Source organism: Salvelinus namaycush, chromosome 36 (genome assembly GCF_016432855.1).
Source record: "Salvelinus namaycush isolate Seneca chromosome 36, SaNama_1.0, whole genome shotgun sequence".
NCBI classification, from domain to species: Eukaryota; Metazoa; Chordata; class Actinopteri; order Salmoniformes; family Salmonidae; genus Salvelinus; species Salvelinus namaycush.
The window spans coordinates 21280059-21352147 of NC_052342.1; the positions used below are offsets into that span (position 1 = coordinate 21280059).

At 45.3% G+C, this 72089-nt stretch overlaps 2 protein-coding genes and 2 pseudogenes across 6 annotated transcripts in view; 2 read left to right on the forward strand and 2 right to left on the reverse strand.

Annotated features, from left to right (window-relative positions):
- Positions 1 to 2486: 2486 nt before the first annotated feature.
- Positions 2487 to 8678, reverse strand: LOC120030473 (annotated as a pseudogene).
- Positions 8679 to 27207: 18529 nt separating this feature from the next.
- LOC120030474 lies at positions 27208 to 30132 on the reverse strand (annotated as a pseudogene).
- A 1955-nt stretch (positions 30133 to 32087) lies between these two features.
- Positions 32088 to 56004, forward strand: LOC120030143 (rho guanine nucleotide exchange factor 11-like). 4 transcript variants are annotated; one of them, XM_038975464.1, is made up of 42 exons: positions 32088 to 32585; positions 34053 to 34306; positions 36861 to 36952; positions 37525 to 37629; positions 37720 to 37769; positions 37880 to 37937; positions 38160 to 38347; positions 38660 to 38731; positions 39214 to 39321; positions 39456 to 39504; positions 40207 to 40244; positions 40336 to 40425; positions 40638 to 40700; positions 40841 to 40945; positions 41037 to 41135; positions 41288 to 41330; positions 42639 to 42735; positions 43442 to 43564; positions 44153 to 44176; positions 44444 to 44573; positions 44755 to 44848; positions 45040 to 45069; positions 45358 to 45478; positions 45597 to 45803; positions 46009 to 46059; positions 46157 to 46305; positions 46590 to 46730; positions 47003 to 47079; positions 48369 to 48494; positions 48585 to 48702; positions 50128 to 50276; positions 50781 to 50856; positions 51202 to 51384; positions 51619 to 51700; positions 51866 to 51946; positions 52138 to 52196; positions 52363 to 52533; positions 52666 to 52899; positions 53205 to 53306; positions 53648 to 53979; positions 54089 to 54221; positions 54407 to 56004. In XM_038975464.1, the coding sequence occupies exons 2-42, from the start codon at positions 34272 to 34274 to the stop codon at positions 54463 to 54465; spliced, it is 4344 nt and encodes a 1447-aa protein (XP_038831392.1). In that variant the 5' UTR covers positions 32088 to 32585; positions 34053 to 34271; the 3' UTR covers positions 54466 to 56004. The 4 variants fall into 4 exon arrangements, with proteins under 4 accessions (XP_038831392.1, XP_038831393.1, XP_038831394.1 ...); XM_038975465.1 differs by lacking the exon at positions 53205 to 53306; XM_038975466.1 differs by lacking the exons at positions 34053 to 34306; positions 36861 to 36952.
- Positions 56005 to 65239: 9235 nt separating this feature from the next.
- LOC120030606 (vang-like protein 2) overlaps positions 65240 to 72089 on the forward strand; it is an 8826-nt gene continuing 1976 nt past the window's right edge. Inside the window, exons 1-7 of one of the 2 annotated variants that reach the window (XM_038976032.1) lie at positions 65240 to 65493; positions 65962 to 66091; positions 66575 to 67182; positions 68047 to 68183; positions 68374 to 68509; positions 68676 to 68922; positions 71387 to 72089. The exon at positions 71387 to 72089 is cut by the window's right edge and continues 1976 nt beyond it. In XM_038976032.1, coding sequence (XP_038831960.1) covers positions 65423 to 65493; positions 65962 to 66091; positions 66575 to 67182; positions 68047 to 68183; positions 68374 to 68509; positions 68676 to 68922; positions 71387 to 71647 — 1590 coding nt within the window. In that variant the 5' untranslated portion in view covers positions 65240 to 65422 and the 3' untranslated portion in view covers positions 71648 to 72089. The remainder of the gene's footprint in view (positions 65494 to 65961; positions 66092 to 66574; positions 67183 to 68046; positions 68184 to 68373; positions 68510 to 68675; positions 68923 to 71386) is intronic. The other variant, XM_038976031.1, reaches the window with a different exon arrangement.

Below are 72089 nucleotides of genomic sequence, written 5' to 3' on the forward strand. Positions count from 1 at the left end.
GTGCTTACAGCCCAACACCGTGCAGGACGTTTGGCATTTGCCAGAGAACACCAAGATTGGCAAATTCGCCACTGGCGCCCTGTGCTCTTCACAGATGAAAGCAGGTTCACACTGAGCACATGTGACAGACGTGACAGAGTCTGGAGACGCCGTGGAGAACGTTCTGCTGCCTGCAACATCCTCCAGCATGACCGGTTTGGCGGTGGGTCAGTCATGGTGTGGGGTGGCATTTCTTTGGGGGGCCGCACAGCCCTCCATGTGCTCGCCAGAGGTAGCCTGACTGCCATTAGGTACCGAGATGAGATCCTCAGACCCCTTGTGAGACCTTATGCTGGTGCGGTTGGCCCTGGGTTCCTCCTAATGCAAGACAATGCTCGACCTCATGTGGCTGGAGTGTGTCAGCAGTTCCTGCAAGAGGAAGGCATTGATGCTATGGACTGGCCCGCCCGTTCCCCAGACCTGAATCCAATTGAGCACATCTGGGACATCATGTCTCGCTCCATCCACCAACGCCATGTTGCACCACAGACTGTCCAGGAGTTGGCGGATGCTTTAGTCCAGGTCTGGGAGGAGATCCCTCAGGAGACCATCCGCCACCTCATCAGGAGCATGCCCAGGCGTTGTAGGGAGGTCATACAGGCACGTGGAGGCCACACACACTTCTGAGCCTCATTTTGACTTGTTTTAAGGACATTACATCAAAGTTGGATCAGCCTGTAGTGTGGTTTTCCACTTTAATTTTGAGTGTGACTCCAAATCCAGACCTCCATTGGTTGATAAATTTGATTTCCATTGATCATTTTTGTGTGATTTTGTTGTCAGCACATTCAACTATGTAAAGAAAAAAGTATTTAATAAGAATATTTCATTCATTCAGATCTAGGATGTGTTATTTTAGTGTTCCCTTTATTTTTTTGAGCAGTGTATATATACAGTATATATATATATAGCATATTTCAAACATGAATGCAACACAATGCAGAAAAAAATAAGAATAGTTTTAATATTTACTGTACATCAAACATAAAACAATTAAATACAAATATTACAGTTGAAAGACTAGAAAGCACTCTAAGGAAAAGCAAAGATAAAAAGGTGTGTTTTAAGATCCCTTTTAAATATGTCCACAGTTTCGGCCCCCTCAGGTTCTCAGGCAGGCTATTCCAGAGGTAGGACTTGAAAACCAATAGAAGAATCTTAAAATTAATTCTAAAAGGCAGACAGTGCAGAGACCTTAAAACCGGTGTAATGTGTGCTCTCCGTCTGGTCTTGGTCAGTACCAGTGCTGCATGTTTTGCAGTTGACCAATGGCTTTCTTGGGTAGACCAGACTAGAGAGCATTACAGTAGTCAAGCTTACTTGTAATACAAGCTTGGATGAGTCTCTCTGTATCAGAAACGATCACACCTTGGCAATGTTCCTCATGTTGTAAAAAATTTATTACCTGATGTTTAATCTTTTTTGCCCGTGAATTAAAATGTGCGGCCAGATTCTGTCTCTGTGCTTTGGCTCCAATAATAAGTACCTCTGTCTTGTCTTGATTTAGCTGGACGAAGTTGTGAGCCTTTCAAGTATTTAGATCACTAATACAGTCTAATCATTTATCTGTGGAGCTAAAATCCTCTGGTGACACAGAAAGGTAAAGAGCATCAAACACGGCAGAAAAATTCATTTTAGCTTCAAAACACTAGCAACACACTAGCAGAGCAGCTCAAACAGACACTCAGACTGTAACGGTCGTCGTAATCCTCCTCCTCGGACGAGGAGAGGCGAGAAGGATCAGACCAATATGCGGAGTGATTTGCGTTCATGATGATTTATTATAACGAAACAATCCAGAACACTTACAAATACAAAAACAACAAACGTGACAAAACCGAAAACAGTCCCGTGTGGCACGAACACGAGATACAACCACCCACAAACACACACGTGAACCCCTAAGTATGATTCTCAATCAGGGACAACGATTTACAGCTGCCTCTGATTGAGAATCATACCCGGCCGAATACAAACAACCCGTCATAGAAAAATAACACATGGACAACCCACCCCAACTCACGCCCTGACCAACTAAATAAATACAAGAAAAAGGAAAAACAGGTCAGGAACGTGACACAGACACTCTGACAGGCTGATCACATCACATAAATACCTTGGTGGGAAATAACTTTAAAAATGCCTGTGCTGTTGCAACAGTACATCGTTAATGTGACAATCACCTAACAATAACCTATGTAATGAAATACATAGGTGACATTTCTGAAATATGCCTCTGATGGTGCAGGTATATTCACATTCCAGCATTGTTGTTTAAAAAAAATACATTATCCTAACTGTAGCCCACATAATACATGATCTATAGTCAGATATTATAGAGCTGTCTTTTCATTTGCTTGGTGAAGATAAAGGCAATGTAGAAAGAGCAACTGAATGAATTTTACACAGTAGTTTCTCTCCCTCCTCCTCCTCCTCTCCCTCTTCTCTCACACACTGACAAACACCAGGTGTGCGGAGTAGGCCAGGTCGGCCAGGTAGAGCATGAAGTTGAGGGCGGTGAGCACGGCAACTGTCACCAGTGTGGGCTGCTGCCAGGTTTGGTTGGAACGCTTGTCAAACTGGAACACGGGCCAAATGATGGTGGCGGTCAGGTACATGACAACAGCCAGGCGACCATAGGCAGACAGGAATTGTGTAAAGGGGCACGAGAAGCAGGCGATACACTCCCCAACACACAGCACCACCACAGCCTCTGACAGGATGAACCAGATACAGTAGACTGCCATGCACCACTTGAGAGCTGCGTGTTGATCGTACGACACCAGGTCGCTGACCAGCATGAAGATGACGCAGGCCATGAAAGTCTTTCACAACTTGAGCAGGCCTGTAGCTGTAGCCATGTAGCCCTCCACCTCGCCCTGCCGCGCCAGTGTCAGGGTCACCTCCTACAGGTAGGAGAAGACATTGGAGGCGATGCGTCTGTCAAGGCCTACCGTGGTTCTGCTGGCCCTTGAGGAAGTAGACGGGGAAGATGATGGAGGCAGAGAGCCAGAGCAGGGTGGCGTAGCAGGCCATGGTGATGTGGAAGTTATTCCAGGAGACGGGGCCTCGGGCCTGGAGGCCAAAGTGCTCCACCAGCAGCACCAGCAGGGTCCCAATGAAGCTGAAGGCCCAGTAGAACACACAAAAGTCTCCCACCAGGGAGAGTGAGGCCGTGGGCTGCCACAGTGAAGATGACAAGGGAGAACAACAGGGCAGCCACACGTAGGCAACACTATCAATGGCATGGTGGGAGGTGTTTTACGGTCAAGTTATACAGGGGACTGGGGAACATGTACTGTAATACAGTAATAATTCAGTAGGAATACAGTAGCAGCTCACTTGTTCAGAGTCTTTAGTTGTGTCTGAGGAGGGGATCAGTGTTATCCTGTCCTTATCCAGTGTTCTGCAAGAACATAAAGAAACAAAGAGAGATTTAGGGCCAGGTGATTCACAGAGCATCCAGAACTGTGAAACTGAAACTATTAACATGACTTTCGGTTCTACATTTCTATACATGAGAGCAGTTCTTGGAAATGGTTCCCAGTCAGTAGTTTTCTATAACTGCATCCCAAATGGCAACGTATTCCCTATGTAGTGCACTACTTTTGACCAGAGCCTTATAGGCACAAAAGTAATGTAGGGAATTTGCTACCATTTGGGACGCATGCTACTCTCATGCTATCTCCCTTTCTCTCTAGTGAGTCACCTGATGACATGCTCTCCTGTTCTAGCACACACATTCCATCAACATGAATTGACTCTCAGTACATTTGTATATGCGTGAGAGCAGGGTCGTATTCAGGACAAAACTTAAGCAAATGGGCTGAAACGGGGAGGGACTACCTCAACTTGTCCAACAAGAAACATTTCAAAACGTTTGGCTACGGTCAGGTACACGCCATGCGCCTGACTGATGCAAAACGTTTTGCTACGGTGTAAATATTTTCTACGGTGTAAAACCTTTTGCTACAGTGTAAAACCTTTTGCTACAGTGTAAAACCGTTTGCTATGGTGCAATACATTTTTGCTATATTATGCACTAATGAATACAACCCAGCTTTTTTTGGTTGTTAGGCCTATTAATTGATTACCACATCACTCTCCTAGTCACATGTTCTACTCCTCTAGTACATTTTTCCTCACACTAAAGATGATATGACAGTCAGAGAGAGAAAACTCTTCTAGCTGTGACTTGAACTAGGCTAGTCAGTATACACATAGTAATGAGATAGAAAGCCCTGTATTTCCTTGATTCCTCACATCCTCCCTCCTCATCTCCCCCTTTTAAAGCACATTGGTGCAGAAGATCGGAGGTTCCTCCCCTTTCTCTTCTTCTCCATTGCATTTTTAGAAGGAAGCAACGAGAGACGACGAGGGGAATCAAGGAAATACAATTTATTTAGATGCACTCCTTGAAGTCAGGCTGAAAAGATAAGGCATGTCCTCCTTGACGTCGACTCCCTCTAGTGGCGATGGGGTTTACTGTAAGTCTCGCAGCTCACCACTCGTTTGTCTCAGAATCATCCCTTTTCATTGGGCCAAAGCTAAGATCCTCCTAGGACTAGGCTTTGAGTAATTGGATTTTTCTGAAATTACACCAGACAGATGACACAGAGACTCAGATCAGTTTCGTATCCTCAGATAGTGGACTTAAAACAACATACATTTCCAAAGATTTCATAAAACATTAAAGCAAGTTACTGAGTTACTGAACATCCAGTCAAGAGATGAACAATGCTGTTTCTTCTTTGGTAAACAGCGCCATCATATGGACAGGTTTATGATGGTAAAAAGATCAAATCATTGTGAACAATATATGCATAGAGTTAAAGTGTAGAATAAAGCATCACATATGTGGACAATGGTATTCACTACAGGCACAAAAACACATTCCAGAGGGAGGGAATGTTATCATCATAACATACTACACATGTAAAGTGATGGCTGTAGGTGATGGCTGTAGGAGTGTGAACATTTTCTTACAGGACTTGATGTTTATCAAAACCTTTTATTCTTAACCCACCTGTAGCTGTAGCGGAGGTCTGTTTTACATTTCAAAAATCCCTGCTGAGCTATTTGGACTGTTCTTCACTCTCAGACAGACAGACAGAAATAACTATAGATACTTGTTGAAATGTAAACACTGTAACAAGAATATAAGCCTACTAAGACTCATGACGTTTATAGCACAGAAATATTATATGAAACACAGAGTTTATTAGGTACGTAGAAAAATACAGTACTAGCGCACATTAGCAGAGCACCTCAACCAGACACTCAGACTCAGTCGTAACCCTTTACACTCGTACCTGTATACGAGTTGAAAATGGCAGATTTGGGCACTATTAAATTGGAAAGTAGTGGCTGTACACTAAAAGCTCAATGATGGTCAATCCTGCAACTGTATAGGCCGTACAGCATTTACTACATGTGGCCTCTGTAGATGTCAGGGCATTCATACATCTTGCGCTTCGTGGAGCAGAGCTGTTGTGAAGGAAGTTGTCAAGGAAGTGTGTTCATACAGGACGTACCGCCCCCACCTACTCAATCATGTTAACATTTTTTCATTTTATGTTTAGCTCGCATAATATCCTTTAAAAGTATGCATTAAGGTGCATGTAATATAATACATGTGTCAAAAATTAATGTAGACATTAATACATGCATTTCTATAGCTTCCAAAATATTTTGAAGAGAAATTCCAAGATGGCTGCACGTTTGCTTCAATACAGCGCCCCCCCCCTTCGTCGTCATCCAGGGTATTGGTTTTGACTGACAGCCGTTCTGAACACGAGCACTGTTCGCAACAAAAAGTTGCCCCCATCCCTCCTGCTAATTGGGCAACTTTTGCAAAATTGTTGTCTGAGTGAGTGCTGTAAATTAAGATGACTATGTACATTATTTTGAAAGATGAGACTGAGGATTATAATAAATACCACTTTGATGTCATACAAGCAAGCCAACACCCATGAATCCAAATGTGCACTTCTAGTTTCCAAATGATAAAACTCATGTCAAATACAGTGTCAATGTTTATGATAACTATGTTTGATGTACTGTACAGTTACAAGATGACATGGTGTCGTACCCTGGGTTATTCTGAACAGAATGATCCTATATTGTTTATATTGTAAGGAACATTTGTCAGCACACGCACCTGAATGCACTCATGACTCCTTTCTATGCGCACCAAAATTAATTTCTGTGAATTTCTGCAACAACTAAAAGTGTGATTGCTCTAGTTCCTCAATGGCACAGCTTGGAGAGCTCAAAAAGGTACCTTATAGTTGAACACTCTGCTTTGTAACATACATTGAAATTGCTTATGAACTCTGCACACTTTGGAGAGGTGTGTGGTCACATGGAGACATCCTCTCTCTCAAACCCTTGTATTTTTCTGTACAGAGAAACTCTTTGTTAAATCAAAAAAATATCAGTGGCATCACAACCATTGTGTTAAATGTATAGTAAGCTACATCACTTGTTCAACCAAGCAGGCAGGGGAAGATGGTGGAGTTGATGCTTTTTGAACTCTTGGTCAGGTTGGAGTCAGAAAAGACCAAGGCAGAGTTTCATATAACCAGGGTTGGGTAGGTTACTTTCTAAATGTAATCCGTTACAGTTACTAGTTACCTGTCCAGAATTGTAATCAGTAATGTAAGTTTTGGATTACCCAAACTCAGTAATGTAATCTGATTACATTGTTACTTTTAGATGACTTTCCCCTTAAGAGGCATTAGAAGAAGACATAAATGTATGTTACCAATTGAACGACATCTATTGCAGGATAAATCAATGTTAAAGTTTACATAGCTGGCCATATATGGATGTGACATTTTACTTTACTTTACACTTTTTACTACATATAATAATACGATTAAATTATATATTTACATTAAAAAACAAAGTCTATCAGAATTCCAGTCATTCCAATAAATGTTATACCCCTTGATATTCAAGAATAGGACTTGGAAATGTGGGAGTATAGATTAGCCAAATTGTTTTTTCCTGAGCATAACCCCAAAACTAAGGACTTATTAGCCAGCCCTTGTCACACCCTGGCTATAGAGAGGTTTTTTATTCTCTATTTTGGTTAGGCCAGGGTGTGACTAGGGTGGGCAGTCTATGTTCTTTTTTCTATGTTGGTGGTTTTCCTTGTGTTTGGCCTGGTGTGGTTCCCAATCAGAGGCAGCTGTCTATCGTTGTCTCTGATTGGGAGCCATACTTAGGTAGTCTGTTTTCCATTTTGAGTTGTGGGTGATTGTTTTCTGTTTAGTGTATGTTTACCTTGCGGGACTGTTAGTTTGTCGTTTTTGTTCAGTGTTCAGTCGTTCTATTAAAAAGATGACACTTACCACGCTGCACCTTGGTCCGCCTCTCTTTCTCCAGACGACATTCGTGACAGGTCTACTCTGTTGTTCACAGATGAAACAATGACGAAACGGCCGCACCGCTTCTGTTTTGGTAAAAAGCTGTGGGATGGGCCTGGAGAAATGGATTATATTTGATTTCCAGTTGTTATGTAGACGTTTTTTCAAAATCTTTGACATACCCCATTGGGTATCTTATCGCACCCTCATATGCCATGTTTTGAAATATGCAGACAGAAATATGCAGACAGAAAATCAACTCTAATCTGCTCTACCTCTTATGCTTTCGATAATTGCATGTTGTAATGTACACGGAAATAGCCATCAGATTGTGAACAATTAGCCCTGTAGCACTCAGCTCTGTCATCATGAAGTGTTTTGAGAGACTAGTCAAGGATCGAGAGACTAGGGAGAGAGACTAGGGAGGAGCTATTGATTGGCGCGACAGTTTTGGTTGTGTGTGTTATGCTGCAGAGTTTGTTTGTTTATCTTCACCGTATGTGGTTGTACAGTGTTTGGAACAATCCTCGGTGTGATCGCTCGACGACGTGGTGGTTCTCATGTGGGACCGCGACGGTTATGGATCAAAGGGATTAGTAGCAACATTGTTGCGAAGCGTTCAACTACAACCCAACATACCATCGGACAGTCAGACCGGACACCTGCACCCTCAAGACCACAGCTAAGCCCTCTCTTGTTCCCTTTCTCTCTTTCTCTTCCCGCTATGGTCCAGTGCTCTATTTTCATAAATGCATTGAAGTTTCATTGGAGCTGGACTAGTGTGTATATGAACACCACACATTCATACCCTCTGCACTCCTTCCCTGGAAGAGAATACAAACTCTTGCAAATCCTCTGTGTGATGACTGGGTTCATTCGTTATTGTATGAAGTTGCTGTTTATTTGCTCTGCCATTATTGTTATATGAGGTATGCTTGGTGGGGTTACCAAGAATTGTGGAAGGACTGTGATGTGATGTGGGATCTATAGGGTGTGTATTATTTTTTCTCTCCGCTGGCTATCTGGTCAACAGGCTACACTCTAGGCAGTCTCTTCTGTTGATGTGTGTGGGTCTGGTAGTGGTACTCTCGCTGTTCTACTATTTTTATTTCGGCAGGGTTAATACCTGCCTGGCGCCCGAACAAAATCTTCTTTACCTTTCTCAAATTAATACCGCTACAATATCACCTCTACCTTACCTGTCACCCTGGACCCACTTCAATTTGCTTACTTCCCCAGTAGGTCCACAGAGGATTCAATCGCCATCACACTGCACACTGCCCTGTCCCATCTGGACAAGAGGAATACTTATGTAAGAATGCTGTTCATTGACTATAGCTCAGCATTCAACACCATAGTACCCTCCAAACTCATCATTAAGCTTGAGACCCTGGGCCTGAACCCCGCCCTGTGAAATTGGGTCCTGGACTTCCTGACGGGCCGCCCCCAGGTGGTGAAGGTGGGAAACAACACCTCCACTTCGCTGATCCTCAACACTGGGGCCCCAACAAGGGTGCGTACTAAGCCCCCTCCTGTACTCCCTCTTCACCCATGACTGCGTGGCCAAGCAAGCCTCCAACTCAATCATCAAGTTTGCAGACAACACAACAGTAGTAGGCTTGATTACCAACAACGATGAGACAGCCTACAGGGAGGAGGTGAGGACTCTGGGAGTGTGGTGCCAGGAAAATAACCTCTCACTCAACGTCAACAAAATAAATTAGATGATCGAAGACTTCAGGAAACAGCAGAGGGAGCATCCCCCCATCCACATCGACGAGACAGCAGTGGAGACAGTGGAAAGTTTTAAGTTCCTAGGCGTACACATCACTGACAAACTGAAATGGTCCATCCACACAGACATTGTGTTGAAGGCGCAACAGCGCCTCTTCAACCTCAGGAGGCTGAAGACATTTGGCTTGTGTTGTGGTAATTTCCTATATTACTCAATGATGAGAGAGCCAACCGCACACAGAGTTATATTATAAAGTCAATCTTTAATTATATATGAGCTTCACCATAGCCCTTTTTGACTCTCAGATCAATTCAGTGTCTATAAATAAATTCTCTGAGAGTCCCTACAAAACAATTCTTAGTATCATTTATAGCCAAGACACACCCCTCTCAACTCACACGACGAACAACAGATCTTAGGAACATTACAAAGAACATTTTACTTGAAAGAGGAGTATCCCATCCAGATAGCATTAGCTATAAATGATCAGTTTGGTCTCTTTAGACGAGGTTCCAATCTCGTGCTTGGTACCAAAACATTACCTCATCCAATGGCATATATCAATTGTCAATTCTAGATACTCCCATCTCAAATGCACCCCCTCCTGGACAAGCTCAGAAAAGACAGTGAGCCTCTTAGGTCATATACTAGGCAAGATAAGGGCAACCTCAGAGGGGACATACAATAGTTACAGACACATTCCCATAAGAAGACAAGCCTCCATTCTGTCCTCCTCCCCTTCTGATATTCTTCATAGCATCACATGGTTTAACAGATACATTGACATATGAAGACAAGCCTGACCTCTCCCCTCTCTGGGCCCCAAGTGGCTAAGCCCTAGTTGAGAAGGGATAACTGCAACTGCCAACAGTATAGTCCAAAAGAAGACGTTCTAATGACAATAATAAAATAAAACATCTTATTTATATATGTTACCTAACTAATTCTGATTCAGCCACGACACTTGTCACCTAACACCCTCACAAACTTTTACAGATGCACAATTGAGAGCATCCTGTCGGGCTTTATCACCACCTGGTACGGCAACTGCACCGCCCACAACCGCGGGGCTCTCCAGAGGGTGGTGCAGTCTGCACAACGCATCCCTGGGTGCAAACTACCTGACCTCCAGGACACCTACAGCACTCGATATCACAGGAAGGCCAAAAAGATAATAAAGGACAACAACCACCTGAGTCACTGCCTGTTCACCCCGCTATCATCCAGAAGGCGAGGTCAGTACAGGTGCATTAAAGCTGGAACCGAGAGACTGAAAAACAGCTTCTATCTCAAGGCTATCAGACTGTTAAATAGCCACCACTAGCACAGAGAGGCTGCTGCCTATATACACAAACTTTAAATCATTGGCCACTTAAATAAATGGAACACTAGTCACTTTAATAATGTTGCTTGAATAATGTTTACATATCTTGCATTACTCATCTCATATGTATGAACTGTATTCTATACTATTCTACTGTATCTTAAGCTATGCTGCTCTGACAATGCTCGTCCATATATTTATATATTCTTAAAATTCCATTCCTTACTTAGATTTGTGTGTATTGGGTAGATGTTGTGAAATTGTTAGATATTTCTTGTCAGATATTGCTGCACTGTCGGAACTAGAAGCACAAGCATTTCGCTACACCCACAATAACATCTGCTAAACACGTGTATGTGACCAATCAAATTTTATTTTATTTTATCTCTTTTATTGTTTTTGCAAGCAATTATAATAAACAGAGTATGGAATACAAGCCAGAACACAATCCTACTGTAATCATTTAAAAGAGTAAATAAAACATTTATCATAGTAATCATATAAAAAGTCATCAAGATTTGTTTGTAATAAAGTCAATATTTCTACAATTGATGTGATGTCACTGACTACATTTCCATGAACTATAAGCTATTAGGCTGTAAAAAGGGAAACCCTGATATCAAATCTATGCCTTGGGAAATACGATTTTATCAGACACTTCTGTCTCCAGTTCTTTCAACTCATACAGTGTTATAATGACATGTTATAATCATAATGTAATAATCATATATAATGTGTTATTTTTGTATGTGCTTTTTTTCATGTCACTCATTACATCATTAACATTGAAACAAAATGTTTTCTTTTAATCATTTTAAAATAGCAATCAAACATTTGCTAGTGTAATTCTGTAAAACATTGAAATAAAAAATGTGCTACTGTAATTCTGTTAAAACATTGAAATGAAAAATGTGCTACTGTAATTCTGTTAAAACATTGAAATAAAAAATGTGCTACTGTAATTCTGTTAAAACATTGAAATCAAACATTTGCTACTGTAATTATGTTAAAACAATGACATAAGGTTTGATTTGTCTGAAATGTTTATTATTTGTTTGAACAGTTTTTCTTCTTCTGTCACGTAGTAGTGGCTGATGTGTTTAGTAAACTATTGAACCATGTTGTGATCACTCATTCACTCATTTCACCTGTGTATTTTAATACCTAGAGTGCTCCTTCTACTTCTTTTCTTCACTCAAACTCAGTTTGCTGTACCCCTCTGACACACCTCTTACACTGTCCAAAATACCTTTACCCTCCTCCAAGATATACTTACCCACTTCCCAGACTGCCTCAGTTGTTTTCTTTGCTGCCTCTCCTGGTGTCTCTGCATCCTCTGCTGCAGCAGCTCCTATCATCCCCCCTCCTATTGCTCCCCCAGCAACAAATCCTCCAGCTATGCTTACTGTTATTGCTGCTCCTAGTCCTCCTGCCTCAAGTTCAGTTATCGTGGGTTTCTTACCAAGTACTGAGCGAACTAATGCTACTGCCCTTGCAACCCCAAGGAGAGTTGTCACCTATTGTACCTGTTGCTATCCCTGCCAATTTGATCAGGAGTCTCTTCCACACATTTTCAGTGGCCTGTTTATTGGCCTCTTCCGGTGACTTCTGGCCTTTTGACTCCTCTGTAAGACTTTCTATCTCTACTGTTATTTCCCCCTTCACTGCTTCGAGCAACTTGTTGGTGTAGCACCCTCCTCTGTTCTCTCTCACCATCTTCTCTATGGTGTTGAATAACTCTGCTACTTGGTACTGGTTGTTCCTGTACTGACCCTGCTGACTGTTGTTCCAGGTATCGATGACGTGACAACGGCCTCCACATTTCTCCACAAGCTCACTCAGTTTCTTATTTGTTTTCAAAAAATCCTCAATGGTTATACTTTTGAGCTGGTAACCATAAATGAATAGGACTGTAGAATATTGTAAGGCCTCTGGTGACAAATATTCCTCAATTTTTGTGATGACTTGTTCCTCGTGGACTGTGTACCTCTCCACTCTAAGCACAATAAGAAAGGCATGTGGCCCCGGAGCACACTCAACAATACATTAAACTAGAAACTTGTTTTTCAACAATTCCACAAATTTCATGTTAACAAACTATAGTTTTGGCAAGGACATCTACTTTGTGCATTTTCCAACAATTGTTTACAGACAGATTTTTCACTTATAACTCAATGTATCACAATTTCAGTGGGTCAGAAGTTTACAAACACTAAGTTGACTGTGCCTTTAAACAGCTTGGAAAATTCCAGAAAATGATGTCATGGCTTTAGAAGCTAATTGACATAATTTGAGTCAATTGGAGGTGTACCTGTGGATGTATTTCAAGGCCTACCTTCAAGCTCAGTGCCTCTTTGCTTGACATCATGGGAAAATCAAAAGAAATCTGCCAAGACCTCAGAAAAAAATTGTAGACCTCCACAAGTCTGGTTCATCCTTAGGAGCAATTTCCAAATGCCTGAAGGTGTCACGTTCCTGACCTGTTTTCTGTTAGTTTTTGTATGTGTTAGTTGGTCAGGACGTGAGTTTGGGTGGGCAGTCTATGTTTTGTGTTTCTATGTTGGTTTATAGGTACCTGATATGGTTCTCAATTAGAGGCAGGTGGTTTTCATCTCCTCTGATTGAGAATCATATTAAGGTAGATGTTTTCACATTGTTGGTTGTGGGTGGTTGTCTCCTGTGTCTGTGTATGTTGCGCCACACGGGACTGTTTCGGTTTGTTTTGTTCGTTCGTTTTTTGTGTAGTCTGTTTTTCCTGTTCGTGCGTTCTTCGTTACATGTAAGTTCTTACGTTCAGGTCAGTCTACGTCGTTTGTTGTTTTTGTCTCTATTTCAAGTGTTCTTCGTGTTTTCGGTTTTGTTTAATAAATATCATGTCAAGTTACAACGCTGCGTTTTGGTCGAATCCCTGCTCCTCCTCTTCGGATGAAGAGGAGGAGGAAATCCGTTACAGAACCACCCACCTAAACCGGACCAAGCAGCGTGAGTTCGAGCAGAGGTGCAATACTAATCAGGAATCCTGGACATGGGATGAAGTATTGGAGGGAAAAGTACACTGGGCTCACATTGGGGAATATCGCCGCGCTCGGGAGGAGATGGAGCCAGCGAGAGCCCAAGAGCGGTGGTATGAGGAGGCAGCAAGGAGACGTGGCTGGAAGCCCGTGAAGAAACCCCAAAAATGTATTGGGGGGGGGCTAAGAGGTAGTGGGCCAAGGGCAGGTAGGAGACCTGCGCCCACTTCTCAGGCTAACCGTGGAGAGCGGGAGTACGGGCAGACACCGTGTTACGCAGTAGAGCGCACGGTGTCTCCTGTACGTGTTCATAGCCCGGTGCGGGTTATTCCACCTCCCCGCACTGGTAGGGCTAGATTGGGCATTGAGCCAGGTGTCATGAAGCCGGCTCAACGCGGCTGGTCTCCAGTGCGTCTCCTCGGGCAGGCATACATGGCACCAGCCTTACGCATGGTGTCCCCGGTTCGCCTACATAGCCCGGTGCGGGTTATTCCACCTCCCCGCACTGGTCGGGCGACGGGGAGTATACAACCAGGTAAGGTTGGGCAGGCTCAGTGCTCAAGGGAGCCAGTACGCCTGCACGGTCCGGTATATCCGGCGCCACCTCCCCGCCCCAGCCCAGTACCACCAGTGCCTACACCACGCACCAGGCTTCCAGTGCGTTTCCAGAGCCCTGTTCCTCCTCCACGCACTCTCCCTATGGTGCGTGTCTCCAGCCCAGTGCCTCCAGTTCCGGCACCACGCACTAAGCCACCTGTGCGTCTCCAGAGCCCTGTACACACTGTTCCTTCTCCCCGTACTCGTCCTGATGTGCGTGCCCTCAGCCCGGTACCACCAGTTCCGGTACCACGCACCAGGCCCAAGGTACGCTTTGAGAATTCAGTGTGCCCTGTCCCTGCTCCCCGCACTAGCCTGAAGGTGCGTGGCCTTAGCCCGGAGCCTCCAGTTCCGGCACCACGCACCAGGCTTACAGTGCGCCTCATCCGGCCAGAGCCATCCGTCTGCCCAGTGCCATCTGAGCCATCCGTCTGCCCAGTGCCATCTGAGCCATCCGTCTGCCCAGTGCCATCTGAGCCATCCGTCTCCCCAGCGCCGTCTGAGCCATCCGTCTACCCACTGCCGTCTGAGCCATCCGTCTGTCCAGCGCCGTCTGAGCCATCCGTCTGTCCCGAGCCATTAGAGCCGCCCGTCTGTCCCGAGCCGTCAGAGCCGTTCGTCAGTCAGGAGCCGCTAGAGCCATTCGTCAGTCAGGATCTGCCAGAGCTGCCAACCAGACAGGATCTGCCAGAGCCGCCAACCAGACAGGATCTGCCAGAGCCGCCAACCAGACAGGATCTGCCAGAGCCGCCAACCAGACAGGATCTGCCAGAGCCGCCAACCAGACAGGATCTGCCAGAGCCGCCAACCAGACAGGATCTGCCAGAGCCGCCAACCAGACAGGATCTGCCAGAGCCGCCAACCAGACAGGATCTGCCAGAGCCGCCAACCAGACAGGATCTGCCAGAGCCGCCAACCAGACAGGATCTGCCAGAGCCGCCAACCAGACAGGATCTGCCAGAGCCGTCAGCGAGCCATGAGCGTCCAGAGCCGTCAGCCAGCCATGAGCGTCCAGAGCCGCCAGCCAGCCATGACCAGCCAGAGCCGTCAGCCAGCCATGACCAGCCAGAGCCGTCAGCCAGCCATGACCAGCCAGAGCCGTCAGCCAGCCATGACCAGCCAGAGCCGTCAGCCAGCCATGACCAGCCAGAGCCGTCAGCCAGCCAGGATCCGCCAGAGCCGTCAGCCAGCCAGGATCCGCCAGAGCCAGCCAGCCAGGATCCGCCAGAGCCAGCCAGCCAGGATCCGCCAGAGCCAGCCAGCCAGGATCCGCCAGAGCCAGCCAGCCAGGATCCACTCCTTGTCCCGGTGCTGCTCCTTGTCCCGGTGCTGCCCCTTGTCCCGGTGCTGCCCCTTGTCCCGGTGCTGCCCCTTGTCCTGCTGAGGCCTATTATTTTAGGTGGGGGTACTTGGAGGGTGGTCATTGGGAGGGGGATAATAAAGCTGGGATTGACTATGGTGGGGTGGGGACCTCGCCCAGAGCCTGAGCCACCACCGTGGTCAGATGCCCACCCAGACCCTCCCCTAGACTTTGTGCTGGTGCGCCCGGAGTTCGCACCTTAAGGGGGGGGGTTATGTCACGTTCCTGACCTGTTTTCTGTTAGTTTTTGTATGTGTTAGTTGGTCAGGACGTGAGTTTGGGTGGGCAGTCTATGTTTTGTGTTTCTATGTTGGTTTATGGGTACCTGATATGGTTCTCAATTAGAGGCAGGTGGTTTTCATCTCCTCTGATTGAGAATCATTGGTTGTCTCCTGTGTCTGTGTATGTTGCGCCACAAGGGACTGTTTCGGTTTGTTTTGTTCGTTCGGTTTTTGTGTAGTCTGTTTTTCCTGTTCGTGCGTTCTTCGTTACATGTAAGTTCTTACGTTCAGGTCAGTCTACGTCGTTTGTTGTTTTTGTCTCTATTTCAAGTGTTCTTCGTGTTTTCGGTTTTGTTTAATAAATATCATGTCAAGTTACAACGCTGCGTTTTGGTCGAATCCGTTACAGAAGGTACCACGTTGATCTGTACAAACAATAGTACGCAAGTATAAACACAATGGGACCACGCAGCCGTCATACCGCTCAGGAAGGAGACACGTTCTGTCCCCTAGAAAGGAACGTACTTTGGTGTGAAAAGTGCAAATGAATCCCAGAACAACAGCAAAGGACCTTGTGAAGATGCTGGAGGAAACAGGTACAAAAGTATCTATATCCACAGTAAAACGAGTCCTATATCAACATAACCTGAAAGACCGCCCAGCAAGGAATATGTCACTGCTCCAAAACCCCCATAAAAAAGCCAGACTACGGTTTGCAACTGCACATGGGGACAAAGATCGCACTTTTTGGAGAAATGTCCTCTGGTCTGATGAAACAAAAATAGAACTGTTTGGCCATAATGACCATCGTTATGTTTGGAGGAAAAAGGGGGAGGCTTGCAAGCCGAAGAACACCATCCCAACCGTGAAGCACGGGGGTGGCAGCATCATGTTGTGGGGGTGCTTTGCTGCAGGAAGGACTGGTGCACTTCACAAAATAGATGGCATCATGAGGGAGGAAAATTATGTGGATATATTGAAGCAACATCTAAAGACATCAGTTAGGAAGTTAAAGCTTGGTCGCAAATGGGTCTTCCAAATGGACAACGACCCCAAGCATACTTCCAAAGTTGTAGCAAAATGGCTTAACTCTAACGAGTCACAAACCCGGATCTGGGATCCCCCCATCAAAAAAGCTGACTAGCATAGCCTAGCCTAAAGCCACAGGGATATCATATAATAAAATGTTCATGAAATCACAAGTCCAAGACACCAAATGAAAGATACACATCTTGTGAATCCAGCCATCATTTCTGATTTTTAAAATGTTTTACAGGGAAGACACAATATGTATTTCTATTAGCTAACCACCATAGCAAAAGACACAACTTTTTTTCCCCACCATTTTTTTCCTGCATAGGTAGCTATCACAAATTCGACCAAATAAAGATATAAATAGTCACTAACCAAGAAACAACTTCATCAGATGACAGTCTGATAACATATTTATTGTATAGCATATGTTTTGTTCGAAAAATGTGCATATTTCAGGTATAAATCATAGTTTTACATTGCAGCCACCATCACAACTCTCACCAAAGCAACTAGAATAACTACAGAGAGCAAACGTGAATTACCTAAATACTCATCATAAAACATTTATGAAAAATACACAGCGTACAGCAAATGAAAGACAAAGATCTTGTGAATCAGGCCAATATTTCAGATTCTTTAAGTGTTTACAGCGAAAACACAATTTAGCATTATATTAGCTTACTACAATAGCCAACCACACAACAGCATTGATTCAAGCCAACAGTAGCGATAACGAATAAACCAGCAAAAGATATTAATTTTTTCACTAACCTTCTCAAACTTCTTCAGATGACAGTCCTATAACATCATATTACACAATAGATATATTGTTTGTTCGAAAATGTGCATATTTAGCGGCACAAATCGTGGTTATACAATGAGAATAGTAGCCAAGCTGCCAACAAAATGTCGGGAGAAATCTTGGGAGAGGCACCTAATCTAATCAATAACTAATCATAAACTTGACTAAAAAATACAGGTTGGACAGCAAATGAAAGATACATTAGTTCTTAATGCAACCGCTGTGTTAGATTTTTTAAATTGACGTTACTACGACATACAGCGTGCGTTAAAGCGAGACCGCACTGAAATTAATGGCGGAATAGTCGTTTTACATTTTTCAACAGAACAACGAATTAACATCATAAATAGTTCTTACTTTTTGATGAGCTTCCATCAGAATCTTGTGCAAGTGGTCCTTTGTCCAGAATCATCGTTGCTCGGTTGTAGATTGTCGTCTTCAACTTAGGAATTAGCAGCAAACATTAGCCATGTGGCGAAGACGTGTCCAACTCACTATAACGCAGCACAAATGAAATACCGAAAATCGCAATATACTGATATAAACTGATATATCTCCGTTTAAAATAACTACATTATGATGTCTTTAACACCTATATCGAATAAAATCAGAGCCGGATATATCTAAGGCCTATAACGAGAGCTTTTCAGAATGCCATCCTGAGGTCCTCCTTTGCGCCATGACGAACGTTGAAAAGAGTGCACCTCCGGTTCCATGAGCCTTTATATGGCCTCAGCAACACCATTGCCTAGCAACACCATTCCAATTCTCACTGCTTACTGACATCTAGGGGAAGGCGCATGCAGTGCATGTCGACCAATAGAATACATTATAATTTATAAACTGACCCTGGAACAGAGACCACGATTTGAGATTTTTCAGTTCCTGACAGGAAGTTAGCTGCAACTTGAGTTCTGTTTAACTCACAGATATAATTCAAACGGTTTTAGAAACTAGAGAGTGTTTTCTATCCAATAGTAATAATAATATGCATATTGTACGAGCAAGAATTGAGTACGAGGCAGTTTAATTTGGGAACAAATTTTTACAAAGTGAAAACAGCGCCCCCATATTGACAAGAAGTTTTAAGGACAACAAAGTCAAGGTATTGGAGTGGCTATCACAAAGCCCTGACCTCAATCCTATAGAAAATGTGTGGGCAGAACTGAAAAAGCGTGTGCGAGCAAGGAGGCCTACAAGCCTGACTCAGTTACACCAGCTCTGTCAGGAGGAATGGGCCAAAATTCACCAAACTTATTGTGGGAAGCTTGTGGAAGGCTACCTGAAACGTTTTACCTAAGTTAAACAATTTAAAGGCAATGCTACCAAATACTAATTGAGTGTATGGAACCTTCTGACCCACTGGGAATGTGATGAAAGAAATAAATGCTGAAATAAATCATTCACTCTACTATTATTCTGACATTTCACATTCTTAAAATAAAGTGGTGATCCTAAGACAGGGCATTTTTACTAGGATTAAATGTCAGGAATTGTGAAAAACTGAGTTTAAATGCGAAAAGAACATAAGAAAATAAAGATATTTTAATATAAGAAAATAACATATTTTAATATTTACTACACATCAAGCATAAAACAATTAAATACAAAATATTACAGCTGAATGACTAGAAAGCACTCTAAGGAAAAGCAAAGCTAAAAAGGTGTGGATTAAAATCCCTTAGAAATATGTCCACAGTTTCGGCCCCCTCAGGTTCTCAGGCAGGCTATTCCAGAGGCAGGGGTTATAGTAACTAAAGGCTGCCTCTATGTCTCTTGTTTCTAGGCTTTGGGATAGTTAAAAGGCCATTGCCAGAGGACTTGAGGGACCTACTGGGTACATAATTTAAAAGCATGTTTGATATATATTGGGGTGCACAACCATGGATTGATTTGAAAACCAATAGAATCATCAGAGTTCAGTGTGTCAAATCGGAGGGCATGTTGTCCGGTCCTCTGGCAGTCTCTATGGGGGTACCACAGGGTTCAATTCTCGGGCCGACTCTTTTCTCTGTATATATCAATGATGTTGCTCTTGCTGCGGGCGATTCCCTGATCCACCTCTACGCAGACGACACCATTCTGTATACTTCTGGCCCTTCCTTGGACACTGTGCTATCTAACCTCCAAACGAGCTTCAATGCCATACAACACTCCTTCCGTGGCCTCCAACTGCTCTTAAACGCTAGTAAAACCAAATGCATGCTTTTCAACCGGTCGCTGCCTGCACCCGCACGCCCGACTAGCATCACCACCCTGGATGGTTCCGACCTAGAATATGTGGACATCTATAAGTACCTAGGTGTCTGGCTAGACTGCAAACTCTCCTTCCAGACTCATATCAAACATCTCCAATCCAAAATCAAATCTAGAGTCGGCTTTCTATTTCGCAACAAAGCCTCCTTCACTCACGCCGCCAAACTTACCCTAGTAAAACTGACTATCCTACCGATCCTCGACTTCGGCGATGTCATCTACAAAATAGCTTCCAATACTCTACTCAGCAAACTGGATGCAGTTTATCACAGTGCCATCCGTTTTGTTACTAAAGCACCTTATACCACCCACCACTGCGACCTGTATGCTCTAGTCGGCTGGCCCTCGCTACATGTTCGTCGTCAGACCCACTGGCTCCAGGTCATCTACAAGGCTATGCTAGGTAAAGCGCCGCCTTATCTCAGTTCACTGGTCACGATGGCAACACCCACCCGTAGCACGCGCTCCAGCAGGTGTATCTCTGTCACGTTCTTTCAAAATCGAACCCAGAAGCAGACCAGGACAAGGAGAGTAGGAAGAAGGTGAGTATTTATTTACAAGTGAATGTGAATGGGTAGATATATCCAGGTGGCGTAGCGGGCAGCGGTGGTGAGTTGATGGGAGTAAATAGGTGGATCCAATGGGGTAGCAGAATCCTCCGACGACCAGGCGGGAATGGGGTAAATGATCCGGGTGAGTAACTGAAGACAAAACAAACGGAGGTAAGTTTAAGGCAAGCAATACGTAAAAAAACAACAAAACAAATTCTATCCAACTTGAGGCTGATACTATGGCACAACATACTGTTCATGGCTAACGATCCGGCAGGGAATGGATGTCAGGTCCGGGCTTATGAAGAGAAGAGATGATGATCAGGACCAGGTGTGCAGATAGCTGATGGGATACAGGTGCGGGTAATCAGAACTCCCAACTGGCTACATTGCCCGGCAACCAGACAGGGTGCGTTCCAGGACGCCGGAAAAAAACACTCCAGGACAGAACACAGGCAAAAAACCGACTCAGGAAACGGGATTCGTGACAGTACCCCCCCTCCGACGAACGCCACCGGGCGGACTACCCGGAGCGCCAGGGTGGAGGCGGTAAAAGTCACGAAGCAGGTCATCGTCAAGGATCTGACGCCGAGGAATCCAACTCCTCTCCTCAGGACCATATCCTTCCCAATCCACTAAATACTGGTACCCTCGACCCCGCCGTCTGGAGTCCATGATGCGGCGCACCGTGTAGACAGGACCACCTCCGATCATCCGAGGAGGAGGAGGACGAGGAGGAGGGGGCAACAGAGGACTGAGGAGAACCGGCTTGAGGCAGGAGACATGAAAGGTGGGATGTACTCAGTGTAGCAGGCAACTTGAGTCGGACCACAACAGGATTAATGATCCTCTCCACTACAAACGGACTAATGAACTTCGGTGACAGTTTCCTCGACTCAGTCCGTAGAGGAAGATCCCGTGTAGCCAACCAAACCCTATCTCCGACGGTATAAGCGGGGGCAGGAATACGGCGACGATTCGCCTGGATCTGATACCGGTCAGAAACCTTAAGGGCCTTCCTGGCCCGATGCCAGGTGCGGTGGCAACGACGAATGTGGGTCTGGACAGAAGGAACCGAGAGATCCCGCTCCTGAGAAGGAAACAAGGGAGGTTGGTAACCGTACAGGCACTGGAAGGGAGACATCCCAGTGGCAGATGAAGGGAGAGTATTATGAGCATACTCGACCCAGGGTAATTGAGAGGACCAAGAGGTAGGATCAGAGGAAACAAGACAGCGCAGCGTGGACTCCATCTTCTGGTTGGCTCTCTCCGCCTGACCATTAGATTGGGGGTGAAATCCAGATGTGAGACTGACTGTAGCTCCAATGGCCAAACAGAAGGATTTCCAGACAGCAGAGGTAAACTGAGGACCACGGTCAGAAACAATGTCACAGGGCAACCCGTGGACCCTGAACACCTCCCTAACCAGGATCTCGGACGTCTCAGTGGCAGAAGGCAGCTTGGAGAGGGGAACAAAGTGGGCAAACTTGCTGAATCTATCCACAATGGTCAGAATAACCGTGTTACCAACAGAAGAGGGCAACCCCGTGACAAAATCCAGGGCCAGATGCGACCAAGGTCGCCGGGGAATAGGTAGGGGGTGAAGAAGCCCAGAGCTGGCCCGATTGGTACGCTTATTCTGCGCACAAACAGGACAAGCGGCAACAAACCTCCGGGTATCTTCTCCCATGGCAGGCCACCAAAATCGTCTGCGCAGTAGCGCCATAGTCCGAGCAACGCCAGGGTGACAAGCTATCTTGCTGGCGTGGGACCACTGAAGGACAGCAGAACGAACCGACTCAGGCACGAACAACCGACCGGGTGGACCGTTACCGGGCCCGGGCTGTGTCCGAAGGGCTGCCATCACATCCTCCTCAATCCTCCATGTAACGGCTCCCACGACAACGTTCTGGGGAAGAATCGTCTCAGTCTTGGCCCCACTCTCCTCCGTCTTGGAGAACATCCGGGACAGGGCGTCCGCCTTCCCGTTCTTCGACCCAGGTCGGAACGTCAGGGAAAAATTGAAGCGTCCAAAAAACAAAGCCCACCGGGCCTGACGGGAGTTGAGACGTTTAGCCGATTGCACGTAAGCCAGATTCTTGTGGTCAGTCCAGACCACAAACGGTTGCTCGGCTCCCTCCAACCAGTGACGCCACTCCTCCAAGGCAAGCTTCACAGCGAGAAGCTCCCGGTTACCCACATCGTAGTTTCTTTCAGCTGGAGAAAGACGACAAGAGTAGAAGGCGCAGGGATGGAGTTTACCGTCAGTGGAGCTACGCTGGGACAGGATGGCGCCCACCCCCACATCAGACGCATCCACCTCCACAACGAACTGACGGGAAGTGTCAGGTTGAGAGAGAATCGGGGCGTTGGTGAATCGGCTCTTCAAATCTAGAAATGCTCGGTCTGCCTCAGGAGACCAACAGAACTTTCTGGTGCAAGACGTCAGTACAGTTAAAGGGGCGGCCACCCGGCTGTAATCACGGATAAACCTCCGATAAAAATTCGCAAACCCCAGGAATCTCTGGAGCTGCAATCTCGTACCGGGCTGGACCCAATCCCGAACCGCCCGAACCTTCTCTTGGTCCATCTTGATCTCTCCCCTGGATATGATGTACCCGAGGAAGGACGTCGTGTGGGCGTGAAAATCACACTTCTCAGCCTTCACGAACAGACGGTTCTCCAATAACCGCTGCAGGACCTGCTTGACCTGCTGAACGTGGCTAGAAAGCTCCTTCGAGAAGATGAGGATATCATCCAGGTAAACGAACACAAAAATACCAATCATCTCAGAACGTCATTCACCATACTTTGGAACACAGCAGGAGCGTTGGTCAGTCCAAACGGCATCACCTGGTACTCAAAATGTCCCATCGGAGTATTGAACCCAGTCAACCACTCGTCCCCCTCTTTGATCCGAACCAAATGATAAGCATTACGTAAATCAAGCTTCGTAAAAACCGTAGCACCCTGTAAGGAATCGAAAGCCGAGCTCATCAAGGGCAGGGGATACTTGTTCTTAACCGTAATATCATTCAAACCCCGATAATCAATACACGGTCGAAGAGAGCCATCCTTCTTGCTCACAAAAAAAAATCCTGCTCCAAGAGGTGATGACGAGGGCCGAATGAGACCTGCAGCTAGAGACTCCTTGATGTAGGTCTCCAAGGCCTCACGTTCAGGTCGAGAGATACTGTATAACCGTCCCTTGGGAAAGGCAGCTCCAGGAAACAGATTAATCGCACAGTCATAAGGTCGGTGGGGAGGAAGGGACAGAGCCTTCTGTTTACTGAATACTTCACACAACTCGTGATATGTTTCTGGAACCAGGGACAAATCAGGAGGAGCAGAGTCACTGACCTGACTGGAAACAGCAGGAGAACAGGCAGTCCTAAGGCAGTTAGCATGACACTCAATGCTCCAACTAGTTACCTTACCCGTCACCCAATCAAACGAGGGATTGTGTTCCCTCAGCCAGGGGTAACCAAGAACCAGAGGAACATGGGGCGAGGACAGAATGAAGAAGGAGATAAACTCTGAATGATTCCCCGACACCAACATCTTAACCGGTTCAGTCCTCATAGTGATCCGTGCCAGACTACTGCCGTTCAGAGTGGTTGCTTCAATGGCTTCCGGCAATTGCTCCTTGGAAAGCCCCAGCTGTTCCACCAAGTCGGCATCAATAAAGCTGCCATCGGCACCTGAATCGATAAAAGCGTTCATCTCTAAGCTCTGATCCTTATTCATAAGGGTCGCAGGAAAACAGGGTCTGACAGGATCGTTGAGAGGTTGAAACTGGCTCGCTAAAATACCTCCCAAAACTAGCGAGCCGGGCAGTTTAACGGGCGCTGTGGACAAGCGGAGATGTAATGTCCCGAGCTACCACAGTAGAAACAGCTGTTGGTCTCACGTCTACGTTGGCGCTCCTCCTTAGTTAGCCCGTGTCGCCCCACTTGCATTGGTTCAGAATCTGGTGGCAAGACCCCTCCACTAATCCCGTGTGGGGAATAACGATCAATACGTTCTGGTTCACTTCCTGAACCGAATGGTAACCGAGTTGCTGATTGATTGGATGGGCCCCACTGCTTCTCCCTCCTTCTCTCTCGGACTCTATTATCTACCCGAATAGATAAAGTGACCAAGCTGTCTAGGTCACTAGGCTCTGGATAGGATATCAGCTCGTCCTTGAGTCGCTCCGACAACCCCTGGTAAAAAGCCGCTTGTAGGGACTCCTCATTCCAACCACTCTCCACAGCCAATGTCCTGAACTCGCTCATAAAATCTGCCACACTGCGAGCTCCTTGGCGAATAGTGAACAAACGTTTAGCTGCGTCCTTACCTCGGACTGGATGGTCAAAAAGCTTTCTCATCTCTCCCGTGAACTCCTGGTATGAAGCCATGCAGGTCCCCTGTCGTTCCCAAACGGCTGAAGCCCATTCCAGAGCTCTTCCACGCAGCAGTTCAATAACAAAGGCTATCCTAGCCTTGTCAGTGGCGTAAGAATGGGGCTGCAGATCAAACACTAACCCACACTGCATAAGAAACGAACGGCATCTTCCCAAATCCCCTTCATATTTATCAGGCGTCGGTACCTTGGGTTCACGGAAGGAAACCGCTCTAGACACGGCAGGTGAGATGGGTGAAACAGGTGGTGAATGAATCGCCGGCAAACTGAGCTGATCCTGGATTTGTGTCAAGCTAGCAGATAAGTTCTGGATTGAACCCGCTATCTCCTGTAGCGCCGTCTTGTGTTGTCCCAATGTCTTCCCCTGCTGGGTAATGGCATGGCAAACGGAGTCCAGGTCCGCTGGGTTCATCCTTGGCCGGATCGTTCTGTCACATTCTTTCAAAATCGAACCCAGAAGCAGACCAGGACAAGGAGAGTAGGAAGAAGGTGAGTATTTATTTACAAGTGAATGTGAATGGGTAGATATATCCAGGTGGCGTAGCGGGCAGCGGTGGTGAGTTGATGGGAGTAAATAGGTGGATCCAATGGGGTAGCAGAATCCTCCGACGACCAGGCGGGAATGGGGTAAATGATCCGGGTGAGTAACTGAAGACAAAACAAACGGAGGTAAGTTTAAGGCAAGCAATACGTAAAAAAACAACAAAACAAATTCTATCCAACTTGAGGCTGATACTATGGCACAACATACTGTTCATGGCTAACGATCCGGCAGGGAATGGATGTCAGGTCCGGGCTTATGAAGAGAAGAGATGATGATCAGGACCAGGTGTGCAGATAGCTGATGGGATACAGGTGCGGGTAATCAGAACTCCCAACTGGCTACATTGCCCGGCAACCAGACAGGGTGCGTTCCAGGACGCCGGAAAAAACACTCCAGGACAGAACACAGGCAAAAAAACGACTCAGGAAACGGGATTCGTGACATCTCACTGATCATCCCTAAAGCCAAAACCTAATTTGGCCGCCTTTCCTTCCAGTTCTCTGCTGCCTGCGACTGGAACGAATTGCAAAAATCTCTGAAGTTGGAGACTTTTATCTCCCTCAACAACTTTAAACATCTGCTATCTGAGCAGCTAACCGATCGCTGCAGCTGTACATAGTCCATCGGTATATAGCCCACCCAATTTACCTACCTCATCCCCATACTGTTTTTATTTATTTACTTTTCTGCTCTTTTGCACACCAGTATCTCTACTTGCACATGATCATCTGATGATTTATCACCCCAGTGTTAATCTGCTAAATTGTAATTATTCGCTCCTATGGCCTATTTATTGCCTACCTCCTCATGCCTTTTGCACACATTGTATATAGATTCTCTTTTCTTTCCTTTTTTCCCCCTACTATGTTATTGACTTGTTTATTGTTTACTCCATGTGTAACTCTGTGTTGTTGTCTGTTCACACTGCTATGCTTTATCTTGGCCAGGTCGCAGTTGCAAATGAGAACTTGTTCTCAACTAGCCTACCTGGTTAAATAAAGGTGAAAAAAAATAAAAATAATAATCATCTTAAAATGTATTCTAAAACTCACAGGCAGCCAGTGCAAAGACTTTAAAACCAGTGTAATGTGTGCTCTCAATCGGATCTTGGTCAGTACCCGTGCTGCAGCATCCTGTATGTTTTTGCAGTTGACTAATGGCTTTCTTAGCTAGACCAGACAGGAGAGCATTACAGTAGTCAAGCTTACTCGTAATACAAGTATGGATGAGTCTCTCTGTATCAGCGTGATATAAAAACGGACACACTTTGGCAATGTGGTAAAAATGTATTTTGGACACATTTCTAATGTGTGATTCGAAATTGAGTTCAGATTCAAAAATAACACTGAGGTTTTTAACCTGGTGTTTTATCTTTATTGCCCATTAATTAAAATGTGCGGACAGATTCTGTCTCTGTGCTTTGGCTCCAACAATAAGTACCTCTGTCTTGTCTTGATTTAGCTGGAGGAAGTTGTGAGCCTTTCAAGTATTTAGATCACTAATACAGTCTAATAATTTATCTGTGGAGCTAAAATCCTCTGGTGACACAGAAATGTAAAGAGCATCAAACACGGCAGAAAAATTCATTTTAGCTTCAAAACACTAGCAACACACTAGCAGAGCAGCTCAAACAGACACTCAGACACTCTGACAGGCTGATCACATCACATAGATACCTTGGTGGGAAATAACTTTAAAAATGCCTGTGCTGTTGCAATGGTACATCGTTAATGTGACAATCACCTAACAATAACCTATGTAATGAAATACATAGGTGACATTTCTGAAATATGCCTCTGATGGTGCAGGTATATTCACATTCCAGCATTGTTGTTTAAAAAAATGTTTTATTATCCTAACTGTAGCCCACATAATAAATTATCTACAGTCAGTCAGATATTATTGAGCTGTCTTTTCATTTGCTTGATGAAGATAAAGATAAACTTTCACATTTTCAAAGAGCAACTGAATACATTTTACACAGTAGCTTCTCTCCCTCCTCCTCTCCCTCCTCTCTCCTCTCTGACACACTGACAAACACCAGGTGTGCGGAGTAGGCCAGGTCGGGCAGGTAAAGCAGGAAGTTGAGAGCAGTGAGCACGTCAACAGTCACCAGTGTGGGCTGTTGCCAGGTTTGGAGGCGGTTGGAACGCTTGTCAAACTGGAACACGGAACAGATGATGGTGGTGGTCAGGTACATGACAACAGCCAGGAGACCGTAGGCTGACAGGAAACGTGTAAAGTGGAATGGGAGGCAGCCAATACACTCCCCAACACACAGCACCACCACACCCACAGACAGGATGAACCAGATACAGTAGACTGCCATGCACCACTTGAGAGCTGCGTGTTGATCGTACGACACCAGATCGCTGACCAGCATGAAGATGATGCAGGCCATGAAGGTCTTTCACACCTTGAGCAGGCCTGAAGCTGTGGCCATGCAGCCCGCCACCTCACCCTGCAGGGTCACGTCCCACAGGTAGGCCACGTGGCCAGGCAGGAGAAGCCTCCCTGTGTTTCTGCTGTCCCTTGAGGAAGTAGACGGGGAAGATGATGGAGGCAGAGAGCCAGAGCAGGGTGGCGTAGCAGGCCATGGTGATGTGGAAGTTATTCCAGGAGACGGGGCCTCGGGCCTGGAGGCCAAAGTGCTCCACCAGCAGCACCAGCAGGGTCCCAATGAAGCTGAAGGCCCAGTAGAACACACAAAAGTCTCCCACCAGGGAGAGTGAGGCCGTGGGCTGCCACAGTGAAGATGACAAGGGAGAACAACAGGGCAGCCACACGTAGGCAACACTATCAATGGCATGGTGGGAGGTGTTTTACGGTCAAGTTATACAGGGGACTGGGGAACATGTACTGTAATACAGTAATAATACAGTAGGAATACAGTAGCAGCTCACTTGTTCAGAGTCTTTAGTTGTGTCTGAGGAGGGGATCAGTGTTATCCTGTCCTTATCCAGTGTTCTGCAAGAACATAAGAAACAAAGAGCTGTGAAACTGTGAAACTGAAACTATTAACATGACTTTCGGTTTTACATTTCTATACATGAGAGCAATTCTTGGAAATGGTTCCCAGCCACTTATTTTCTGTCTGCACCTGAGGACATACTCTCCTAGTCTGGTACACACATTCCATCAACATGACTCTCAGTAAATGTTTATATGCCTGAGAGCAGGGTCGTCATATTCACTAGGATGACACTAAAGCAAATGGGTTGAAACTGAGAGGGACTACCTCAATTGGTCTAAACAGAAACTTGTTTTCCATTGCAAAACATTTGGCTACGGTGTAAAACCTTTTGCTACGGTGTATAACCTTTTGCTATGGTGCAATACATGTTTGCTACGTTATGCACTAACAAATACAACCCAGCTTATTTTGGTTGTTAGGCCTGTTAATTGATTACCACGTCGCCCTCCTAGTCACATGTTCTACTCCAGTACATTTATTCTCACACTAATGATGATATGACAGTCAGAGAGAGAAAACTCTTCCAGCTGTAACTTGTACTAGGCTAGTCAGTATACACACAGTAATGAGGAGATAGAAAGCCCTGGGGTAAATCTCAATTGTATTTCCTTGATTCCTCCATTTTGAGGAGGCAAGAAGAGAGGATGCGAGGAGTCAAGAAATTACAATTGAGATGCACTCCTTGAATTCAGTCTAAAAGAAGAAGGCATGTCTTCCTTGACGTCGTCGCCCTCTGGTGGCGTTGGTGTTTACTGTCAGTCTCACAGCTCACCACTAGTCTCTCAGCGTCATCCTTTTTCATTGGGCCAAAGCTAAGATTCTCCTAAATCAACTAGCCTTCCTAGACATTGCCGGAGTCTGAAAAGACAACCTATTCACTATATAGGGTACTACTCTTGACCAGAGCCATATGGGGCCTGGTCAAAAGTAGTGCACTATATCTGGGAATAGGGTGCCATTTGGGACACAGAGTTTCTCACATCTAATATACTCATCAAATGTTTTCATTCAATTAACTGAATGCAACGTACACTGATAGCATCAGTCTGATACTTCACAATCATCCTCATCATATGCTTCTCAGCAACACATTCCTCTTCAGTGTGTTTAGCTCTAAGCCTGGCTTCTCTAATGCCTTGTTACTGTAAGTCCCTCATTACTGGGTCTATTAGCCAGAGAAGAGCTCTTTAAGAGCCTCCCTTCTTCTCTGGGGCGAGGGAGAAATACACAGGAAGCTGAACTAATGTCTACATCTCAGATCTAGAGGGACCTAGACCAGTGGAGGCTGCTGAGGGAAGGACGGCTCATAATAATGGCTGGAACGGAGCAAATGGAATGGCATCAAACAAATAGAAACCATGTGTTTCTGTTACCATTCCACTGATTCCGCTCCAGCCATCACCAAGAGCCCGTCCTCCCCAATTAAGATGCCACCAATCTCATGTGGCCCAGATACAAATATAGCGTACTGTCCTGTAGACCGTGTCCACACAGAAATTACAAGTTTGTGATATAAAACTGGGTAAGACAAATGGACCACCTTGGCTGGTTTCTCGGACTCAGATAGACCAAGGATACTCCTAGACTAGTCCAGGACTTAACTAAACCTGTGTCTGGGAAACTGTCCCATAGTGTCAATACCGTATTCCATCCCCCTGTTCAATGGGGGCCTAGTTACTCATATCTAGAGGTAGAGGGAGCGAAACAACCAAACTGAGATGAGATAGAAATGTGGTACATGCCCAAATCATCTCTCTCTCATCTAGATGTCACTGGGATATGAATAGCAATATAAAAATAATACATGGTATTCTTACCTACTTGTTTTATCTCGCATTTTCATATTTCTTCCCGTTACCTTTTCGGAGCCGGGACGCGCACTTTTACGCAGCGCAGCCACTTCATCTAGCTAGCGAAAAGGATTTTCTCACAAATTCCCATGCGACAATTGGTAGTATGTCATGAATTCATGCCTTCATCCTCATGCCCCCATCGGCGATGTTCTGGAATGTCCCCTTGTATTTAAAGAGTAGGTTATGGTCGCGCTCTCGTGCTTAGACGTTGCATGCATCAACCAATGGTTGCGTGCACGTCATAGACTTGCGGATTGCTATAATGTACATTCAGATTTTTTTTAATATATATTTTTTAAGTTACAGCCTTATTCTAAAATTGATTAAATTGTTATTTTTCATCAATCTACATACAACACCCCATAATGACAAAGCAAAAACAGTTTTTTTTATTTAAAAAAATGTATTACTAATAAAAAACAGAAATATCACATTTACATAAGTATTCAGACCCTTTACGCAGTACTTTGTTGAAGCACCTTTGGCAGTGATTACAGTCTCGAGTCTTCTTGGGTATGATGATACAAGCATGGCACACATGTTTTTGGGGAGTTTCTCACATCCTTCTCTGCAGATCTTCTCTAACGCCGTCACCTTGGATGGGGTGCATCGCTGCACAGCTATTTTCAGGTCTCTTCAGAGATGTTCGATCGGGTTCAAGTCTGGGCTCTGGCTGTGTGCTTAGGGTCATTGTCCTATTGGAAGGTGACCTTCGCCCTAGTCTGAGGTCCTTAGCGATCTGGAGCAGGTTTTCATTAAGGATCTCTCTGTACTTTGCTCCGTTCATCTTTCGCTTGATCCTGACTAGTCTCCCAGTCCCTGCCGCTGAAAAACATCCCCACAGCTTGATGCTGCCACCCCCATACTTCACCGTAGGGATGGTGCTAGGTTTCCTCTAGACGTGACGCTTGGCATTCAGGCCAACAAGTTCAATCTTGGTTTCATCAGACCAGAGAATCTTATTTCTCATGACCTGAGAGTCCTTCAGGTGCCTTTTGGCAAACTCCAAGCGGGCTGTCATGTACCGAGGAGTGGCTTCTGTCTGGCCACTCTACCAAAAAGGCCTGATTAGTGAATTACTGCAGAGATGGTTGTCCTTCTGGAAGGTTCTCCCATCTCCACAGAGTAACTCTGGAGCTCTGTCAGAGTGACCATTGGGTTCTTGGTCACCTCCCTGACCAAGGCCCTTCTCCCCTGATTGCTCAGTTTAAATACAAATACAAATAGAACCGACAATGATTCGTTGTTCTACATGTCGGCGAGGCATGTTAACACATACTGCATGTCTAAACGTTCCAAAACTTTGTGTCCTGGTTCAGCCCCCAGTTGCAGACACAGGTCACATTCCTGTGCCTAGGCGTTGCTGACGCAGGTCGCATTCCTGTGCCTAGGCGTTGCTGACGCAGGTCAGATCTTACACTGCCTGGGGTCCAGCAAATGAAGGCAGTTATACCATTTTAAAAACATTACTATACGTCCACAAAAGTTTTCACAATGCATTAAGTGTGTGCTGTGCCCTCAGGCCACTACTCTACTACTGTACCACATATCCACAACACAAAATCCATGTGTACGTGTGTCTAGTGCGTATGTTATCGTGTGTGTATGCATGTGTCTGTGTTAATTCATGGAAACGTTCAACAACGTTTGGCAACTGAACATGGCCTAAATGTGTGGAGAAGTGGTGGAAGCTCATTGAGGGAATGTTCTGATGGGGACGCATCTTCTGATGGAACAAACAGTTAATCACTTTGTTGCCTCCCATCAGAGAGCATGCCTCCTATAGATCTGACTGCACCAACGCAAAGGTAATTTCCATCTCGATACACTGTTCTTTAAAAACATTAATAAATAACAAATTATACATAACGTTTTAGCTGTTAATAGGCTGTATTGATACAATACCGGTCATTCTGGTGACCGGTCATTCTGTATGGACTGTTGCAATACTGGAGTATGACCAGTTGGTGACGTCTTGTGTTTGTCTTGCTCTTCGGACATGGTGTGATATCCATACACAACTACCAAATACTGTCTGGGAGAGGACCAGCTAGCTAATGGATTTAGATTGGTTAATAACAACATAATATGGAACATCGGTTTGAAGGCTGCAATTAAATACATGAACATATTAATGCAATCAGAAATGTGGATTAATCAGGGAATGCGAGGAAATATAGGACCTCACCTAATGGAATGAACCAGTTTGATCATATGAAGCGAGTTGTTTGGAAAGCCACGACGAATCGAATGGACTGTCTTTCCATAAAGAAATGAATGCAAGTTTAATGAACACATTGTACGAATAAGAGGGCACTGGACATATTATTACATTCCAGAGGGATAACTGGCCTCAGTCGCTGCGTTTCAGATTCTAGCTTGCGAATGCATTTGAGCTAGACCCCTGTCGCGTCAGCGTTATAGACGACGAGAACGCGCTTGTGCCCAGTCACAGAGCGTACGTGATGTCGCGGATGACATTCGGCCTCTATCAGAATTAACTAGGTAACCAGCCATTATTTGCTTATCAAAAAACAAGTATTCTCTACACAAGTGAGTGCTGCAGTAATAACCGTCAGTTTGTTGGCAACAGCAAGCGTTTCATTTACATCAAAACAATATTTGTCTATAGTGCTTGAAATGATGGTAAGCCAGCCTTATGGTTATGGCTAACTTGATGTAAGGCGCTAACTAACGTTAGTTAGCTAGTCAGCTGGCAAACATCACTGCATTTTATCCTGGATGTCAATAACACCAGCTATCTAGTCGCTTGTCTGCTTGGGATAGTTTATCAGAAACATTTCCTTGCATCGTTCACTGACATGCCAACAGCTAGCCCTGGCAAAGTAGCTAACTAACTTTGCATTGCTAACTAGCAATACACAAGCTCCAGCTTCTAGCCACAATGTCAAGCTAGTGGTGTAGTGTTGCAGTGCAACGTCCAGTCAGGTCAGATTCCATTCTGTTTACAGCGGATAGCCTTCTCTCAAACCAGCTAGATAACAAACTGGACACTTAGCTAGGTAATCTGCACCAGTGTATGTATTGAACGAGACGGTTTGAATTGTGCAATATCAATGTTGCAGTTAGCCAGCTTCTTGGAACAGTTCACTGGAACACATTGAGCGTTAGCCAAGTTCTTAAAACAGACAAACATGTACTATTGGTCTTCTGAAAGAGCCACACCAGTAAACTAGCATTAAGGATTCTGTAACTAAATTTAGCTCGCAGGGGATGGAAACCAATTTACTGAGGATAATGCGAGTAGAGTTGTCTGACGTTAATTGGCTTGGCAGTGTCAACATAATCAACTAGAAGAATATATTTTCAAACGTTATTGAGATTTGAATGATATTAATGTTGGGATACTAGTTTGAATTGCATTTGTGTCATTCGTTTTGGATGCTTACTAGTTGATGTATCTCAGAAAATAGAATAGGAGCTGTTTACATAGATATCAGACAGTGAACCAAGCATCACTGTCACTAGGTCATAATTGATGAAGTTATTGTGACAGCTATCACGTCAAATCAAAGTGTATTTGTCACGTGCGCTGAATACAACAGTTGTAGGTAGACCTTACAGTGAAATGCTTACTTACAGGCTCTAACCAAGAGTGCAATTTTTAAGTAAAAAAAGGTATTAGGTGAACAATAGATAAGTAAAGAGAAAAAAACAACAGTAAAAAATAGACGGGGAAACCCAACAACAATTCTTTTACCTTTTTAAAAAATTAATCTTTATTTAATTTTTTTGTTCATGTTGCTTGTGTTGATTGCTATGTAATGACACTTTGTCTTAAGACTGAATGAACAAAGTAGACATTGCACAGTCAGTGGTGTCTGAATTTCATGCATCTTGCTTGAAGGTGTCCCCCACCCACCAGCTATTTCTAATATTTTCCTGTGGCACTAGATAGTTCTAACACTGTATCAATTTGCCGGGGTCCCCATTTCAACTGTCTACTGTAAGGTACTTGGAGATTGCCTGTGAAAACATGAGGAAGATGTTCAGAGCGCTCTCGGAACGGAATAAGCTCCCCACTAGCTGACGTGAGGAGTTGAAACGTAGCAGGCGGCAGCCCTGTGGAACTCTGCGAAAGAAATTTGAAGAATAAAGGAGATGGTCACCCTGCTGTGACATAATTGGACCGCAGGAGAGGACACGGACGTGCTCGAGCCGTCTGCAGCCATGAGTCTCCACACCCCCACCTCAACACTGGACAGGTAGGACTGACTGCTGGTGATGGTGGTGCTAATGACAGATGGGACAAATGTATTTCCTCGATTCCTCATGTCCTCTCTCCTTGTATCCTTCCCAAAATGCCTTGGAGGAGTATATCAGAGGGGAGGGAAATGCAATGTGCTTTGAGAAGGGGAGAGGCAGTGACTGCAGATAGGCAGCCAGTGACTATTATCAGGGTTCTCCCTAAAGTGTGTAAGAGTGACACTGCGCCACCTTGTGGACTACCTGTGCCACTTTGTAATGAAAATAAATAAGTACCACCTTGTTAAACAATCCTGGGGAGAACCCTGATATTTGAACATAATATATTATAAACTGGTTTGAACCCTGAATGCTGATTGGGTAAGACAAATAACTTTTTATTGTTCTAATTACGTTGGTAACCAGTTTACAATAGCAAAGAGCCACTTCAGGGGTATGCGATATATGACCAATATACCACGGCTAAGGACTGTATCCAGGCACTCTGCATTGTGTCGTCCTTAAGAACAGCCCTTAGCCGTGGCAATATACCACACACAGCCCCTCGTGGCTTATTGCTTAATTAGCCTATTACTTCTACCATTACAAATTGAAGGCCTAGTTGTAAGCTTGTGCATCTCTGTTGGATGTTGTGTTAAATTGGGATCCCCTCAGCTTAGCCTTCTGTACAGGGCTATTCTCAGCTGGGAGGCAGCTTTATCACCTTTGATGTGAAGTTCTTTATGGCTCACTGCCCATTATTCTGTGTGCATGCCTGTCTGTCTGTCTGGGAATCGTTGTCCTAAAGTCAGGAAGGCAGGCAACAAGTTTAGGTCCAAAATAAGCCTATAGAAACGCAGCTTATTTTGGACATATTTTAGCGAGAGTGAAACCTCTAGCTTAGCCTCTTCCTCTATGGTTTACACACACACACCAAGCCCCTCCCCATGCCTCACGCAAACAATTTATTTATACATTTATTTAACTAGGCAAGTCCGTTAAGAACAAATTCTTCAATGTTGAGAGATCACATCTTCCGCTATTTGCATTTGAGGTTTGGTCCAACAGAGTATGTCATATGGACCCCAAAACACATTGAGACATTATTTTTGCTGTAATAGAGGATAAATGAACTCTTCCATTTTAAGTCTCAACTCCTCAAATTGCCCACAGAACAGACACTAATAAAACAAGAGTATCAATTAACATTGATTCTGGATAACGAATAATCTGCATTGGGATACCACGTACCGCTAGCAGCATTTTAGCCAAATACTGTTATACTAGCTGTCTAGTCTGTGTTTTATAAATGTGCTATAAGCATACAGAACAATTATATAAGGAATTGGCAACTCGTTCTCATTCTGAGGAATAAGGTAGGCCACTTGATTTCAACATCTGAACAAGGTGGACAGGCTAACATGCTTTTCAGACAGTTGGAGAGGTTAAACTATTTTGATAAAATCATTAAATTATTAGTGGGTCTTATTGTTGTGGAAGGCTTATATTTAGCCTAGGTATAACTTCACAAACCCTGAATTCATAGATTATTGCTGACTGTTTGAAATGCAGTGTATTTGACCTTTAATTGTACAACAACGCTTATTTAGAGAGAACATAAAAAATGTTATATCTTTATATATTGTGAATCGCTCATAAGTTTGAAATAATGGAGATATGATTTCTAGGCCACATCTCCCAGCCCTATCTCCTGTCTGTCAGAGTTTCTCCACTTTAAGTCTTCTACTTTATCCTAAACTGATTTTCTTTCCTTTTCTCTCTTGGTCCCTTTCTGTATTCTCTGTTGTTCCCTCTCTTTCTGACGCTTCGCTTTCAGCCCTTTTGCTGCTTGGTGAGTTTTCTGCTCAGTTGGTTGAGCTTCGTAGAAACTAAGCACAGATTACAATACTGTACTTTACTTCCAGCAGTCTCTCCTCACATGATCTCTCCTCCAAGCTCTGGCACTCTGTCCATCTATCTACCCTCTGGTGTCCTCTCTTCTCCTTCCACCCCCACCTACCTATAGCTCTGGCTCAATAAACATTTCCTCAATTGCTCACATCCTCTCTCCTCGCCTCCTTCTCAAAATGTATTGGAGAAGAAGGTCTGAGTGGAGAGGGATCTTGGACCTTCTCCAATATGGTTGAGAAGGAGGCAAGGAGATAGGATCCAGGGAAAGGCGACTTGAGATGCAGCCTCTGTGTCCCTGCCCTATACCACTCTTCTTTACTCTCTCCCCCTACTACCTCACTCCATCTCATCTTGTCTATCCCTCCTTTCTTGCTCCTTCTTTCCTCACGCCCTCCTTCTCCTACCTCCTGCCAGACATCCCTCTCCTTCTCCCCAGCCCTCCCAGTGATCCTGATTGATTAATCCTTCCACAGTGTAGCCTATTTGTGTCACATGCTCTGGGGTTACATTCCCCTTATGTACTGATCTAGGATCAGCTTCCCCTCCCCCAGTATTAACCTTAACCATTGGTGGGGGAAATGCTAAACGGACCCAAGATCAGAGTCTAGGGGCGACTTCACCCTACTCTGTCTCACGTTCCTCATGTCCTGCCTTTCCCTCCAGGCTAAGCAGCCTGATGATAGGAGACTCGGAGCGCAACACCTCCAGCGGCCAGCAGAGGGAGCCTCCAGCTGACGTCCCCCCTGAGAACACAGGTACATGGGGTTTGTAGTAGCCTCACAAGCCACCTGATCTCACAAGTTTACATGAATGTTGAGGTAATTATGAGGCTAGGTTTGTAGCACAGATGTGGCATACCCCAACCTACATGTACAAACTACCTTGACTAACCTCTACCCCTGCACATTGACTCGGCACCGGTGCCCCCTGTATATAGACTCGTTATGTAATTTTGTTTCTTACATTTTTTTACTTTTGTTTATTTAGTAAATATTTTCTTAACTCTATTTCTTGGACTGCATTGTTGGTTAAGGGCTTGTAAGTAAGCATTTCACGCTAAGGTCTACACCTGTTGTATTCGGCGCATATGACAAATAAAATGTGATTTGAAAATGTGATTTGATATAGCAGTTTAGTACTGGTTCATGGTATGCCCAACTGACTTGAATGGTCTTCTCTTAATCTCTCTCTCGCTCTCTCTCTCTCCCTCTTCATCTCTACTTCTCTGTCTATTTCTTTCCCTCTTTATCGCTCTCTTCAACTCCCTTTTCTTTGTCTCTCTCCATCTCCCTCTCGCATCTCTCACCTCTCTCCCTCCCTCTCTCAGGTCCAGGTCTGGTTCAGAGATGTGTGGTGGTACAGAAAGACCAGCTGGGGTTTGGCTTCACCGTGTGTGGCGAGAGGATCAAGCTGGTGCAGAATGTCCGACCAGGTCAGACACACATCCACACAGTAACTGACTTCATTTCTACATGTCTTATATGATGGTTCTGGAATGTTTCTCACCTGTCTCTTCATGCAGGTGGTGCAGCGGTCAAGGCAGGGGTCCACGAGGGAGACAGAATCATAAAGGTTACTCCTCATTTCAAACTTGAACTAAAAACCATCTCTGTCTAGGTCATCAGAGACTCAATACAATCTCTCTTTCTTACTCTCTCTCTCCTTCTCTCTCTTTTTCTCAGGTGAACGGCTCGCTGGTGTCGTCCATGTCTCACCAGGAGGTGGTGAAGCTCATCAAATGTGAGTGTCACTGGTTTCTGTAACGATGATGGTTAAGGTTATGATGACTTTAGGTCTATGCTGTCAGTAAAATGTCGTTGCCAACAGCTGTTTATTAAATTCTCTTTCTCTCTTTTTTTCCTTCTCTTTTTTCCTTTTTCTTTTCTTTTTCTTTCTTTCTCCTTTCCTTCTTCTTTCTCTCTTTCTTTCTCTTTCTCTCTTTTTATTTTTCTTTCTTTCCAGCTGGGCCGTATGTTGCCCTGACACTTCAAGGACCGCCCCCTTCAGCAGCCGCCCTCGACCTACAACCCCTCCGCGCTGACCTCTTACCCAATCAGACGACGTCACTGGAAGGTGAAGCCCCACCACCTCCACCCCTGCCCCCTGGACTTACCAGCACCCCCTCCCAAAGAATTAACAAACCACTACAGGTGAGCACCACATCTGGGTCTGTATTCATAAAGCGTCTCAGACAATGAGTACTGATCTAGGATCAGTTATACCTTTTGGATCATAAGGAATAAGATTATATGGACAAGGGGGACCGGATCTTAGATCAGTACTCCTTTTCTCAGACACTTTATAAATACTGTTCCTGGACCATTGCCTTACAAACACTGACTGGTATACCAGCTTGACCATAATACTGACCAGATGTTCAAACCAATGTGGTATAACATGGGTCAACATGAGCCTATGAGCCTAACGTTTCTTTTCCCTCTCCTCTTCTGCCATTGTGTTAGAACCTAGATGTACAGAAACACGCCACAGAGATCCTCAGCAACATGTTGGAACAGGGAGAGGCTGAGCTCCAGGTAACAGTCATAGGATGCGCTCGTTTTCAGGGGTGCGCTCGGGCCTTGGTCTGGTTTTTCCCACCCTTGGAAAATTCCTTTGGGGCGGGGCCTTGCTGATCGTGACAATATAAACAAGGAAGTGAAAATTCGAAGAAAAAAAAAATTCTAATTTAAGTCACAGGGTTTCAAGTCTCTGTTAAACGATTCCCAGAATCAGTAGAGAATTATTAGGAAATCTGTAAATCTCCAACCAAGATTTTTGGAAAACCTGGGAATATGGAGAAATGTTGCAAACCCATACAATCAAACCCACTTAGAATGGACACTGATCTGGAATATAGACTATACTATTCTATATGTTGCATTTCTAGCTGTAATGTTGTGGCCCACTGAATATGCAATGGTAAGGACACTGCTTATGAGAGTATCTATTTAATTTGACCAATCATCATTGACCATTGTCAGTGCCTCTGATAATGTCACTCTGACCAATCCCGCAGGACTTGATGGAGGAGCTGTCACGGAACCCCTCCCCATCACTGGAGGAGCGAATCGAAAGTGCCAAGAGGCGCGCCCAACAAGTGCGGGTTAAAATCAAGCAAGATCTGGTGAGATGCCTGTGTGCATGACAACAGAACCCTAACAACGCTTAACTAGATCTCTCATTTCCCCACTAGATACTATATATTAGATTGTCATTACCTTAGTTTATAACGTCTTTGTTATTTCTATGTCTCTCAAGGATGGAACTCGCCCCGAAGCTGTGTCCAACTATGTAATAGCAGGAGATGGTTTGTATAGGATTTGTTTGTCTATGATTCTCTGAGTTGTGTACGTTTTTATGATACAAATGCACTGATGTAAAGTACTTAAGTAAAACAATTAAAATAAATCAAGTACTACTTAAGTAGATTTTTTGGGTATCTGTACTTTACTATTTATATTTTTGACAACTTTTACTTCACTACATTTCTAAAGAAAATAATGTACTTTTTTACTCCATACATTTTCCCTGACACCCATAAGAACTTGTTACATTTTGAATGCTTAGCAGGACAGGAAAATCGTGTAATTCACGCACTTATCAAGAGAACATCCCTGGTCATCCCTCCTTCCTCTGATCTGGCGGACTCACTAAACACAAATGCTTTGTTTGTAAATTATGTCTAAGTGTTGGAGCCCATGCTATCAGTAAAAAAAAATATTAAACTCGAAAATTGTGCCCTCTGGTTTGTGTAATATAAGGAATGTTAAACGATTTATACTTTAACTTTTGATACGGAAGTATATTTTTGCAGTTACATTTATTTTTTATATTTAAGTATATTTTAAACCAAATCATTTTACTCAAGTAGTATTTTACTGGGTGACTTTTACTTGAGTCACTTTCTATCAGGATCAGTGTCCAAGGTGTATTTACTTTTACTCAAGTATGACAATTGGGTACTTTTCCCAACACTACAAATGTATATAATTTCTCCATTTATCGGCAGCTCGGCTGTCGGTGGACTCAAGTGAAGGAGACTTTCAGGTAAGTAATGTTAGCACCAGATGCACCAGACCTTTTTATATATATATATATATATATATATGAGAGAGAGTGTGTCCTTCTCCTCCCCCAGACCTGTGAGAGCCCCCACTCCTCCCCCTCCTTCTTCAGGACCCCCCTACGCTGGAGACAGGGCTCCGACACACACACCTTCTCTGACTCGGTGATACCAACACACACACACACACACACTTCCACTCACACACACGCATTCTGATTCTGATTCAGTGAGAAGATTTGTACACATGCACTGCATATATACCCTCTAGTCTGAGTCAGTGATGTGAACAATGTCTCCTACACAAATACACACACACACACACGCCAAAGGTTTTATTTTCCTAATCCTGACCTCTGTGACATGTCTCTTGGCAGGCTGGGAAGACTCAGATCATTGGCCCCGAGGAGGAAGAGGACGACAGCTATGCACTCAATGAGGTGAGACCGTCTTTATCAGCAAACATCACTTACCTCATCTACGTATCCTGCATCTCACATCTGTGGAACTATATGAATCTCTCTCTCTCTCTACGTCTCTCTCCCTCTCTTTCCCCTTCCTCTCTCTTTCCCTACTTCAGATGGACGGTCCATTTCAGGACATAGAGCTTCTCAAGTCGCGACCGGCCCATATGATGGTGTTCATGAGATATGTCTTCAGCCAGCTACTGGATCCCAACTCACTGGTCAGTGTCTGACCCTAAGGACTGCTATTGACTGTTGTTCCACCTCTTACATGGGAACTTATCTGGTGTGTGTGTCGTCTCTCTACAACAGCTGTTCTACCTGTCGGTGGAGGCCTACCTGGGTTCCAGCCCTAAAGACGCCCGTGCCCTCGCGCCTCAGATCTGCTCCCACTTCCTGGACCCTGACGCTGTGCGTTTCTCATTGGTTTATTCAGTTAATTAATTCAGTGAATTAGTCTTAATCAATTAGACCGGACCATTTAATAATCTTGCAAGATTTTAAAGTACTCTTGTAGTAACGGTTGTAGTTACGGTTCCTTACATTTTTTATTTAATTTTCAGCTGTTAAAAATCAGAGTACGAGAAGAGTACCTGACTGATATAGGTAAGATCCAACTCAACATACTAATGTTACTGTGATGGTTTTATTTTGAGTTAACCTTTATTTAACCAGCCAAGTCAATTAAGAACAAATTCTTATTTGCAATGATGGCCTGGCAAGAAGCAAAAGGCCTCCTGTGGGGACGGGGGTTACAATAAAAAACAACAATGTAAGACAAAACGGACAACACAGACAGAAGACTGGCAGCAGCACAAATACAACAGCAAACAAACTGTGTGTGTGTGTAGGCATGTGTGTGAAGTAAAACATGTTTCCTCACAGAAGGCAACGCAAACTAGTGACATGGGGTGACAACTATAAACAGCTACATGTCTCAACAACCTGTTCATCTATTTGCACTTTGACCTCCTCCAGGGACACCAGGTCATGGGGGTTTTAGGTTGGCTGGGAGGGAATTCCACGACCAGGGGGCTGAGTAATGAAATGACCTTTTTCCATGCTCTGTAAACATTTTTGGGACTGTTAGCATAAAACAAGATTAAGATCTGAGCTTGTTTTAATTTCGAGCTAGAAGAGAGGATAGATAAAATGAGCGGTGTTTGAGCCTGCATGTTGCTAGTGATGTCCACCTGACAGTACTGTAGAGATTGGTGACAAAACTAAGGCTGCATGATACACAGTCAAGAGCCTTCAGTATAGAGCTTGAGGATTGCACATGAACAGTATCACCAGAGTCCAACACGGAGAGAAAAGCACAACTAATCAACTATTTTCTGGCGGCAAAGGAAAAACAAGCTCAACTTCTCATCCACCCAAACTCCCAGTTATTTGTACGTTTTGACATGCTCTATAGAATGTCCTTCCCAGGTACTAATTACATGGTTTCAGAGTGTTTACTCTTGGAAAATACCATGCATTTTGTTTTACAGGAATTCAGAACAAGCTTCAAATCTTCCAGATTCTGTTGAATGATGTTTTAAAGCTGTTTGAGCTTTGTCAAAAGATGAAAGGAAATTGCTGCCACTTAATAAGTAAACAGTGTCACCTGCATAAAAATGTACACCTTTAGTCTCAATATGGCTCCCAATGTTGTTGATCTAGATAATAAACCACAGGGGACCTAAAATGGATCATTGAGGAACACCTGATTGCAGCTCTATGGTGTCAGATTTACAACCATCTGCCTTAACACACTGGGTTCGATTTGACTGGTAGTTTACAAACCCCTCCAGCGCATGACCAGTAATGGTAGTTGTGTAAAGTGGTCAGTCTTAACTCTGTCAGTACAGGGTTGTGATTCTAGTTCAGTCTGTAGTAAGTCTTACTGTGAGGTGTTGTGTCCTGTCCCAGAGAGTCGTCTCCATGCCCAGGAGGACATCAGGGGACCTCTGTCTGAGCTCCAACAGCAGGTGCTGCCTGACATTCAGGACCAAATACAGGACTACAGGTACAGTCTATGGGACAAGCTGAATCATCTGGAGGGGTGTCTGTGTTTGACAGTGTGTGTGTATATGAAACCCATTGGTGTGTGCATTGAGGCTTGTGCTAAATGCAGATAATGGCCGTGTGTATGTTATTGTGTTTGTTAGAGTTGGGCGATATGGACAAAAAACAGATTGATAAATTGCCTGAATAGATCGATTTAACTTTAGAACATTCATGTGCACCACAGGTTTTAAACGATCCTTTAAACTACTACTAGTTTGATGGTTGTAGCCATCAACTGTCCCATTAACAATCACCCATATTATCAAACCTATTTCTTTTCAAACTTCACATTTCTCTGTTATAGGCTACTTATCGTAATGAAAGGGAAGGTGGGGATACCTAGTCAGTTGTACAACTGAACACATTCAACTGAAATGTATCTTCTGCATTTAACCCAACCCTCCTGAATCAGAGTGTTGCGGTGGGGGGGGGGGCTGCCTTAATCGACATCCACGTCATCGGCGCCCGGGGAACAGTGGGTTAACTGGCAGAACGACGTAATTTTGCCTTGTCAGCTCGGGAACGATATCAGCATAATGCCTGCGACGAGTGGATCAGTCGGTTTGGATCATTTTCAGTTTATCGTCCCAGCTGTAGTTTGTGTGTATTGAAGGTTATGTGTGTGACCTTTGAACTTGTGTGGTATGGCGCGTGTGTTTGTGTAGGAACAAGCAGATGATGGGTCTGGGCTCTCTGTTTGGAGAGGGAGACCTGCAGCAGCTGGATGGAGACCCAGCCAAGGAGAAACAGGTGGTGGACAGACAGGTCACTGCTCTCTGGGAGATGCTGTGAGTTGGAACGTCTAGCTATGATACAACATGTTTATCCCATGTGACCTTATCAGGAAAAACTCTGGGCCCCTATATATGCAATGCATTCTAAGGGAGACACAGTAAATAAGATGCTAAGATGGCAACAAATAATGGCAACAAATAACAGACATTGTTACTTTTGTGCTTTGCTGCGATGGTTCAGTGTTAGCATAGCAAAACAGTAACTACGGTAGGACAGTGACTGAGCCAGCTGGCAGTAGAGGGAGCTCAACTAGCCTCAACATCTCACCGTACCAAAGGTCAGAATGTGATCACTGATCACTCGGGAGGCTCTGCAGGTAACCTCGAGCCGCGGCCGCCCTACCCACATGATGTTTGTTACACACACCTACTCACTCCTGTCACATGACTCACTGCTAGGTAGAAACAAAACAGGTCACCTTGTTTTTTTACCAGCAAGGATTAATTTTTTTTGCACCTTGTTCAACAGGACCGAGCCACTTTGGAACTAAGCCAGAGACCTTATTAACAGAGAGGTTGTTGTTTTTGTGCAGAAGAGTGCGAGAGTGAAGAAGCTAACAGTTGTTTTTCTGTGTGTTGCAGCTCGAAGCACGAAGACGACAGAAGGTAATAAAAGTCGGAGCGTCTCATGTCTGTTGCTGGAACGTGATTGAATAATAATGCTTGTTTGTTTGTGTAAACGTACTCTTCTCCATTCTGTTATTTATCTTCCTCTCTTTGTCTCCCTCTCTTTCTTTGTTTCTTTCCCGTTACCTTTTTCACACTCGTTCGCTCTTCCCCCCTCTCTCTCACCCTCACACTGCCTCTCTTTCCTTCCCTCTCCCCCCTCTCTCTCGCCCTCACACTGCCTCTCTCTTCCCTCTCCCTCCTCAGTTCTCCTCTAGCCTCTGCGGTGCTGCTGTACCTCCGTCACTCGGGCATTAAGCTGAGGGACTCCAGGGTGTTTCCAGGACTCAGCACTGAGAAGGAGAAGTGGCTCGCCTTTTTCCCCAAGACCAAGAAGGTAGGAGCTGGAGTCAAAGGTCGAATACTGTGTTCTGGGTCTTATTCAGTAGGCACTTGTCCAATAAGAAACGTTTGCTTGAATTTTTACTATGCAAAAAAAAAAAACGTTCTCAATGTCCAAGTTGTGCTTGAAATGATTGTTTTACATCACAGAGCTTTACTGTTGTTTACTTCTACAGCTGAGCAGTGCAAAGAAAGAGAAGGATGGAGAGGACAGGAAGAGAAACCCCATCCTGAAGTATATCGGCAAGCCCAGGAGCACCTCCCAGTCCAGTAACTACACACACACACACTGAGACAGACACACAGACGGGTACACACACACACAAACACAGACAAACACACACCCATTCTGTTTTCATCGTAACAGTATGATTTAATTCCCGTTACCTCATCCTTCGTTTTGACCCTCGTTGATCATTTTTTTGTCTCATGTTTTCTTTTGCTTCACTTTGATTTCCCAGCGTTCCATGTCCCCTTGTCGCCCACTGAAGGTATGTCATTTATTATTTTGAATATCTTATATTTTATCTTTTTTTTGTTCAGTGTTTTCTCAGCTTATTTTAAAACATGATAATATATAATAATAAATGCCATTTAGCAAACACTTTTTTTATCCAAAGAGACTTGATGTACTGTTATTGCTTTCACTTTGGGGTTTTAGGCTGGGTATCAGTAAAGCACTCTGTAACAACTGCTGATTTATAAAATGGGCTTTATAAAATACATTTGATTGATTTGATGTTCTGTGTGTGTGTGTCCCCTGTCTCGTCTCCTCTCAGTGCGTCCTGGCAGTGTGAGGAACATCATCCAGCAGTTTGAGAACCACCCAGAGATCCCCGGGGAGGAGGGAGACCTCCAGAGACTGTCCTCCAGCAGCCTGGGAGAGGACAGTATGGACAGGTATCAGAGGGAGAGAGAGAGTGTGTCAGGTCTATTGTGCACAATTGTTTGTGTGTCAAGATTGTACATGTTTACTTATGTCTCTCTCTCTTTTCCTCTCTCGCTGTCTCTTTCTCAGCCCTATGGTGTCGGTGCGTCTGGCTCGTAGCGAGTCTCTGAAGGCGCAAGGGGAGGGGCGTCGGCGGGGCGGGGCTTCAGGAGTGGAGACAGTCCCTCGTTCCCGTAGCGACGTGGACATGGAGGACTGTGGGGAGGAGATAGAGGGGCCGGGCCTGAGACCCCTACACCACAGCGCCTCTTCCTCAGCCACCAGTAGCTCAGCACGGTGAGACTACACACACACACACACACACACACACACACACACACATATATGAAACCACACACATTGCACAAACTCACACACAGACACTGTTTCGGAACACACTGTAGGATCCACATGCTCCTGATGGGGTGGTTGAGCAGCAGCATTGTAGCACAGAATAAAGAAAACAGAATAGAACCAGATCTGATTGGTTTTTCCTCCTCAGATCCTTGGAGAACCCCACGCCTCCATGCACCCCTCGGTCGTCTAGACGACAGTAAGTCATCACTACAGCCTACTGAGGTCTTCAACTTTGATGGACCTGGAAGTATATTAAAACATCTCTCTCTCTCTCTGTGCGCGCGTGTGTGTAGGTTTGAGGAGTCCCCGGTGGCCCTGCTCCCTGATGCCCCAGCCCTAGAGGATGATGTGGTGGACAGTCATAACTGGCAGGAGACAGTGGCCCCTCAGGTCCTGGCTACTCTCTGTCCCCGAGAGGTGGACCGACAGGCCATCATCTACGGTAAACAAACACTGCTTGACCTTTGGGTAGCAGCAGAGGAATGTGCAAGGATACATTCAGGCCTAGAGGAACACGTGAAAACTTTATGCATCTACAACTGGGCCTTTATCCTGTCTAAACATAGCCACTGTATATCTGACTGGAACTAACAACTTCTATTCTGTTATTTTCAGAAGTAAATATTATTAGATTGTTATATTTACATTCTTCTCTCTGTCTCCCCCTTCCTCTCACCTCTCCCGCCATTCCTCCCTCCATCCTCTCCCCCCCCTCTCTCTCCTCAGAGTTGTTGACGACAGAGGCGTCTCACCTGCGTACTCTCAGGGTCTTGGATCAGGTGTTTTTCCAGAAGATGAGGTGTGTTCTGAGCTCTGACGAGCTGGCCTGCATCTTCCCCAACCTGCCTCAGGTCTACCAACTACATGGTCAGTGTGTGTGCTTGTGTGTTACTCAGTTCTGTCAATAGGTATTCAGGCAATGTGGATCTAAAGATCTGATAAGATTGTGTTGCATTAAAGAGGTTCTCCGTTTGTGGCATCGCTGTGTAAATATAATATGTTTTAATGGATTTAGGTGCTGCATGGTAGAGAAGCACTGTTTTAGCGTTGCCTTTGATTTGGTAGTCAGTCTCATTGACGTTAAGCTCAATGTTATTGTGTTTGATCAACGTTGTTCCACCGTTGTTATTGCGTTGCAGTGAGCCTGTGTGAAGCCATGAAGAAGAAAAGGGAATCTCCCATCGTTCAGGGCATCGGTGACATCATACTGGCCAGGGTGAGTTGAACTAGCTAATCACGTCATCCCGGTCCCGTGTGGCTCAGTTGGTATAGCATGGTGCTTGCAACGCCAGGGTTGTGGGTTCTATTCCCAGGGGGACCAGTATGAAAATGTATGAACCCACTACTGTAAGTCGTTCTGGACAAAAGTGTCTGCTAAATGACTAAAATGTAAAAAAATGTAATCTCTCCATCCCTCCCTCAGTCTTTGTTTTACTATCCCTTCAAATGTTATTGGTCGCATATTTACATATTTAGCAGTGTTAGCATGTTCATCAGTGAGATGGAGTGTTACGTTGTTAGCGGTCAGTTTGAGGGCTCAGCTGTTGATAACACCTGTCCAATAGTTTTCAATCATATGCTTATTGAGTGAACAAAACATTAGGAACACCTTCCTAATATTAAGTTGTACCCCCCTTTGCTCTCAACAGCCTCAATTGGTTGGGCATGGACTCTACAAGGTGTTAAAAGCGTTCCACAGGGATGCTGGCCCATGTTGACTCCAATGCTTCTCACAATTGTGTCAAGGTGGCTTGATGTACTTTGGGTGGTGGACCATTCTTGATACACACGGGAAACTGTTGAGTGTGAAAAACCCAGCAGCGTTGCAGTTCTTAACACAAACTGGTGCGCCTGGCACCTACTACCATACCCCGTTCAAAGGCACTTAAATATTTTGTCTTGCCCATTCACCCTTTGAATGGCACACATACACAATCCATGTATACTGGAGCCTCAGAATGGAATGAGTTGCCTCTGCCCATAAAAACAACATCCTCTCTGGGCAGCTTAAAAAATAAAGTAAAATATGTTTGATGTCTTCTGTGCCCATATGTATAACCCCTATGATGTAACTGGAATGATGAGATGTTCTTCTTCTCTGTTTTTGTTTAATTATTTCACTGCCATACTGTGTTCGATCTTGTCTCAAGAGGACCACAATGGAAATAAGTTCCAGACTTTGTGTGTTATCCTCGATGATTTTATTCATGTGTATGTAAGGCTTTTTCAAGTTTTATGTGTGCTTGTTTTTTTTTTAAATGGTCGAATTAATAAACAACTAAAATCCATGTCTCAATTGTCAAAAAGGCTTAAAAATCCTTCTTTAACCTATCTCCCCTTAATTTATACTGATTGAAGTGAATTTAACAAGTGACTTTAATAAGGGATCATAGATTTCACCTGGTCAGTCTGTCATTGACAGAGCAGGTGTCCTTAATGTTTTGTACACTCAGTGTATATTGTGTTGTGTTTTGACTGGGATATCGGTGTGTACCTGTGTGTTAGTTTGAGGGCGTGGCGGGGGAGGAGTTTCAGGAGCAGGCGTCCCACCTGTGCAGCCAGCAGTCTCAGGCTCTGGAACTCATTAAGAACAAGCAGCGCAAAGACCCTCGCTTCACACACATCATCCAGGTAACACACACGCATCACCCAGGTAACACACATACATGCAGTCACAATCGCTTTTCTGTTAATTGATTTGATTGTTTGATGTATTGTCAGGAGTGTGAGGCCAGTCCCCACTGTAGGAGGCTGCAGCTGAAGGACCTGCTGGTGTCTGAGACACAGAGACTCACCAAGTACCCTCTGTTACTGGACAACATCATCAAACACACAGAGGGTACGTAGGATCCATCATCCGCCTCCATATCTCTCTTTCTTATTTATATAGAGAATCTCTCACACTCATACTCACCAAGTACCCGCTGTTACTGGACAACATCACACACACTGATAGTCTGACAGTTTAGCATCAGTGGTCTTCATTAAGTTACTGTTAGATGATATGTTAGTCTTAGTAGTTAGGTGATATGTTAGTCTTACATTTACATTTAAGTCATTTAGCAGACGCTCTTATCCAGAGCGACTTACAAGTACATACATTCATACTTTTTTTTGTACTGGTCCCCCGTGGGAATCGAACCCACAACCCTGGCGTTGCAAGCGCCATGCTCTACCAACTGAGCCACACGGGGCCACGGGGGACCAGTCTTAGTAGTTAGGTGATATGTTAGTCTTAGTAGTTAGGTGATATGTTAGTCTTAGTAGTTAGGTGATATGTTAGTCTTAGTAGTTAGGTGATATGTTAGTCTTAGTAGTTAGGTGATATGTTAGTCTTAGTAGTTAGGTGATATGTTAGTCTTAGTAGTTAGGCGAGTAGGTTCGTCTTAGTAGTTAGGTGATAGGTTCGTCTTAGTAGTTAGGTGATAGGTTCGTCTTAGTAGTTATGCGAGTAGGTTCGTCTTAGTAGTTATGCGAGTAGGTTCGTCTTAGTAGTTAGGCGAGTAGGTTCGTCTTAGTAGTTAGGCGAGTAGGTTCGTCTTAGTAGTTAGGCGAGTAGGTTCGTCTTAGTAGTTAGGCGAGTAGGTTCGTCTTAGTAGTTAGGCGAGTAGGTTAGTCTTAGTAGTTAGGTGATAGGTTAGTCTTAGTAGTTATGCGAGTAGGTTCGTCTTAGTAGTTATGCGAGTAGGTTCGTCTTAGTAGTTATGCGAGTAGGTTCGTCTTAGTAGTTATGCGAGTAGGTTCATCTTAGTAGTTATGCGAGTAGGTTCATCTTAGTAGTTAGGCGAGTAGGTTCATCTTAGTAGTTAGGCGAGTAGGTTCGTCTTAGTAGTTATGCGAGTAGGTTCGTCTTAGTAGTTATGCGAGTAGGTTCGTCTTAGTAGTTATGCGAGTAGATTCGTCTTAGTAGTTATGCGAGTAGATTATGCGAGTAGGTTCGTCTTAGTAGTTATGCGAGTAGGTTCGTCTTAGTAGTTATGCGAGTAGGTTCGTCTTAGTAGTTATGCGAGTAGGTTCGTCTTAGTAGTTAGGCGAGCAGGTTCGTCTTGGTAGTTAGGCGAGCAGGTTCGTCTTGGTAGTTAGGCGAGCAGGTTCGTCTTGGTAGTTAGGCGAGCAGGTTCGTCTTGGTAGTTAGGCGAGCAGGTTCGTCTTGGTAGTTAGGCGAGCAGGTTCGTCGTAGTAGTGTTTTAAGAATAGCTACTGCTTTGAACTAACTGGTCCTATTTGATGTTGTGATGTCACTGGGTGCAACGTCTTCCTACAGCTGGCTCCACAGACCTCCCGCCTCTCCAACAGGCACAGGCCTGCTGCCGCGGGATTCTGCAGGCCGTCAATGAAGTCGTCAGGGAGACTGAACACCGGCAACGGCTCAACCAATACCAGCGCAGGCTGGACCCCACGCCACAGTTCAAGGTACCTCCTTTTCCTCTTCAGAGTTTTTAGTATTTTCCTCCTCTTCAACGTTAGTATTTACCACCTCTTCAACGTTAGTATTTACCACCTCTTCAACGTTAGTATTTACCACCTCTTCAACGTTAGTATTTACCACCTCTTCAACGTTAGTATTTACCACCTCTTCAACGTTAGTATTTACCACCTCTTCAACGTTAGTATTTACCACCTCTTCAACGTTAGTATTTACCACCTCTTCAACGTTAGTATTTACCACCTCTTCAACGTTAGTATTTACCACCCTCTTCAACGTTAGTATTTACCACCCTCTTCAACGTTAATATTTACCACCCTCTTCAACGTTAGTATTTACCACCCTCTTCAACGTTAGTATTTACCACCCTCTTCAACGTTAGTATTTACCACCCTCTTCAACGTTAGTATTTACCACCTCTTCAAAGTTAGTCTCTTCCTCCAACACATAGTATAATATCTTTGTTCTGATGATGTCCTCTGTCCTGTCAGAGTCTGGACCTGACCAGTAAGACAATGATCCATGAGGGTCCTCTCACCTGGAAAGTCAATAAAGACAAAACTTTAGGTAAGACCCACAACACTCCACAGATAGAACCGTTGTGCTTTAGATTCTGTTGGCTACTCTGTCCAGAGCTAAAAGGAATCAGCTGCGAGAGACCCCTGGAGACACTGTCCCAGACATGTATTCCATATTGGAGTCACTGTTCTGATTCTGCTGTAAGGTTGCTTCAGTCACGAGATAATACACTGGGAGTTGAATCATTTGTGCCTTGTTCACTTTTTGGGTGACTCTTCGACTTGATTACTCTTCCCTCTCCCAGAGATCCAGGCCCTACTGCTGTCAGACCTGCAGGTTCAGTGTTCTGTAAGGGTTCTAACCATATGGTGCTGGTTCTCCTTCATCTCTCAGAGATCCAGGCCCTGCTGCTATCAGACCTGCTGGTTTTGCTCCAGAGAGGTCCAGACGACCGGCTGCTGCTACGCTGCCCTTCCCGCTGGCTGGGGGGAGGAGGAGGTGGTAGCGGGGACACCAAGGCCTCCTTCAGCCCCGTGGTCCAGCTAGACTCCCTCCTGGTGCGCTCTGTGGCCACAGGTAAGAGGTTAGAGGTCAGGGGTTATGGGACAAAGTGTGGAGTGGCCAATGGTTGTGTATAGATTAATCAGTGATCTGGGTTAGATTTAGACAACAGTTTAATGCTATAACAACAATGTAATAACAGAAAATGGGATCTCAATCATTTTGCAAGATAATTATAAGATAATGGCTTTATTATCCCTGTGGTGGTGATGATGATGATGGTTTGATTGTGTCTGATTCCCTCCTCAGACAACAATGCCCTGTACGTCATCAGCACCACAGAGAGAAAGATCTATGAACTGGTAGCGGGGACGTCCTCAGAGAAAAACATGTGAGCACATCTACATCATCCATATCTATACCAGGAATATAGATTAGTTTACAGATAATATACATGATAGAGGTTCATCAGGATTTTAACCCACAGCATTTTACTCATCACATGGAAAAGCTTTGGTGGATGTTTTGAGTGCCATTTTATTTATTTATGTCACAGCTGGAAGGACCAACTTGAAAAGACCATCTCATTGGTTGCTGGCTCCTCACCTTCGACCAATAACAGATCCACACCTGTTTTGTGAGTAATCCTTACCTTGGCCCATTTCTATTAATTAACATTGAAGACCTGTAGACTCTGATAGCATTGCAGACCATTCGCTATAGTTGTCCTAAGCAGTACTGATTCCATCTCATTGATCTCTCTCTCTCTTCTGTCTTCTCACTCTTTCCTCGCCCTCTCTCCCTCTCTCTCCTTTATCTCTCTCTCAGCTCCCCAAGTCTTGGCAACGCTTCCCCTGTCTCAACTGGCAGCCATGTCTATCAATCAGGTGAGACAAATTGTGTTAGTAAGGAAGTGTATGTTTTTGGAGTGGATTATAGTAACTACAGATATAAATATTTATTTCTGTAGGATATTTCTGTACAGTAATATTCTCTATCATTCCCCTACTCTGCTCTGTCGTTCATCACATTGATGATCTTTAATCTCCCTAGACGACTCGATGACGGAGCAGGTGGTTTTCATGGAGACGGACTCCCCTAACGATGAAGACAACGAGCTCGCACGCACCACACCAACGGACCAATCAGGAGCTTTCCTCTGCGGGGAGGGGCGGGACTACGTCAAGCGACGAATTGGAGTAGCAGAGGCAGCTCTGGAAGATGGTGAGAAAGCAAGAGACTTGACTTGAACATATTAAAATATTATTTTGTATACGTATGTACTAGCGTCACTAGAATGTGTTTGGTTGAGAATCAACTTTCCACTTATTCAATACCACTTTTCTGCTTTTTCAGTGGAGACGCTAAGGCAGCTGATTTTCCGCGACCTGGAAGAAGATGGGTGGAGTCACGGCTCAGATGGCACACCCACAAACGAGGCAGCCAATGAGAGGAGCCCGTTCAATGACCAACAGAGGTCGACGTCCTCTGAGACTCTCCTTAGCGTCAGTCCCAGCCAATGGGAGGCTGAGCACGCAGAAGCCTCGCCCTCGGAGGTGGAGTCCCCCAGTGTGCATGTTGTGAGGAAAGGTAACGAGGACAGAAGATTTAGACAGTAACCTAATATTGTTGTCCATTTTCATTAAATTACTCCTTGTTTCTTTGTGGAGCCACGTTGGTGTATAATATGATCAAATGAAGTCAGACTCTACAGAATGACATCTGAATGTTTGATAATACACACTCCTTTTACCTTCTGCATGGTCACACTCCTAAGTTAGATTCAACTGATCTGGTTTTCGGATCTCTTTCTTTCTGTCTGTCACACTCTCATACAATATCACCTCCCTCCACTTACACTCACTCTTTCACTCCATCTGTCCTCTTATGCACAGCTGTGGTTGCGGGCTCCCCTTCTATCCCTGTTGACATCACTGAAGATGTCACCCTCCACTCTGACCAATCACCTGAGCCGAGAGGCGAGGCCAGTGTACGGGGTAATGCTCCAGTCGTCAGTCTAGTTGTCCTCTTCAAACCTTCATGAATATCTTCCATTAGGTCCAAGTCTCTCTGTCTGAGGTTTGTGACTACTACACCAGAGTTGTTTCCAGAGAACTATTTTGAAACGCAGATCGTATGGTTCTTCCTGAATTTGTCCAATAAGGACACTCACCTTCGTTTTTCCATTTTTGTAAACGTTTCCCAATTCATACCTAATGAACACAACCCTCTAGCTGCATACTATAAGATTTCACAGTTGTAGTGTCAATTTAACATGGAGATTGACTTTTGTTCCCACGGGTGCTCATTGCAACTCTGTAAACCCACTGTGCTGCAGGAAACGTGTTCTACCTGGTGATGCCTACAGAGCAGGGAGAGGGACTGCTGGACGAGAGTCACACAGATGAGGTCAACGACCCCCCCACCCCGACCACCACTGAACTTCCTGATCTGGAACAGGAAGTGATTTCATCGCCCGTACAGACTCATGAGAAAGAAGGGCAGGTCGCTTCCATCATGTCTGCGGACAATCAATCGGACAGGGGAAATCTGAGTCGGCAGGAAGGGCAGAGTCAATCACGAAAGAGCCTCCAGAGCCATATAATCAAAAACGTGGATGACATTTTCCACACCATCGAGGAGTTGATGAGAAAGCTGCACCAGCTGAGGGTAAGGCGTTTTACACACACACACACACACACACACACACACACACACACACACTTGGACGTTATTTCCATGCTAATCTTGTCGTTTTCTCCCCTCATAACCCCCTCAGGACATAGAGACAGCTCATCACCAGCTCCTGAAAACACTGAGAGAGCCGCCTGTCAATCCAGAGTCTGGTGACCTCTTTCGTATCCAGGCAACCGTCGTCAGGACACCGTTTCTGGACCGGGACCCGGGGGACGGTGAGTTCAGGGGTTAGATAGAAGAGGTCAGGGTCATACAGAAGAGGTTTTGTGGAAAGATTTGGTCTGGATACCACATTTTCTTAAAGGCATTTCTTAAACCTTGAAATTCAATATGGACCTTTCTGGTTGTTAGTTTGTGTTTGTCTGTGTTTACATCAGCTCTGTTATTGACATCTCTCCAGGAAAGGAGGCGAGCCCAGCAGAGCCAGCCAAGCTGAAGATCCTCTCCACTGGATTCTAACGTTGTCATTTCAGCGAGGACTTAAAAGACTTACCCCCCATCCTGCCGTAGACATACCCACACACACACTGATGGACTGGGACCCCAGCCTTTACCCCCTAACCTCCTCGCACACCCCTCACCATCAGCCCAATCCCAGCACACACTGCTCATGGGAGCAGAATCCAGGAAGTACCGGGATGTTGTTGGCGCTGCCCTGGGAGACCAGGAATTGATGCAGGACTGATGCCCCTGACACCCAAGGGGCTGCCCCCTGCATGGGGTTAGGGTGAACTCTGACCTCTGCGGAGCAGGAAGGAGTCCTGGGACGAGAGGATGGACAGATGAAGGGGGGAAACGGAGAGAAGCAGTGATGAAACGGTTGTGTGAAGAAGCAAAGAGAGTACTAGAAGTGAGAGGAATCTAAATTGAGTAATGTCAAGGATGAAATGTTGAATGGAATGAATAAGGTTGGCTACATTGGAAGGAAAAGTTAGTATACTTTGAAAAGAACACGGGGTTCAAGGGAGAGAGTTGAGAAGTGACAGATGTTTTGATAAAATAACAACGACTGGACAACTGAAGGAACCCAGCACTTTACCCACAATGCATCCTCTGTCATGTCTCCATACGCCAAAACTGATTGGATTGGTGAGGGAAAGGACACTGGACAGATCACCGGCTCCATTGTGAGTCAAAGCTGCACCTAGTTTGAGCCAAGATGGTAGTTCTTTACCGCTGGTTGCTTTACAGTATGCCTGCCATGGAGGCTGATCGAAGGACTGTGTCTATATATCTATATATTCAGGTTTATTGCACTGGGTCAAGAGGAAGGAAGGAGTAAAGAGATCACAACATGCACAGTCCTCATTCATCCATAATATCATTCATGTTATGTGATACATATGTTTGATAATCACACACGAGAGGAGAGAAACGCCATGAAGGAAGAGGTTGGTTGTTGTTGTTAAGGGATAACCAAGATGGCGGTCGGTCGGTCATTCTGACGTATGCAGCAAGTCCTGCATGTATGTACAGCTGCTAAGCTACGGGATGGGTTGTAGCGACAACATATTCCCGGTGACCTCAGTAACGCGCCGTGGTAACACTACTACCGCACTGTTCTCTACTGAATGGCTGTTGTCTCGTCTACAGCGCTACTCCTAGATATACAGCGATGACCACTACAAAAAAAGGATACATGTTCAATGAATACACAGATGTCTGTCTATCATGTCGTCATCATTTCCTAAAGAACGCTCTACTGTATTGTGTGTGTAATACTGTGAATCCCCTCTATACTACTATACCATGACTAGTGTTTGCTGTACTGCCACAAAAAAACATGAAGGGATGTTACTTCATACAGAGTAGCATAGGTTTGAACTGGAAGACACCTTTTGCACAGACAACTTGTATTCATTGGGAGAGGAAGTCTGTTAACCCTCTAAGTGTGTGGTCAGTATACGATATGTCTGTGTAACTCTACAGTGTGTGTGTGTGGTCAGTATACGATATGTCTGTGTAACTCTACAGTGTGTGTGTGGTCAGTATACGATATGTCTGTGACACTACAGTGTGTGTGTGGTCAGTATACGATATGTCTGTGACACTACAGTGTGTGTGTTGTCAGTATACGATATGTCTGTGTGACTCTACAGTGTGTGTGTTCAGCGTACGATATGTCTGTGTGACACTACAGTGTGTGTGTTGTCAGTATACGATATGTCTGTGACACTACAGTGTGTGTGTGGTCAGTATACGATATGTCTGTGTGACACTACAGTGTGTGTGTGGTCAGTATACGATATGTCTGTGACACTACAGTGTGTGCGTTGTCAGTATACGATATGTCTGTGTTACACTACAGTGTGTGTGTGTTGTCAGTATACGATATATCTGTGTGACACTACAGTGTGTGTGTGTTGTCAGAGTACGATATGTCTGTGTGACACTACAGTGTGTGTGTGTTCAGTATACGATATGTCTGTGTGACACTACAGTGTGTGTGTTGTCAGTATACGATATGTCTGTGTGACACTACAGTGTGTGTGTGTTCAGTATACGATATGTCTGTGTGACACTACAGTGTGTGTGTGGTCAGTATACGATATGTCTGTGTGACACTACAGTGTGTGTGGTCAGTATACGATATGTCTGTGTGACACTACAGTGTGTGTGTGGTCAGTATATGATATGTCTGTGTGACACTACAGTGTGTGTGGTCAGTATACGATATGTCTGTGTGACACTACAGTGTGTGTGTTGTCAGTATACGATATGTCTGTGTGACACTACAGTGTGTGTGTTGTCAGTATACGATATGTCTGTGACACTACAGTTTGTGTGTTGGGGCTCCAGAGGGGATGCAGATTTTTAATTTACCTTGGCACGGTGGACGATTCCAGACTCTTACTTTCATTCTGTCTCTTAGCTCGACTTTCATTTACCCACTCTTTTGAGTAAGTTATTTTTCTTCTGGTCTTTAGTCTGTGTTTTTCCTACATTTCTGTCTTGAGTTCTCTAACCATCTCTCTCGTATAGAGGTTAGAACTGATGGTTCCTCCCTTTGTCAAACCGCTGCACAACAAACTACGGTATGCATACACATGTCTTTAATGTTCCTTTATTCTTTTAATCTCGTTCACTTATGTAATATAGAAATCACAATCTTGTTTTTCTTTTTTTCCTGTAATGCCTTAGTCCTTTTGATTTGATTTTTGTAGATACGAAGAAAAAGTGTACATTATTTTCTCTCACGTTTTAATAAATGGTGAGATTGTTAGCTGTGAAGGACAATTAAGTCTTGTTGCAGATTCATGTGTTTTGTGACATTAAAAAGAACTGTTTGAAAAAAGGATTGAGTCCTAACTCGCCCACCTTCGTTGATATGAGAAAGAAACTAACTCTACCTTGAACATTTACAGATCCTGAAGCTACCAGTAAGCATATTTATTCACACATTATACATCCACTCTTGAGTACAGAAATATCGGGCCAATTTCTCTCAAGAGCCCGACAAATGTATTGTCTTTTAGGGCCTCCCGTATCATTGAAGTTGACCACTTTGAGGAGAGTTGTGGAGGTGACAGTGAGCAGCCTCAATTGGTTTGACCTTGGAAAACTTGCCCTGAACGTCTGCTAAATGACTAAAATGTAAATGTAAATGAACGGCCTACTGTATTCGCCTTATAGGAAAGGAGCCAAGGGCTTAAGTCAAGTAAGCCAAGTATTGATGTTGAGGGCCAGGAAATATTATATTCAGTAGGGGAAATCCGAACTGACCTTCGTCCACTAACATGATGGGTGAATCTCAATTGTATTGCCTTGACTGCTCACGTCCTCTCCTTGCTTCCTTATTAAAATGCATTGGAGGAGAAGGTACACAATATATACAAAATCATGTGGACACCCCTTCAAATTAGTGGATTCGGCTATTACAGCCACACCCATTGCTGACAGGTGTATAAAATCGAGCACACAGCCATGCAATCTCCATAGACAAACATTGGCAGTAGAATGGCCTTACTGAAGAGCTCAGTGACTTTCAACGTGGCACCGTCACAGGATGCCACCTTTCTAACAAGTCAGTTTGTCACATTTCTGACCTGTTAGAGTTGCCCCGGTCAACTGTAAGTGCTGTTACTGTGAAGTAGCAACCTCTAGGAGCAACCAGCAAAGTGGTATAATGGGGCCGCAACAAGCTCACAGAACGGGACTGCTGAATCGAGTAGTGTGTAAAAATAATCTGTCCTCATTTGCAACACTCACTACCGAGTTCCAAACTGCCTCTGGAAGCAACGTCAGCACAGTAACTGTTTGTTGGGAGCTTCATGAAATGTGTTTCCATGGCTGAGCAGCCGCACACAAGCCTAAGATCACCATGCACAATGCAAAGCGTCGGCTGGAGGGGTGTAACGCTCGCCGTCATTGGACTCTGGAACAGTGGAAACGCGTTCTCTGGAGTGATGAATCACACTTCACCATCTGGCAGTCTGACGGACAAATCTGGGTTTGGCGGATGCCAGGAGAACGCTACCTGCCCAAATGCATAGTGCCAACTGTAAAGTTTGGTGGAGGAAGAATAATGGTTCGGGGTAGGCCCCTTATTTCCAGTGAAGGGAAATCTTAACACTACAGCATAGAATGACATTCTAGACGATTCTGTGCTTCCAACTTTGTGGCAACAGTTTGGGGAATGCCTTTTCCTGTTTCAGCATGACAATGCAACTGTGCACAAAGCGAGGTCCATACAGATATGGTTTGCCGAGACCGGTGTAGAATAACTTGACTGGCCTGCACAAAGCCCTGACCTCAACCCCATCGAACACCTTTGGGATAAATTGGAAAGCAGACTGCGATCCAGGCCTAATTGCCCAACATCAGTGCCCGACCTCACTAATGCTCTTGTGGCTGAATGGAAGCAGGTCCCCACAGCAATGTTCCAACATCTAGTGGAAAGCCTTCCCAGAAGAGTGGAGGTTATAGCAGCAAAGGGGGGACTCCATATTAATGCCCCTGATTTTGGAATGAGATGTTCGACGAGCAGGTGTCCACATACTTTTGGTCATGTAGTGTATGAGGGGAGGAACCACAGACTTTCTCCAATTTAAATGTTTTTATATATTTTTTAACCTTTTATTTAACAAGGCAAGTCAATTAAGAATACATTCTTATTTACGATGATGGCCTACCCCAGCCAAACCCTGACGACGCTGGGCCAATTGTCCTAGGGGACTCCCAATCACAGCCGGATGTGATACAGCCTGGATTCAAACCAGGGACTGTAGTGACGCCTCTCACACTGAGATGCAGTGCCTTAGACTAAGTCTAAGGTCACATGCGTTTTGAAAGGGAGGTGAGGAGAGCGAAAAACAATTCAGATTCACATGCTGGAGTTGGAAGAGGATATATTTGACCCTTTATGGGGATTTGTGCATGGGTGGTAGGTTTCTGTTGAGTAGGCCTAACACTTTCCAGTCGAGCAGACAATGCATGTCAAAGTAAAGTGTGTTTAAACTTGATGTGTTTTATAATGCGACACAGGTGTTGTTGCACTACAACTGACGCATGAGAAATCACATTGATGCACTGCTGCACATGCCGCCACGCTCTCACTGGAGCTGTTGAGACATAGAAATCAACATTTATTTATTATATTCCTTTGGGTTGAGCCCTATCTATATGTCTTTCCAAATTCATATTCGGTTACATTCAAGAGCTCAGACATTTAATTAATACAAAAGTGTAGGGTTTTGGATCATAGGCCTAATTCTGGAGCACAGAATACGTGGAATAGGCCTACATCTGTTAGGTTTGCGAAATTGAGGAGCATTCACGGGTCAGAGGCAGCTTTAAATTAAACGGACAGTTTGGGGAGGATTAGGTCTAAGCGTCTGTAGTAAAACTCATTGGACAAACTGCAGTTCTGTGATTGTCCTTCATAGAGGTGAAATGGGAGCAAGGATTATGCCTTGCACTCGGCTCGTCTAACAGCGAAAGTGAAGGTGAGAATGAACAGAACCAGGAGGAGGGGAGAGAGAGATAGAGGGGGCGGTGGAGGAGTAAAGAGGCGGAGCATCGTTGTTGAGGACTCCAGAGAGTGGAGGGAGGCCGGCCATTGATTTTACAGTTGGAAAGCAAAGAGCAAGAGGGTTTTGAATGAATGAAAAACGAATCGAATCCTAGTTATCCAGAAAGAGTGAGAGGATAACCGTTTCCATACTAGGACACAGAAACAAACAAAAAACTGTGGCTGAAGGGACCTTGCAGCGGATTTTCGCCCTTTGGATAGGGGAGCGAGCGTTTGTCCCAAACCCGGCGGCGGTGTTTTGCCGTTAAACGGAACCACAGAACAAAAGCGCAATATATTTTGACTTCTCATAACCCGAAAATGGAATTTATATAATTTACCTGATATAACATACACTTGGATTTTCTCTATGAATTTTATTCTGTGATTATTAATGCAACACAAAAGCTTTGCGTATCATGTGGAGCGTTTAACTGTGTTGCGTACCCCTCTCCGTGATGAATGTCCGTATTCACACACGCAGCGGGGTTCCCAGCGAAGAACAGATGCAGAAACCGAGAATGGGATGCGTCTCATGTCTTTTGTATAGCCTGGATGATTTTCAGTTGAGAAAAGGATATCGTATTTGAAGAGCGATTAAGTTACAAACCCTTCGTCCCTGGAAGGTGCAGTTGGGAAGGAAACTGAATGTGGATATGTGTACATCCCAGCCGCCTGATTTGAATTACTGTTTGGGATTTTCTTTGTGTCGAGATTTTTTGGCTACAATTCCCTTTTTACCAATTTGGGTAGGACATTTGAAAATAAAGGTAAGCTTTCTGAACTGCTCGGAGCGTTATTTTTTGGTAAAATTCATTTTAAAATATGTTTTCTTTCTCCTGCCAGGTTTTTTCATTCATTGCCTCTAAAGCACTCCGAGACCGTTAATTTTTCAATTGAAGTCCTTGAATTGCTGGCTGGTTGTTTATGATGAATGAATAAGTGGCATTGATGGAAAGGACAATTGGCCAACTTATTTGCATATTTACTTATAACTTCATCCTTCGGCATTGTTTTACAGGTAATGCGCCAATCTGGCTTGATTTGCGGTTCAGTCAGAAAAATTAATGTCAGATTTGAATCTCATGATAAGTTTGAGTTGCATGTCTCCAGGCATCAACATTAAGTATTCCACCCAAATGGCACTTTTACGTACGTGTGCCAAATATGCGCACATGTATAACACTGGTTTAGAATAGTTTATATTGATGAATGCAGCATACTGTGGTTTCCAACCAGACTCAATGTAGCCTAGTCCCCTAAAATCTGTATCGACAACCCACATCTCCGTGCTGCTGCATGGGCGTGAGACTTGATACTTTATTTCAAGTCGAGGTTTGACATGTCGCCTCCCATTAACTTTTACTGAGAAACGTAATATTTTGGGTAAACACCAATAATAGGTTTACAGTAAAATAGGCTAATCTCACCCTTTCGTTATTCCTGCGTGTCTGAGTTGCATGCGGCTCATTGTGTCAACCAGAGGAATGAGCCGGTGCGTAATGGATAGGCCCCATGAAGCCTGTGGCTCGATTAATTTAGTTATTCTGTGCTGAGGCGCCGCCACGCCCCAGATCCCGGTTACCTCACCGAGGCTTTCATCTAGGCCTGTGGAAGAGATGGGAACCGCAGGCATTCAGACACAGCAGTGCCACCTGGGACTGTAGAACTTTTAAAGCCTATTACACACAAAAAAAGCTGGTTTGTTTGGTTGACCTAACTGCTGAGTTGCAGGTGTTGGGTCACTTAGTTGGTTTGTTTTCTTTAAAAAAAACTGCTTGGTTATTGAGATATGACCCAGCAGGTCAGATCAGAAGATTGGAGGCCTAATTTAGTAGGGGTGTGGCTTTCAGATAGTTATTTTTAGCCACCCACGAGACTAAATGTCATTCCTGTTCATCTGTTCTGTTGCATAGTTATCATATGCTAAGGTTGAACATTGACATTTTTAATGATGCTTACAGAAGTGTATGAATTCCCTAAAAGCCTATTGTTGGGATACAATAAGGTGGTGTACCTTATTATGTGTAAAAATGATTAATAATAATAAAGTCTGCATTTGCACTATGTAAACTTAACATGATGAACGGGAATGACATTTACTCTCATGAGTTACCAATAAGATCTTGCTGAAAGACACACCCCTAATAAGGCACGCCTCCTGAACAGAACCTAAGGGTTATATTAAAAAGACCCAGCTGCGAGGTCAACCCAGCGTGAGAATAAAAATACCCAACTGATGGTTAAAGTAACCCATGTTTGGGTAATCCCAACGCAACCCAGCTGGCTGGGTCAAAATAACATGTTCTGTCTACTATTTAACCAGCGCTGGGTTACTAAATAACCCAAATTTGGTTGTTTTTAGCCCAAAAAACAATGTTGAAGTATTTTGAAGTCACAGGTGGTATCTGTTGAGGTTTTAGATGGAACACTCAGGGCATTTGTGTGTTGCCTAAATCAGGGACCTACAGTTAAATGGTTGCAGAGGGCTGGAACACACACACCCACACACAGAGGCTACAACACACAATATTCCACGCTCACTAGTCCCACAAACTGGTGGTTGGGTTCTAGACTTGTGTTGTTGCGTTGTATTAATACGGCAGGTAGCCTAGTGGTTAGAGTGTTGGACTAGTAACCGGAAGGTTGCAAGATCGAATCCCTGAGCTGACAGAGTAAAACTCTGTCGTTCTGCCCCTGAATAAGGAATTTCACCCACTGTTCCTAGGCCGTCATTGAAAATAAGAATGTGTTCTTAACTGACTTCCCTAGTTAAATTTAAAAAATGAACTAACAGGTGTTTGGGTTTAAATGGGTCAGAGGAAATGGAGAATAATAGTGCATGTAATATCCTCAATAGGCTACAACACACACCCATGACCACACACCCATCACAATAATACCTTGCTGCTTGGGAAGCAATGCCAGCCACTCTAATTAGGATGTGTGTCTGTGAGAGAGACACAGAGAGCTGTAGGCTTATTTGAAGAGTTCATTTCTGAGTTGGATGAATCATTGATTAAACCAAACTTAAGGGGGTCATACTACTTTTAGCTGAAAATCAGGTCAAGAATGAAGTCAGTTTTGCTTTTGGGAGAGAGAGCCCATAGTGGGGGAGGCGTGCGGAGGTAATCAACAGTAGTCCATTCTGACAAAGTGGAGGACATCTAGGAAACAGTTCAGAGGGTGAACTCTGATTGAACTCTGTAATGGTGGTCCAGGCACCCTCAAGTTATAATAACCTTTACGGCTGACATTACTATTAACTTTCACCCTCTGTCAGCATGTTAATAACCCAATGTATAACTTCCCAGCATCGTCCTGTTTCAAAAGCTGTCTGTTGTGATCAGTTAGACCTATGATTCCTGCGAGGCTCGTGTAGCTCAGTTCTTCTCAAAACAACTCTTTTCCCCTGGGAGTGATAGATGGCCACGTCTGTTTTTAGATGTGGGTTGCGTTTCATTCTTCTTCAGCGATTTCATTCAATGGTTAAAATGCCTGGGCACACAGGTGATTTTTCTGGGTAGGTGTTTCTGCAAAAGGCCTCACTGTGTTCTCGTTGCTCTTTAAATGGTTTGGTCATAACTCACATCATGCCTCTTAGGCCTCTAAAAACCCTGTGTCGAATTCCAGCTAATGTCATTGGCATTTGTATGAATTGTGTGTGTTTTTTTTTTTTTTTACCAGGGAGCTCATGTCTTACTCTCACATGAAACCTATTATGTGGTCCCATAAACAGTTGAGTGAATTGGAGTGAGAGAGGGAGAACGACAGAAATAGAGTGCAAAGAGGTGGTTATTCACTACACATTATCACATTATGAATCAGTGCCTTTCTGACAAGAGAGAAACATACTGGTCCAGCTAAAATGGCATTGGACATGATCTTTGCAACACATTCTAGCGGAATCAAAATGGGGGGGAAAAGTGTTTCTGATCGAGTACTTTTAGACGAAGAGGCAAGGGAGAGAGAGGGTGGGGAGTTGATAGTCAGGTCACCATGGCAACAAGCCCCCCATCTTCTCACCCATCGCCTCTCATTCATCCCCTTAGTAATAGCCATGCTATGTTGCCCCGGAGACCACAGGGGATGGTAGGGGAATGCTGTGTGTGTGTGTGTGTGTGTGTGTGTGTAGTGCATGCACAAACGGGAATATGAAAGGCAGTAACAAGCTCCTGTCAGCTTGGTGAAACTAATTTGTTGCTGTTAAATGGTGTGTATTTTCCATCTGAACTAACATATGAGGGGTAATATTGGGCTTGTACCACAGGGGGATACCATAGAGGTTAAAACCTCTGAAGTCCTTCCACAGCTTCATCGTGAGGCTTCTTCAGCTGCTTCTAGAAAGGACTTTATTCTAACCCAGCTCCCATTGATGGAACATCCTTCCATGTGTGTCTTGTGAGAGTTGTTAAATAATCCTAATTTATCGGATGAAAGCAAACTGACAACTCACTGAGTAGTTTCATGACACTATCCCAGACAGACATTGTTGTTTGGAATCCTATCTAAAGAGCGCTATGTCAAGGTTACATCCCTTTGAGCTCTGGTGTTTTCCACGACCTTCCCTTCAGTCCTGTTGTGACAGCCTGCCTATCTGATAGGACTAATAACATGGTAATATAATACATTACATGGTGATAAAATGTTCATATTATGTCACCCAAGTCATAGACGGTTTCTCTCCTACCGCGCGGTACCGGAACGGCAAGTCTAGGACCAAAAGGCTCCTTAACAGCTTCTACCCCCAAGCCATAAGACTGCTGAACAATTAATCATGATTACATTGGCCCCCAATTTGTTTTGTACACTGCTGCTACTCGCTGTTTATTATCTGTGCATAATCACTTCACCCCTACCTACATGTACAAATGACCTCTAACCTGTACCCCCGCACACTGACTCAGTACCGGTACCCCCTGTATATAGCCTCGTTATTGTGTTACTTTTTATTATTTTTAGTTTATTTGGCAAATCTTTTCTTAACTCTTCTTGAACTGCACTGTTGGTTAAGGGCTTGTAAGTAAGCATTACCCGGTAAGGTTTACACTTGCTGTATTCGGCGCATGTGACAAATAAAGTTTGATTTGATTAATAAACAGTTTTATATCTCTTCCTCTCTTCCTCCCCCCTCTCTCTCTTCCTCCCCCCTCTCTCCCCTCCTTCTCTCTCCCTTTGCTCTTCCTCTCCCTCCCTATCTCCCTCCTGCCGTCAGGTCTGTCCTCCCCCTCTCCTCCGGCCTCCAAGATAGATTCCCTCAGGAGTAAGGTTGAGCTCCTCCGCCTGCCTCTGGCCCTCTCTTCCAAGTCCATCAGCCACCGCAAGAGTCAGCTGGGCGGAGCCGGGGAGCGCGGCACGGGGGGAGGAGGGACCCACAGGGGCAAACCCCGCCCACCGGCCTCTGACATGGACAACGAGTCACAGTATTCAGGCTACTCCTATAAGTCCTCACACTCCCGCAGCTCCAGGAAGCACAGGTGGGTAACACATACATGATATATACACTGAGTGTACAAAACATTAAGAACACCTGTACTTTCCATGATATAGACTTCCCAGGTGAATCCAGGTGAAATCAATGATCCCTTATTGATGTCCCTTGTTAAATCCACTTCATCTACACTGATTGAAGGGGAGGAGGCAGGTTAAACAAGTTTTTAAGCCTTGAGATAATTGAGACATGGATTGTGTGTGTGTGCCATACAGAGGGGGGGGGGGGGGTGCAACTCAATATTAGGAATGTTTTGTACACTCAGTGTATACTTATGCAGAGCACACACACACTCGAACACACTCAGTCTCTTGTAAATACACTTTAACTTGCGTGTGACCACATCCTACGTTATAGAAGCTTTGAGTGTGTGTGATATTTAGACGATGGGGTTTGGTTAACCTCTAGAAAGTAGGACCTGTTTTAGGGTTAACCCTTTGTGTGTGATGTTCAGGGATAGGCGGGACAGGCACCGCTCCAAAAGTAGAGACGGCAGTAGTCGTGGAGACAAGTCAGTCACCATCCAGGCCCCTGGAGAGCCTCTACTGGACACCGAGTCCACCCGTGGAGATGACAGGGTCAGAGTTCAGCCCTTTCCTTCAATACAATTCCCATCACTACCCTGACCATCTGTCTGTATTCTGTCATCCTTTACTTGACTTTCTCTATGTCCTTCTCTAATCTGTCTTTCTCTTTCTCATTACCCTCTTGTCTCATTTGTTCAGGTAATATTTCCTCTCACTATGACCTCCAAACAAATGCTCAAATAATCTCTCGCTCTCTCTCGCTCTCTCGCTCTCTCTCTCGCTCTCTCTCTCGCTCTCTCTCTCGCTCTCTCTCTCGCTCTCTCTCGCTCGCTCTCTCTCGCTCTCTCTCGCTCTCTCTCGCTCTCTCTCGCTCTCTCTCGCTCTCTCTCGCTTTCTCTCTCTCTCTCTCTCTCTCTCTCGCTCTCTCTCTCGCTCTCTCTCTCTCTCTCTCTCTCTCTCTCTCTCTCTCTCTCTCGCTCTCGCTCTCGCTCTCGCTCTCGCTCTCGCTCTCGCTCTCGCTCTCGCTCTCTCTCTCTCCAGGATGATAACTGGGGTGAGACCACCACTGTGCAGACTGGCACGTCAGAACACAGCGTCTCTAACGAGGACTTGACGCGCGTCTCCAAGGAACTCGAGGAGTCCTCCCCGTTGGAATGCCGTCGTTTCCTTGGCCCTGCGTTGGGCGCCATCCTGGGCCTCTTCGCCCTGGTCACTCCCCTGGCCTTCCTGGCTCTGCCCCAGCTGCTGTGGCGTGAGTCCCTGGAGCCCTGCGGCACGCCCTGCGAGGGCCTCTACGTCTCACTGGCCTTCAAACTCCTGGTCCTCCTCATCTCCACCTGGGCTCTGTTCCTGCGCCCGCCGGGCGCCACCCTGCCCCGCCTCTACGTCTTCCGCTGCCTGCTGCTGGCGCTCGTCTTCCTCTTCGTAGCGTCTTACTGGCTGTTCTATGGCGTGCGCGTGCTGGAGCCCCGGGAGAGGGACTACAGGGGTATCGTTGGGTACGCAGCGTCACTTGTGGACGCGCTGCTCTTCATCCAATACCTGGCCCTGGTGCTGCTGGAGGTCAGACACCTGCAGCCTGCCTTCTGCCTCAAGATGGTGCGCACCACAGATGGGGCTAGTCGCTTCTACAACGTGGGACACCTCAGGTGGGTGTGTCTGTGACGTTTCATGAATGTTGTTTGTGCATGTGTAGTTTTTCATAAAGCATGGAATGTGAGTTTGTTCATGTGTGTTAGTGTGGTTTTCCTGTATCTGCAGGTGCTATTTTTGGGGATGTTAATTTGCATGTTTCATACCATAATCTCAGCTTCGATGTTAGTTTCAGAGACAGTTATGATAACAACGTGGTTGGTCCCGTCATTCAGTCAGCTGAACTGAAACCTGCATTACCTCATCAGCCTGTTCGTTGGGGCTATTTGCATATGTGTGTCATTTGTATGGTGAGTGTTGCATAGCACTCATGAGTATGGTCCAATGGGAGAGGTTGTTTGCTCCAGTAGTTATCTGCTTCCCACCCTAGTGGGTTTAGAGGGGCGCTGAAGCTGACAGGTGATCTATAATAACTGCAGTACCACATCTGTCCTGTAGTCTGTGCTACAGGTGCCACTATTGAATGTTAAACGCTTGTCTAATGTTTGTTTGAATACTTTGCAGAAGGAATAATTACGATGATAATGTTGGTAATGTTGATGAGGATGATGTTGATTTTAGTGTTGATGATGATTAGAACGTATTCCACTTGGGTCTCCCGTGTGGCGCAGTGGTCTAAGGCACTGCGTCTCAGTGCTATAGGCGTCACTACAGACACCCTGGTTTGAATCCAGGCTGTATCACAGCCGGCCGTGATTGGGAGTCCCATAGGGTGGCGCACAGTTGTCCCGGTTTGGCCGGTGTAGGTCAAACAAATAAGAATTTGTTATTAACTGACTTACCTAGTTAAATTAATAAAACACATTTTGAAATAGTAATGGCAGGTTATTATAGGTTCCCGTGTGTCTCTCTCTCTCCAGTATCCAGAGAGCAGCAGTCTGGGTGCTGGACCAGTACTACAGTGATTTCCCAGTCTACAACCCTGCTCTCCTCAACCTGCCCAAGTCCATCCTCTCTAAGAAGATTTCTGGCTTCAAAGTCTACACTCTGGGAGAAGGTAAGACTTGACTCGATACTATCCTTCCTTCCTTCCTTCTCTCCTCCTCTCGTCCTCTCATCCCTTTTTCCCCTCATTCACTTTTCACCCCTGTCTTCATTGTCTTCCAATAGTGATACGATTTCTTTGCTCAATGAATAGCACGTTTCTATGTTGATTGTTTTTTTCTTGATGGTGATTTATCTTCCAGAGAACAGCACCAACAACTCTACGGGTCAGTCCAGAGCGATGATCGCTGCGGCGGCCCGCAGGAGAGACAACTCCCACAACGACTATTACTACGAGGAGGCAGAGATGGAGCGCAGGGTCCGCAAGCGCAAGGCCAGGTGAGGAGAGGAGACAAACTGAGCTTGTCAGACAGCGATGGCAATACTTAAAACTTGTCATTTATGCTTAAAAAGGATGCCATTGGTGCCCCCAAGACAAGACATACAGGAAGTGTATACCAGTCTGAAACGTCATATCCATAACACATGCCCTACCTCCTCCAAGGCTGGTGGTGGCGGTAGAGGAGGCTTTCACGCACATCAAGCGTCTCCAGGACGACGAGCCAGCCGCCTCGTCCCCCAAACACCCCCGCGAGGTGATGGACCCCCGGGAGGCGGCTCAGGCCATCTTCGCCCCCATGGCCCGGGCCATGCAGAAGTACCTGAGGACCACGCGCCAGCAACCCTATCACAGCATGGAGAGCATTATCAACCACCTGCAGTTCTGTATCACGTACAACATGACCCCCATGGTGAGCCACCGCACCCTTAATAACATGACCCCCATGGTGAGCCACCGCACCCTTAATAACATGACCCCCATGGTGAGCCACCGCACCCTTAATAACATGACCCCCATGGTGAGCCACCGCACCCTTAATAACATGACCCCCATGGTGAGCCACCGCACCCTTAATAACATGACCCCCATGGTGAGCCACCGCACCCTTAATAACATGACCCCCATGGTGAGCCACCGCACCCTTAACCCTGACCACTACTCCCTTAACATGACCCCCATGGTGAGCCACCGCACCCTTAACCCTGACCACTACTCCCTTAACATGACCCCCATGGTGAGCCACCGCACCCTTAACCCTGACCACTACTCCCTTAACATGACCCCCATGGTGAGCCACTACTCCCTTAACCCTGACCACTACTCCCTTAACATGACCCCCATGGTGAGCCACCGCACCCTTAACCCTGACCACTACTCCCTTAACATGACCCCCATGGTGAGCCACTGCACCCTTAACCCTGACCACTACTCCCTTAACATGACCCCCATGGTGAGCCACTACTCCCTTAACATGACCCCCATGGTGAGCCACTACTCCCTTAACATGACCCCCATGGTGAGCCACTACTCCCTTAACATGACCCCCATGGTGAGCCACCGCACCCTTAACCCTGACCACTACTCCCTTAACATGACCCCCATGGTGAGCCACTACTCCCTTAACATGACCCCCATGGTGAGCCACTACTCCCTTAACATGACCCCCATGGTGAGCCACTACTCCCTTAACATGACCCCCATGGTGAGCCACCGCACCCTTAACCCTGACCACTACTCCCTTAACATGACCCCCATGGTGAGCCACTGCACCCTTAACCCTGACCACTACTCCCTTAACATGACCCCCATGGTGAGCCACTACTCCCTTAACATGACCCCCATGGTGAGCCACTACTCCCTTAACATGACCCCCATGGTGAGCCACTACTCCCTTAACATGACCCCCATGGTGAGCCACCGCACCCTTAACCCTGACCACTACTCCCTTAACATGACCCCCATGGTGAGCCACTACTCCCTTAACATGACCCCCATGGTGAGCCACTACTCCCTTAACATGACCCCCATGGTGAGCCACTACTCCCTTAACATGACCCCCATGGTGAGCCACCGCACCCTTAACCCTGACCACTACTCCCTTAACATGACCCCCATGGTGAGCCACTACTCCCTTAACATGACCCCCATGGTGAGCCACTACACCCTTAACATGACCCCCATGGTGAGCCACTACTCCCTTAACATGACCCCCATGGTGAGCCACCGCACCCTTAACCCTGACCACTACTCCCTTAACATGACCCCCATGGTGAGCCACTGCACCCTTAACATGACCCCCATGGTGAGCCACTACTCCCTTAACATGACCCCCATGGTGAGCCACCGCACCCTTAACCCTGACCACTACTCCCTTAACATGACCCCCATGGTGAGCCACTACTCCCTTAACATGACCCCCATGGTGAGCCACTACACCCTTAACATGACCCCCATGGTGAGCCACTACTCCCTTAACATGACCCCCATGGTGAGCCACCGCACCCTTAACCCTGACCACTACTCCCTTAACATGACCCCCATGGTGAGCCACTACTCCCTTAACATGACCCCCATGGTGAGCCACTACTCCCTTAACATGACCCCCATGGTGAGCCACTACTCCCTTAACATGACCCCCATGGTGAGCCACCGCACCCTTAACCCTGACCACTACTCCCTTAACATGACCCCCATGGTGAGCCACTACTCCCTTAACATGACCCCCATGGTGAGCCACTACTCCCTTAACATGACCCCCATGGTGAGCCACTGCACCCTTAACCTGCCCACTACTCCCTTAACATGAACCCCATGGTGAGCCACCGCACCCTTAACCTGCCCACTACTCCCTTAACATGACCCCCATGGTGAGCCACTGCACCCTTAACCTGCCCACTACTCCCTTAACATGACCCCCATGGTGAGCCACTGCACCCTTAACCTGCCCACTACTCCCTTAACATGACCCCCATGGTGAGCCACTACTCCCTTAACATGACCCCCATGGTGAGCCACTGCACCCTTAACATGACACCCATGGGGAGCCCCTAAACCCTTAATATAGCCCCTATACTCTTAATATATCCCCTACACCCTTAATATAACCCCTACACACTTACAACATGGCCCCTTAGATTCATACACTCTTGATGTGATATCTATGCCCTTGACATGACCACTAAAAATAACAGCCATACATGACCTAATATTCAACTTGAGGTGTTCATGACCATAACGGGATTAGAATAAGCATGATTCACTTGATGAATCATATCTAGCCTACTTAACATTCCCCTGAGAGAAAGTGAACCCATGACAAGATGTGGCACCCTGTCAGACTGTCTTATCTCATTCTTTCTGTGTGTTTCTTTCAGGCCTTTCTAGAGCGCTACCTCTCCCCAGGCCCTACCATGCAGTACCAACGGGAGAATGGTAGGGGGCGCCAGTGGACCCTGGTGAGCGAGGAGCCGGTGACGTCCGCCCTGCGCCCGGGTCTGGTTTTCTCCCTGCGCCGACTCGACTTCTCCCTGGTCGTCACTGTGGCGCCCCTCCCATTCCTCCACCTGGGGGAGGAGTTTATCGACCCCAAGAGCCACAAGTTTGTCATGAGGCTGCAGTCAGAGACCTCTGTGTAGAAATGGAGAGAAGACGAGAAATTAAAGGATAGAGATGATACGAGTGAGGAAAAGAGAGACTATGTTTCAAATTTGCTCAAAGCCCAACTCTCAGCGTTGACCTCTGTGTGAGAGAGGGAGAGAAGACACAAAGGTGAAGAAAGAGAGGAGAGAATGAAGAGAGGTAGAGAGAATATGAGATGGGGAAAGGAACAGAGAGAGCGACACATTTTCAATTTTACTCAGAGCCCAACTCTCTCTGGGTCCTCTCTTACTGTTTTTGACTGACCAATCAGACACTCCCATGAGCTGATCATTCCCACAGTGCATCAGCTTCACCTAGACCTGAGCGTGTTGACACCATGTAGCTTGATACTGTTACCAAGACTGTGCAGAGTCCTAGGGAGTTATTACACTTACACAGACCTTAATACAGCTAATAGCTCTGTTTATAACGATGTAA

What these genes read in the sequence shown, in the direction of transcription:
- LOC120030143 (XM_038975464.1), top strand. Translation starts at nt 34,272, where the DNA reads ATGAGTCTCCACACCCCCACCTCAACACTGGACAG. An exon ending in CAAGTGAAGGAGACTTTCAG is followed by an intron (nt 40,245 to 40,335) that starts GTAAGTAATGTT and finishes CTCCTCCCCCAG; the next exon opens with ACCTGTGAGAGCCCCCACTC. An exon ending in GACCAAATACAGGACTACAG is followed by an intron (nt 42,736 to 43,441) that starts GTACAGTCTATG and finishes GTGTTTGTGTAG; the next exon opens with GAACAAGCAGATGATGGGTC.